The following is a 72089-nucleotide window of genomic DNA, read 5'->3' on the forward strand; positions in this document are numbered from 1 at the left end:
CGGATCTAGGGTCAGAGAAGCTACATGTACTATCTCCTGGGTATGGACCGATGACAGGTTTACATCATGTTCATCCTGGTGTCACGGAGTGGCTGCCGTGGTCTCGAATCCATCAAAGATCAAGTCTCCACGGATATCTGTGACGTAGTTCAAGCTTCCAAATCTGACCCGATGGCCAGGGGCGTAGCTTTTGATCTGCTCCAGATGGCCAAGCGAGTTGGCCCGCAGTGTGAAGCCGCCGAACACGAAGATCTGTCCGGGGAGGAAGACTTCCCCTTGGACAGTGTCGTTGTAGATGATTGAAGGAGCCATCAAACCTTTTGACGACAGCATAGTGGAACTCTCAATGAAAGCACCAATGGCGGTGTCAAAACCGGCGGATCTCGGGTAGGGGGTCCCGACTTGTGCGTCTAAGGTCAATGGTAACAGGGGACAGAATGTTTACCCAGGTTCGGGCCCTCTCTATGGAGGTAATACCCTACTTCCTGCTTGATTAATCTTGATGAATATGAGTATTACAAGATTTGATCTACCACGAGATCGTAATGACTAAACGCTAAAGTCTAGCCTATCTGACTATGATTATGAGGATATATGTCTACGGACCTAATCCTCCGGTTTATATAGACACCGAAGGGATCTAGGGTTACATAAGGTCGGTTACAGAGAAAGAAATCTTCATATTCGGACGCCAAGCTTGCCTTCCACGCCAAGGAGAGTCCTATCCGGACACGGGTAAAGTCTTCAGTCTTTGTATCTTCATGGCCCATCAGTCCGGCCCATGTCTAATAGGTCGGACGCCCCAGGACCCCTTAGTCCAGGACTCCCTCAAGCGCAGCCTTGTGCAGCCGTGCACACGCAGAGGGGGCGCAAAGCAGGACAGCGGCAGGCCGGGGCGCAGGCATGCAGCAGTAAGCACTGCCGGAGGCAGCGAGTGGCCAAGGTCGCTCGTGCGTGCGCGCGGGGACAAGGGAGAGAGGGGAGGGCGTGGCCCTCGCCAGCGTTCATGGGGAGAGGGGCGGCGAGGCTCGGGGGCAACCCATGGGGAGGAGATGAGGTGGCGTCGGCGGTCCGGCGGGGAGGTCCAGCGAGGGGGGTTCCGGGCGGTGGCGGACGGGGCATCGGGTGGTGCCCCGATCCGGATCTTGATTGGGGGAGGCAAACGTGGGGGAGTGGGGCGACGGGGGTTAGGGTTTCCCCTAGGTAGGGGGGGAGTGGGGGCCGGCTGGGCCGACCTGGCTAGCCCTGTGGCCAGCTGGGACAAGGCCCATCGCGGAGGGGAGGTTTTCTCCTTTTGTTTGTAATGTCTTTTGTCTTTTTCTTAGTTTTCTTTATTTTTTCTGTTTCTTTTAGTTGTTGTTCATTCTAGTGTTAACAATATACCAAAGTAGCACCTAAATTGTTGTTACCAATTATGCCACTACCACATTAATTTGCTACCCAAACCAAAATAGTTTTGTAATTATTTATTATTTAAAATTATTTAAATAATAATTTTCGCTACTCATATTATATTATTTAAATATTTATAAAATTGTGGTCTCTCCACCATAATTACCTATGCATTATTTGGAACAATCCAAACATTTTAGTTTTATGGTTTGAAAACTTTTATTGTTTGGCTTTAATTCAATTTGAATTTGAATCGTTTTGAACTAACATGAGATTATCAACAGTAACCGAGGTGACATGGCATCATCAACAGAGGTTCCCTGTAGCTTAATTATCCGGGCTTACAATTCTCCTCCACTACAAGAAATTTCGTCCCGAGATTTGGGAGGTAGAAGGATATAGTGCGGGGTATTCATCGCGAAGATGATCCTCGCATTCCCAAGTGGGTTCGTCTTCAGAGTGATGCGGCCACGGGGCCTTGAGGAACTTGATCACCTTCTGGCATGTGCGATGTTCAGCTTGGTCGAGAATGTGGACTGGATGCTCTTTATAAGAGAGGTCCTGTTGCAACTCGAGCACTTCATGATCCACTGCTCGGATTGGGTCCTTCAAGCAGCTACGGAGTTGTGACACGTGGAACACATCATGAACCCGAGAAAGGTTTGGCGGAAGCTCCAGTTGATATGCCACTTTCCCATGCTTCTCGCGAACAGTGAATGGACCAAAATAGCGAGGAGCTAGCTTGCCCTTGATACTGAAGTGGTGATCACCCTTCATTGGTGTGACTTGAAGATAAGACTTTTCGCCAGGTTGATATACCATGTCATTATGATGAAAGTCATACTGACTTTTTTGACGTGACTGAGCAGTCTTCATATTCTCGCGAAAGACCCGGACTTGTTCTTCGGCGTGTTGGATAATATCTTGACCGAAGAGTGGATGTTCCCCAGTTTCTGACCAGTGCAGAGGGGTTCAACACTTTCGTCCATATAACACTTTGAAGGGGGCCATCTTCAGACTAGCTTGATAGCTATTGTTATAAGAGAACTCAACATATGGGAGAGATTCCTCCTATTTATTGCCGAAATAAACGATACAAGCTCGAAGCATGTCTTCATGAACTTGGTTGACGCGTTCAACTTGCCCTTGTGACTGAGGATGAAAAGCAGTGCTGAAAGACAGATGAGTTCCCATAGCTTCTTGGAAACTCGCCCAGAATCTTGAAGTGAATAAGCTTCCACAGTCTGAACTGATTACCAGGTGAATACTGTGAAGTGAAACAATTTTGGACATGTACAGGGTTGCCAGCTGACTAGCAGGGATCGTTTCTTTGACGGCCAGAAAGTGTGCAACTTTGGAAAGCTGGTGAATGACGATAAGAATAGCATCATTACCTTCCCATGATTTGGGAAATCGGGTGACAAGTCCATCTCGAGATGGTCCCATTTCCACTCAGGAATAGAGATAGGTTGCAGAGTTCTAATAGGCCTTTGATGTTCTGCTTTGATATGACGACAAGCTTCACACTCGGCAATGTATCGAGCAATGTCTTGCTTCATATTTGACCACTAGAATCTCTGACGAATGTCTTGGTACATCTTAGTACTACCAGGATGAATAGACAGAGGCGTATCATGAGCTTCTTTCATAACTTTCTAAGTCATATCTAGGTTATATTTGGAAAGGACCACTAGGCGACCTTTGGAGAACAAAGTGCCATTATCCACTACAAAAGAATACACTTCCGTGATGATACGTGTTTGTCGCAGTAGGTAACGTTTTCTGACATGCATGTACATCCATGACAATTTTATGACAAAATCAAGATAGTCATTCATGTGTTGTCATAGAAGTGTTCCATGACAGTACCAAAATTATCATCACGGAAGTTTTCAATTCCATGACGAGAAATGATGCATCATGGAAGTGCTTTCGTCAAGGGTAACCGACACATGGCATCCACCGTAACGGGTCGCCATTAAGCTACCGGGTCCAGTTTTGGTTCCAATAACATGTTAACAGCCCGGACCAATAGGGATTTTCCATGTGTAAAATTCTCATTGGCCAAAGGAAATAGGTGCCAGCTCGTCATTGGGTTAAATAGGCGCCTATGATATGTCGACACGTGCGCCGGCCCAACAATGGCCCATTGGGATTACAAAGGATGGCCTGTTTGACTTGGTCAAAAGCTAGTGGGTCGGCCCATGAAAAGCTTGTTAAGGGTCTGTTCGCATATAGCCCATTTACGACCCAGTAACTCATGGACCGTTAAGGCCTTCCTGAAATTGGCCCAACAACATCATGTGGACCGTCGAATATAACACCATCCCGTTTCACTTTCGGCCCATGTATGGCCCATGATGTCTTTCGGTCCATATGAGGCCTTTCGTACCTTTGGGCCCTTTAGTGGCCCATGGTGACTCTAGCCCACAATGAATAGTATATTTCTTTGTACCCATTAACGGCCCATGATTCACATGGGCCGTTTCCAGCCTATGTTCGCTTTCGGCCTACTGACGGCCCATGTGTTCTTGGGCTCCTTTCCGGCCCTCGATTACTTCTGGCTGGTTACAGGATTGTTCCCCTAATGGGCCAAATTCAGCCCGTGGTTAGAAGCGGCCGGTTTGTGGCTAGTTAACCCATTGCGCCGTTTCCAGCCCGTCCTATATTCTGGCCCATTAACGACCCGTTATGCCTATGATGGAACTAAGACTTTGCTGTCTTCTGGCCTGTTAACGACCCATTACTGTGCTGGCCCAATACCAATTACTCCCGTTTACGACCTAGGTGGGCCCATTTATCTGACGGCCCGTAGGAGGCCCATGGATCCTACGGCCTGCTACCCATGGATCCTACGGCCTGTAGCAGGCTCAAGGTTACCATGGTCCGTATATGGCCCATGGTTGTTGCGGCCACTAGTAAACCAAGGAAAAGGAAGAGTAGGAAATAAATAAGCGAGAAACTAACGCTAGGCTATTAAGGCGATTGCACAAATTACATCCACTAGGCATCCAAGTTCTCCACCAGTGCAAATATAAGGAACACCCTACACTATACAAAAATAGCTTGTTGTATTCTTGAGCCGGTGGCTGCATGTTAAGAACTAATTTTGTATTGCAACAAAACAAATTATGACCATAAAACAAAAGGAAGGTTGGAATAAAAGTTAACAATCCAGTAGATAAATGGACCACCGGGAGTTAAAAAGCTCAGTTCATTTGACCTGACTATTACATTTTCATGTTGTATTGTTGGATGGAGCACCCTAATCTTCGCCTTCATTTCTCCTAGGCTCCTGAACAACATAGCAAATGTCTGATAGTCTCGTTTCAAACCATGCATATCTTGATGACATCGAACAATGGTTGTCCTTGTTTTAGAAAGGGTCTCTGTTAGGGAATGGACTTGTGTCTAGAGCGCAGATATAACATTGCTTTGAGCTTGCATATCTTGATCATGAGGCAGTTTGAATGAGATTGCCTTAACAACTAACCTAGTATTATGTAGGAATGTTCTTTTGGCACTACTAGTGGACAGGTACTGACCCACTGCACCAAGAGGTGACATTGCGGTTATAGTTGCGTCGTCACCTTCAGAAGGTGGCGGTTCCACCATTTGTTCCATGGCTTGCTGAAAAGTTGAGTTTTTACATTAGTAGTACCAATACAGAAGATATTAAGGAGGCAACAAAACCAAAAAAATAGCTTTGGTCTATATACAGAACTTATTCTCGTGAACCCGTGTAAAATATTAGTTGTATTTTACTACAAAGTACATAATAAAACCAGGTTCCAAACATATGACCATATACCATGGCTAATGTATTGTCTATTTCTTCACATTGTATTCACGCCTAAGGATAAAGAGACAAATTTTATAATACGGTAAGCATAGTATGACATCATTCATATCACAAAACAACTGGGAACAGACAAATAGGAAATTGTAAGGTTGTGTGGGCAAGTCCAGCACGGAACTAGATTACAGATCAAGATCAAAGGAACATCACTCCTCTCTTTTAAACATTGTAAGGTGCAATGATACGCTAATACAATTGTGTATAAAATTGAAAAGAATAATAGACATTGGCCGCAAACCTTATAGTTCAGTGCACAAATCAGAGTAAGTAGTAGTTGAAAGGCATCAGGATTAAGGAATTACAATGGCAGCTTTGACTAGTGTAGTCTTGCCCTTCGTCTTGCTGGTGTGACAGTCCTTGAAAATTTCCACATCATTTGGTTCAGGTACTTTTTCGTCCTTGTGGGATTTCGAACAAGTCAATATATATCTGATAATATGGCACAACGAAAAGAGTGAAACAGTAGCTAATTCCAAGAGCCTTGAAGTGTGCAATATAGCCACTAGATCCTGTCGTCTGTTGGAATTTCACTTTCGTACATTTTGCCTTGTTCTTTGAATAGTTCACCTACAAGAAGATAGATTTGTGAAGCACATGGGTGAGTAGGAGTTCAACATGTGATCCGATCACATATATATAATGTACTTGATACTTTGGATTAGACTAGTGTTTAACGAGGCCTCTCCAGTCTTCATCCGATATATTTTCCACTGGAGATGTTTGGGCAAGTTCACTGTTAGCCTTGCCTTCAAAGTGAGTTTTCCTCAAGTTATACCAATACTGTCGCAGAGCAGACTTGAAAACATGGGTGCAAGCTTGTCTGGTTGCATCATCTTGGCTATCCAACTTGAACCTCATCCGTTGAAAATTATGGGAGTCTCATTATCAGCAACCTAGAAAGTAAGGAACAGAGCAAGACGATATTACTAGTTTCCGTACATAACCATACTTACAGATAAATAGTTGAGGAAGGTGTTGACTTGGGTTTCGTCTTTGTTATTCCTGTACTGAATCCATGTTGGGAGGATGCGTGCATGACACCTAACGGCAACCGCTGCCTCTGATAGTAACTTGGCTGACTCTGTAGCATCATGTGGCCTTTTTTAACCTGCCTCAAAATGGATCTCCATTCTTCCTCATGTAGATTTAGTTAATCTATCGAGCATTATCCCTGATGTTTGTTTCCTCTTGCGCCTAGGTGCTAGTCCAACAACGAACATAGGAAGTGTTAGTGTACATCAAACTGTGAGACTACATATAAAGAAGCATGCAACTGTAACTTGACTCCAGCAACTACCTTCTTGTTGTTGAATCTCACAAGGTTAATCTGATCTTGCCAACTCGCCTTGTCTCAAGAGTGCTTCGGAAGTAGTGTCAGGTGGCAAGGGAGCTCGGGAATGTGCTGCTAGCTAAGTTGACAAACGCGTAACTCATGCAGCTGGTGGTACTGCGGAAGGTGTTGCAACAACTAGGGCTGTCGCTGCTTGTTTGGTGGCGGCTATTAGTTTCTGTTCGGATTGTTTTGTAGCTCGTGTAGCACGGGATACTGCTTCTGTACAATTTTCTGGTGGACTTTGACCTTCTATTGCACCATCAGTACTAGCAGAATCTGCATAATTCTTTCGCTTTTGTTTCCATGTGTCCTGAGTACTAACACCATCCCCTGCCATTATGTGTTCCTTCCTCTTTCTCTGTGCCATGTCAAGTCAAGCCAACAAGAAAAAGGAATAAACATTTAGTTCTTCATAACAAATTGATGCGTGATACAGATGAACTGAACTTCGATGTTAGACAACCGCATGATAGGAGGATATAATATGTAGGAAAAACAGGACGGCATGAGATAATCACAACTATGATGTGTAAACTAAGTAGAAGGAATTTCAATAAATTAGAAGCAATGCAATGGAAGGTAGACACCATATGAAAGATGCTACAAATATCGCTCTGCCAAGTTAACAATGTCTCCTCATAACTGGCATTTAAACAAATGTGAAGCAGTACCAGAAATAAATCATATGCAAGATGCAAACACCATCACACTACCAAGTTAAAGGTCTCTCGTCATTAGTGCCATTGCATATTCACAACATTGAATATTCACAGCTATGATGTGTAAACTAAGCAGAAGGCATTTCAACAATTAGAAGCAATGAAAGCTAGACACCATATGTAAGACGCAATGAATATCACTCTACCAAGTTAAAATTTTCTCGTCATTAGTGCCATTTCAACAAATTAGTAGTACTTTGATGTAAGAACATGGTGTGATATGTAAACTATATCATACTCCCAAGTTAACGTGTCTTATGAAAAGTGATTGTTGCAGGTTACACAATAGTGGTACTTTGATGTAAGAACATGGTGTGATTGATAAATATTGTATGTTCTTGAAACTGGAACACATGTCTTATTCACAAGTATAATGTGTAAAGTAAGCAGATGGAATTCAACAAAATTAGAAGCAATACAAGCTAGACATCATACATAACATGCAACCACATATAACAGTGCCATTTTAAAGGGAGCACCTGTGATGGTGGACAAGGGGGTACGTGCTCATCATCAACACGTCTACGTTGAGTGTATATGCATGTGTTGTCTTCCAAATCTTGTTGGGGATGGTGGAGTAAATGTGTAGAGGCCCTCCGTTTGGAAGGAGCACATTTATCCACTGCCTTGCTAATTTCCTTCTGCTTTATTGATTTTGCATTGTCAAGTAAAACCGACAAGAAAAAGCAATAAAATTCACTCTTCAGCACTCATTCATGCATGATAGTGAAAATCACTACCTTGATGTAAGGCAAACACATGATACGAGGATGGAATATGCACAAAAAATAGGACGACATGGCATATTCACAACTATTTGTGTAAACTAAGCAGAAGTAATTTAATCAAATTACAATCAATACAAGCTAGGCACCATATGCAACATGCAAGACAATATCACACTGCCAAGCTAGAGAAAGCACCTGGGATGCCGGTTTCGCCAGAAGACTGCCATCAGTCCCTGCCTTAAATTTTTTCCTTCCTCTTTCTTAATTTTATTGCCTTGTCAAGTCAAACCCACAAGAAAAATGAATAAAAATCACTTTTTGGAACTCACTGATGCAGGATGCTGACAAGCACTACTTTGATGTAAGGCGACCACTACTAGGAAAAGGGCTACTAATGGCGCACCAGTTTTGCCTACTAATGGCGCACTACTGGTGCGCCATTAGTATCACACCATTAGTATTTCTTACTAATGGCACACCACCGGTGCGCCATTAGTATCTGGTATACTAATGGCGCACCACGTAGTGCGCCATTAGTATAGAACACCATGCGCCAATAGTATCTGGCATACTAATGGCGCACTGTTGGGTGATGCGCTATTAGTATGAATATTAGGTTTTTTTCTTTTCTAAATTTTGCACAGGTTACAAAATATATTATTGGACAGAATATAGACAGCACCCCACAGCAAGAGCAGATTCATCGAATACAATAGAAGATTAGTCTCCGAATACAATTCATCACATTAATCTTCGAATTCAAAAGACCAAACAAAGATAGAACATTACAAGTCTCGAGACCGCGAGTAGCGAGTTTGTCGGAAGTAATACTGATCCTAACAAGTCCTACTAATCATCATCATACAACTTCTACTCGTTATTAATAACAAGTCATACGATCATCATCTTGATAGTCATCGAACCAACCCTACTTAATTGTTCTTAGCACATGATCATCAGTATTAGGCAGGACCTAAATACCCTATTTAAGCTAAAATAGCATAAAACAATATAGACCCTGACTCTCCATTATGGAGAATGGAGAACATCCTGTCTCCAATTCTTGCGCTTCGCTTCCTTTTGCTTCCAAGAACCTCCTTACGACTGTCCATACATTTTTTCCATCCTTGGACAGTTGAGATTCGTAGGATGACCTGGCTCTATGTTCAAAACATTAAGACTACCTTTCTTATACATCAAATGAGGCACACAATTCTTTGGGATTATCTGTTGAAAAACATAGTAATAACTTCATAGTTAGCAGTGATGTACTAGTTTTAGAAGTATGCAAAAGATGCACGGATGTCGTAATAGTAAAAATCTTACCAGGGTATCTCCATGGTAGTTACCGTAGTTGAACACATGCACTAGTGGCACGTATTTACCATAATGTTGAGGAGTTTGATTGTGGATATTGTAATTCTCAATGTCAGTACAAAATCCGACCAGATGATTTTTCTCCTTGTTAGTTGTTAATTCGGAGCCATCGGTGTAGTGGGTTTTGTCTACCATCTCCCGCACATTCTTCGAACAATAAAAATAAGTTGTCAAGGGAAATAAGCTGTAAACTATTTTGAAATAAACATATAAATTAGCTAATAACTATGTTTGAGAAACTCACATAGCGGTAGAACTAGAGGCGTATCAACAAGGACCCAAATGTCCATATTGTCTTGGTTGATGTCAGGATTACCAAGATCCATGGTGATAAGCATACCCTCATTATCGGTGTCAAAACCGGCGGATCTCGGGTAGGGGGTCCCGAACTGTGCGTCTAGGCCGGATGGTAACAGGAGGCAAGGGACACGAAGTTTTACCCAGGTTTGGGCCCTTTTGATGGAGGTAAAACCCTACGTCCTGCTTGATTAATATTGATGATATGGGTAGTACAAGAGTAGATCTACCACGAGATCGGAGAGGCTAAACCCTAGAAGCTAGCCTATGGTATGATTGTTGTTCTGTATGTTGTCCTACGGACTAAAACCCTCCGGTTTATATAGACACCGGAGAGGGTTAGGGTTACACAAATTCGGTTACAATGGTAGGAGATCCACATATCCGTATCGCCAAGCTTGCCTTCCACGCCAAGGAAAGTCCCTCCCGGACACGGGATGAAGTCTTCAGTCTTGTATCTTCATAGTCCAGGAGTCCGGCTGAAGGTATAGTCCGGCCATCCGGACACCCCCTAATCCAGGACTCCCTCAGTAGCCCCTGAACCAGGCTTCAATGACGACGAGTCCAGCGCGCAGATTGTCTTCGGCATTGCAAGGCGGGTTCCTCCTCCAAGTACTTCATAGAAGATTTTGAACACAAAGATAGTGTCTGGCTCTGCAAAATAAATTTCCACATATTGCCATAGAGAGAATAATGTTCACACCAATCTAATCTACTGACGTATTCCATAGCATGATAACACCACAGCCAAGCCTTTATTCGAATCATTTTATTATCCCACCTCAGCGTGTCATGCGAGGCGGTTTCCTTGGCACGTCTTGTTAAAGCAGAGATCGTGTCCCCTTATTCCGGGATTCTCATTGATACGGGCGTGGGTAACCCAACCGCTTCTAGGACTCCTAGACTATAGGCAAGTCCAAACAGCCACGGAGAGGACGCTTGATATTCACCCTCTTTATAAAGGGACAAGGCTTTTATTTTTTCCCTCCCGTGCTCAATCAAATCCTCCCCCCACCTCAAGCTCAAACACCCAAAGTTCAGGTCAGGTGCTCCGTACCTTCAATCATGTCCGGATCTAGCCTTCAAGGCCGATGGATGCCTTCCTCCGTCACGGAAGAAGACATCAAAAAGTCGAGGGAGGCCAGATATCTGACCGCCGAGGTTTTGCATCGGCTGCCTGCCCGAGGGCAGGCCGTCCCCTCCCCCGAACCCAACGAGAACGTCGTGTTCGTCTCCCACTTCCTCCGAGGTCTAGGCCTTGCTCTGGATCCTTTCTTCAGGGGTTTGATGTTTTATTACGGGCTAGATTTCCATGATCTAGCTCCGGACTCCTTTCTTCATATCACGACATTTATTGTCGTGTGTGAGGCCTTCCTCCGGGTTACCCCTCACTTTGGCCTGTGGCTCAAGACCTTTGAAGTAAAGCCGAGGATGATCGAGGGGCAACATGCAGCGTGCGGAGGTGCCTCAATATGCAAGATGACGGGAGCTCCATGCCCCAAAGGTTCCATTCCAGAGGTGTCTGAATTGTGGCAACAGGAGTGGTTCTACATCATGGCTCCTAGAAGTGCCAAGTGGGCGGCCGCCCCTGTTTTCCGCTCGGGCCCTCCACCACAACTGATGTCATGGATCAGCAGAGGTCTGAGCTGGGGTCTAGCCAAGGACGTGCCTATACTGCAAAGCCGCATTCAAGATCTCTTCAATGGAGATTTTAGTTTGGTTGCGGTAATACAAATTATGCTGGTTCGTCAAGTCCAGCCTTGCAAACGTCGGCCCCTTCGCTTGTGGGAGTTCAATCCCGAGGGACCGTGTGTCACTCAAAATTTCCTCGGCCTGACGCACGAGGAGATGCACAAGTCATTCTTCGGACCTCAGGTATAGTGTCCGGAAATCACCGAGGACGTGGGCCTGAGCAGTAACCACGCCGCCGAACAGGTAAGGAATCTTCCGGCCGAACATACTATCTCTCATTTGTTACGAAGTTATTTATGAGAGTTTGCTTTTTGACCAGGACTGGCTAACAAAGGCGAAGTTGATTCGGTGTTCGGCCCCCCTCCCTGAGGGTTTGGATAATCCGGTATTGGAAAAGATGCTCCAGGTCGCACCTTGCCCAGAGCCCTTGAAGGAAGATACTGGGGAGGATAATACGGGTGGACGCGGGCCCCCAATGCTGCCCATTCTAACCGAGGGAGCGAGCGTCTCCATGAAGGAAGACGACCGGAGGAGGAAAAGGACTGCGCCCGGGGATTCGGAAGTCGAAGCTTCCAAACGGGAGAAGAAGTCTCCCACAGAGGGTCCTACCTTGGGGGTGCTTTTGCCGCACAAAGTCCGCGGGGGGATCAATTCTCCAGCGGGTCGTAAGTGACCCAAAATACTTTAATAGTACAGGTATGCCATCTTTTTCTTCCGAGAAAATAACCACCGCATATATCTTTGCAGTTCGGGCCTTATCCCCTCTCAAATGAGCTCGTCTTCGGGGGATCTTCTTCCAGAGATGATGGAGAGCGAAACGCCTCCTCCGAACTCCCCCGCTCCGGAAGCGGGCGACCCCGAAGTGTCGTCGCGGAGGGCCTCTCCGAGTCCGGTGAGGCCAGAAGATAATCCCCTTGACCCCCGAGGCTCCCAGTGTCCAGCTCCCGAAGAGAGCAGACAAAAGAGTCTGACACCATCTGGTGTGCGATCGGATGTTCTGAGGGAGTTGGTGGGGCGAGCGGCCATCTCAGATGAACACCGTATGCTGATGAATACGGTGATGGAGAGAATCTCGTCCGCCGAAAGCGGATTGCATGAAACTTTTATGAGTCTACTGACAGACTTTGAGGTACGTAAAATAATGTATGATAGTCCTGCACATGCTAGGTGTGCCCTATGTAGATGTAGCCCCTGAGACTCTGGTTGTCGTCAGAAACGACGATGAACAGAGGATCATATTCCCAGGTAATAACCATACTGCCTCTATGTGCAGGTGATGGAAGCTCTAGTGGCTAGCCGGACTAGCGAGTTTGCCCATTTAAAACGGCAGTTGGATGCGGCAGACGCCGACATCGAGCTTGTTAACAAAAGGCTTGATGAGGCACAGGGTAAGTGTCATTATCTGGTAAACGCCACATAGTAAGAGCAGCATGATGCCAGTATCTTTAATATGTTGTGACTGCAGATGGAGCTGTTGTCGGCGTTCTGGGAACGGGGGTCCCCATACTTGCCTACCTGCGGCCTGCGGCGTGGCTCAAAGGGGGGCCCAGCGCGGCCGATCTTCACCAACACAAACCCAAGACCCTCGCGAGGGGCCAAGCCTCGCGCGGCGGACGACGCGGAGCTTCCTCAGGCGCGGCCTCGTCAGGCTGGCTCACGAGGAGGCGGAGAGATCAAGACGGGGTACCTCACGAGGTGCCCGTGACGCAAGCCATGACGACCGGGGGCGCCAGGCGGGTGCCAGCCCGCGCAGTGTCCTCCCTTCCTCTTTGGTGCAAAGGGGGCAAGCGCAGCCGCGGAGTACCGAGGCATCAGGCAAAGGTTGCCATTTTGGTGCAACGAGACCAAGACCAGGAGGACTACGAGATGGAGGTCACCGTGGAGCCCAAGACGGCGTCATCACCAGACCTTTGCGTAGGCGAAGACTACTTTTGTTAGGATAGTTGATACTAGCTGTCCCCCTTCAAATTAGCCCGCCATTGTTGGCTCCCTTCCCGCTCGATATTTGGGAAGAGGACCAGGGCCTCTATAAATAGGACCAGCCACCCATAGAGCCAAGGGGGCGGAAAAGGGAGCGAGCCGGAGGAATCGAAGGATAAAGATCAGAAAGAGAGAGAGAGAGAAGGGTGACTAAGCTCCTCCCAGCAGTTCATCGCCCCAGTCAAGAACATACCCTCGCGAGGCTGTTCTTCCTTGTATTGTTCATCATCAGCCCAAGAGGCAATCCACCACACCACACACTGGAGTAGGGTATTACACCACAACGGTGGCCCGAACCAGTATAAACCCTGTGTCTCTTGTGTTGTTCTTTCCTTAGTTTAGATCTTTGCAAGGCGGAGGGGTGCAGGAAGGTAGGAGGCGAAATCTCCGCGCGCACCCCAGTGTTCGAACCTCAAGGGTCTGCCGGAACCCGAAATCCGACATTTGGCGCGCCAGGTAGGGGTGCGCCAGGATTCGTCTTCCACCACCCCGTTCTCCTCCGACCATCACACCCATGTCTGACGCTCATCGGGCCCGCGCTGAGCGCCGGGCCGTGCTCGCTTCCTGCGTCGCCCAGACGGCCCCTATCGGCGGGCGTCCTCGCCGTTCCCCGTCACCTGCCGTCAACACCGCCACCGGCCCGGCGGGGGACGAGCAGCAAGCATCGTCCCAGCACCCATCCGTGCGGCAAGACGGCCGCACCGCAACTCCCTCGCTCACCCCAGTTGGTTCTTCGTCTCGCGTGCTCCACACGCCCATGGAGGCTCGGGCTGCACTCATCGCGGTGAACGAGCTCCCGCGCTACCGTCCCGTCGACGACGTCTATGAAGAATGGCTCGACCGTGTCGCCGAGCTCGTCCGCGCCGCAGGGGGCTCTCCTGCGCCATCCGTTCCGCTGCACCGCACCCTGCCCCACGTGGGCAATGAAGCTCCGGCGGCGCCCCGGCCGCCTCCTCCTCAGGAAGGCGCCATGGCTCCAAGGCGCGTGGCCCCTGGGCGGAACCCGCTCCGTCAGGCGCCAGCGCAGCAAGAGTAGAGCTGTCAAGAAGTCCCTCGCCCGCAAGAAGCTGCCCGGGCGCTCCCTGCTCCAGCACGTCGCGACCATGCTCCTGCTCCCACGCGTCAAGACCCCGCGCTGCTCCCAGCTGCAGCGCGTGGGGACATGCAAGACCAAGTTCCCTGTCATCCAAGGCCTCCCGTGGCCACAGCAGGCTGCCGCGCCTTCATTGCCGAGCTACGCAACGTCGCGTGGCCCGGCAAGTTCAAGCCAGAGTTGTCTCCTCGCTACGACGGCATGGCTGACCCTGCGGAGTTCCTCCAGCTCTACGAGCTGGGAGTCAAAGCTGCCAACGGAGACGAGAAGGTCATGGCGAACTGGTTCCCCATGGCACTCAAGGATGGGGCCCGCACCTGGCTCCTGAACCTGGCTCCAGGCACAATCTCCTCCTGGGACGAGATGCGCACCCGCTTCATCGCCAACTTCCAAGGCACTCGCGACCGGCCACCCGCCGTGAGCGACATGCGCCGCATCAAGCAATAGCCCGGGGAGACCCTGCAGAAGTACATCCAGCACTTCAACAATGCGCGCCTCAAGATTCCCAAGGTGACTGAGGAGGCCATCATCTCGGCCTTCTCCGACGGCGTGCGCGACGTCAAGATGAAGGAGGAGCTGGCGATGCATGAAGACCCGTGCACTTCCTTGGAACTGTTCAACCTGGCAACCAAGTGCGCCAGGGCCGAGGAAGGGCGTCTCTCCCTCCTCAAGCTGCCTGCCGCAGACCCAGAAGAGAAGAAGCCCAAGGCCAAGGATGTGAAGCACAAGTGGGCTGCGTGCTCGCGGCAGAACCAGACACCAAGCGGGGCAGAGATCAGCCCGAACCTTCCAAGGGCAGCCGGTACTGTGTGTACCACGACCTCCACACCCACAACACCAACGAATGTCAAGAGCTCCGAGCCGTGCGAGAAGGAAGGATCGGCCGTCGCCCTGACCGCAGTGACCGGGGCTACGGCCGAGGAGGAGGAAGGAACACTGGGAAGACCATGGCCCACGCCAAGGGTGGCGCGATCAACCTCGCGAGGATCGCTGGCAAGACCCGCCTCGCGAGGGAGGCTAGAGGGATCAGCCTCACGAAGGAGACTGGAGGGATCAGCCTCGCGAGGATCGCCCGCAAGGCAACGCAGGCCTCCCGCCGCTGCTGTCGCAGCCAAGGAGAAACGAGGACCGCCACTAGGACGAGGGGGCTGGGGGCTTCCAGGAGCCACGCGTGATCGCCTGCATTCTGGGCGGGGCACAAGCCCCAGCCTCCCAACGCATCTTCAAGCAGTTCGCCCGCGAAGTGAACGCAGTCCTTCCCAGGCTCGAAGCCACATGCCCTCTCAGGTGGTCGGCGTGCGCCATCACGTTGAGCTCAGCAGATCAGCACAAGTGTGCGGCTACAGCCGGAGTTCTCCCGATGCTTTGTTCCCCAATCATCAGCAACATGGTGGTCACCAAGACCCTCATCAATGGCGGTGCAGGGCTCAACGTCCTGTCCGTGGAAACATTCAACAACCTCCAAGTGCCCTATAGCCAGCTTCAGCCAACCAAGCCTTTCTCCGGTATCACCGACGGCTCCACGGTCCCGATTGGGCAGGTCCGCCTCCCTGTCACCTTCGGGGCACGCGACAACTACCGCACCGAGCTCATCGACTTTGACGTCGCTCACATTCGCCTGCCGTACAACGCCATCCTTGGGTACATAGCGCTGGCCAAGTTCATGGCCGTAACTCACCACGGCTACAACGTCCTCAAGATGCCAGGAAGCGGCGGAGTCATCACGGTGCCATGTGAAGAGAAGGACGCGGTGTGTTCCCTGGAACGAGCCTTTCAGGCCGCGTCACTGGAAGACCCGGATCGTGGAAGCAGGAGGCCTCCCGAGACCGCCCCTAAGAAGAAGAAGACATCGTCCACTCAGGAGGCAGGCCCCTCTGGGCCCGCGCCTACCCAGGGGGAACCTCCTTCCATCACATAGGAAAGCACGCCCGGCGCCCTCCTCAGGCAGGGCTCGGGGGCTCTCCCCTGGAGGGCCACCGACCTAGCCAGGGTCACGAGGGAGGCGCTTGGGCACCACATGGAGGCGTGTTTTGAAGCACGTTTCCCTCAAGAAGGAGCAAGGCAAGGAGATCCAGACCCTCAGGAGTTCGTCAGCGAGGCCATTCAGGAGCTACAGGAGTCAAGAGTCATGAAAGGCGGCGGCCGCCTACCCGCAGTGGCTCCCCGTCCAGGCGAGGATGGTGGGCTGCGCTTCTACATCGACATACCAGGGCTCAACCGAGTTGCCTCTCTGGAGCACCTCTGGCCCTCGTGAGTGGGGCGCTGCGGAGGCCCACCCCACAGCTACGTTCGCATGCCTTACGGCTTGCCGAACGCAGCTGACACGTACCAGCGCCTCATGAGGGGCATCACGGAGGCACGAGAAGCCAGGCGTTCCGCAGCCCTGGTAGGGATGGAGATGGCCCGTGAGGAGCCGCCAGCGCCTCCGGAGCCTCCCGAGGCCCCTGGGCCTGGGGGCTCGTGAGGATCGGCTCCCGCAGCCCACCGAGCCTGCTACACCAACACTCCTTCGTCCTCAACATCATTAGGTGACATCTTTCGAGTTTTATTTCCAACTGGGAGCGCCCCCCAGGGTTGCATTATTCCTAGGCCGCGTGGGTCCATCCCTGCGGCGTGTATCCCTTTTTATTCCATGTAGTTAGTTACCTTGTTGGGGGCGCCCCTCGGGCTGCATGATCCCCAAGCCGCTCGGGCCAGGCCCAGCGGCATGTATCCCATTTGCGTTTATTTCCGATCATGCGTTAGACCCACCATGCTTGATTATTTGATGCCGGTCCACTGCACCTCTTCTTCTCCATGCCGACCACTTGCACGTTAAAGGGGGGGTACCTGAGCATCGCGACTCAGGGCTCTTACTGGCTCTCCAGCCCTCACCCTCTGGCCGTGTCCATGGCATCGCGACCTGGCATACCAGCGACGGCTGAGACCAGCTCGAGGGCCGGGACCCGAGGACGTAGAGTGCCGACATCTAACCAAATTTGCAGGGACACATCACAAGATAAGGCCCAGTGCCAGGCGCAACCCGCCTAGAGGTAGGGCCCCGTGAGTCCTGCGCTGGCTCACGGGTGCCCAGATACACCTCGCTAGGCCCTACCGTGCCAGCCACGTGTCAGGGCGGGGCTGTACACGCCCCGAGGGCTCCTCCGGAGGGGGGCCCCCTCCCACGTACCAGTGGAAGCACCATGCTCCGTGCTGGCTGACGACACTGCCGAGGAGCGGCTATGCCCGTACACATATGGTAGCGCTATGCTCCGCGCTGGTGATAAACAACTAAGCGTGGCCCCCGGGCCGCACCAACCTCAGGGAGCCCAGAGCTTAGTGTCTAGCCTCATCGTAACGCCTCCCCTCGGGAGTGCCGCGCAAGGGGGCTGGGCACGGGGGCTGCGCCTGGGTCACACCCAGACGCACGCCGCCCAGCCAGGTCCCCCCGAGCCTGGTTCGTCACGCGTCTCTCCCCGAGCAGAGCAAAAGTACGAAGGCCGTTTGAGCGTCAAGGGGGACTCCTGAGCATCGCGACTCAGGAGCCTAACTGGTCACGTAGCCCCTCACTCCGTGGCCCCGTCCTGGTTTCCGGTCGGGGCCAACGCTGGGTGAGGTACGCGCGCGGCCGGGCTCTGCAGACGTAGAACGGTAGATCCACCCGCATCACAACTCCCTACTTGTTGTTCGTGCGCCAAGGGGGACTCCTGAGCATCGCGACTCAGGAGCCTAACTTGTCACGTGGCCCCTCACTCCTTGGCCCCGTCCTGGTTTCCGGTCGGGACCAACACTGGGTGAGGCATGCGCGGGGCCGGGCTCTGCCGGCGTAGATCATAAGCAAGTAGGAAGGAAAGGCACAAATTTCAAGGAATTCAAAAGCAAATATTACAGTCCACACTGTTATCTCAATGCCAAACGCAAGTTTAAACGCCTCCCCGAGGCATGATAAATGTGCAGGAATTAAAGGCAGGACAGGAGCCGCGACAAAGTCACTTGTCGGTGATGGAGTAGTGCGGATTGAGTACGCCTCACGGAGCGGTGGGGTCGCCAGCGCCTTGCTTCGGCTTGGTGCTAAAGGCCCGGAACTTCCCCAACAGGGCCTCTGCGCAACCCTTCACGGCCTCGGCAGCGGCAGCGGCACGCTCGCCGCTCACTGGCTCCAGCGGGCTGTCGAGGTCGACACCGGGATCGCGAAGGTAGATGTGGGTGAGGACCCGCGTCATTGTTGCAGAAGACAGGACACGCGCCTCGGCCTCGGCCACGGGGCCAAGGCTAAGGGCGACATCTTCAAGAGCGTGAACCAGGAAGGGAAGCAGCTTGGCGGGGCCGTCCTCGGCGCCAGCCAGTGGGCTCTCCAGGCCGCTGTCGTAAAGCGTCCTTAGTGAGGAGCGAGCCCTCGCCTCCATCTCCGCGAAGGCCACGCGGTCCTCGGCAAGAACCAGGGCCTCATCGTCCAGCTTGGCCTTCCTCGCCCCCAACTCCTGCTCCAGCGCGCCTAGGCGGTCGCAGCATTTCTTGAGCTTGACCTCCATCTCCTTGAGAGCCGCCTCGCGAGCCTTCACGCCTTCTTCCTGCTCTTGGCGAAGGCGGACCTCGTTCACGAGCTGATCCTACAAACCTTGCAGTTCGCCCTCCAGCGCCTTGCAACGGCCACGGACATCGACCACCTCCCCCAGGGCTGCATCACGAGCAGCTTTCGCTTCAAGGATGGCCTGCTTCTCCTCGTCGCATGCCGTTGAAGCCTGGACCAGCGCCGCCCGAATCGAAGCGTCGGAGCGAACCCATCATGAAGCCAGCTCCAAGCGGGGGTTGGTGCCAAGAAGTTCCTGACATAGTCGGTCCAGCTCAGCAACAGCACGATCCAGAACGGCAGAAGGAGTCGGAGAGACAGCAGCCGGTGGAGTAGGAGGAGAAGACGGCACCGCGGCCACAGCATCCTGAGGCAGAGCCTGCCGCGCCCCGACAGTCGAAGTGGCGGCAGTAGGCGAGAGCACCTCGGGAGCCACTTGGGCCGTGGGGGCTGAGCTCGCCCCAGCCGGCTCAGCCAGGCCTCACGAGGACGACCGGGCAGGAGAAGCCTGTGCATCGTGGTCACCCTCCTTCGCGGGCAGAAGCGCTGCCACGGATGGAACCTCGGGAGCCCCCTTCGGCTTCTTTGCGGCGGGCGCCAGCCTATCCAAGAGATGCGGACGTCAAGCTTCAGAAGCAGAGCAAGAGATAAAACAAGAATCGAGCGCTTACAGGGCGTCGCCAGTGAGCTCAAGCAGCCTCCGGCCAAATTTGAAGCCTGAAAGCCGGCTGGAAGGGTCAACCTCGGGAAGCTTGGAGGCGGAAGGCGCATCTGCGGTCCGCCCCGGGGCCGGGGCAGACCCGCGGGAGATCAGCCCGGTCCTGTCCTTCTTAGGGATCGGGGGTGAGCTCCCGCCGTCCTGCTCGTCGTCGTCCTTGTCGTCGTCTTCGTCATCATCCTCGTTGCCATCGCTCGGAGAGAGGCGGAGAATGCGGGACCGGCACCGGGGGAGGGGAGCCCTCGACTCTCCGTCAGTCGCCTCGGAGTCAGGCCCTTTTCCCCGCTCCCCTCCTGCCTCCTCTTCGCTGGAGTCGTCGGAGGGCATGTCCACCGGTTCCTCGGGAGTTTCCAGGGGCACGGGCCCATCCTCGTTGAAGACGGGCATGGACTCCACTACCTGCTCCCAATCATCACGGAGGAACAAGGGTGTAGGAGCGCTCGCCAACCTCGCCACATCGCCCCCGACCAGAGATTGGAGGACCGCAGCCAGATCTCCGTCGGCTAAGGCTGCGGGGCTCGGACGGGGCCTCCACATCGGAAGTGAGTACTGCCGAAGCGGGGCAGCTGGTGCTCCAGGAATTCCCTCAGCAGCGACGCGCCGGTCAGCTTCGCCGCCACCATGTTGGCCGGCCTCAGATCCGCGTCCATGTTCTCCAACATCAGTTTCGCGCGGGGGTCCGTGAGCTCCGCTCGACCCCAATCGCTGGAGCTCGTGGGCTGCTCCGTGGGCAAGATCAGCCGAGGGTGGATGCGCCCAGCATCCACCAAGACCCACTTGCTCCTGAAGCCCTCAATCCTTTTTCCGGGGTTCGAAATGGCAATGGCGCCACCGTACGCGACGAAGCTCGCGCACGCGGAAGCAATACCATGAGAGGTCCGGAGGTAGAAGTAGTGGCGCAGCAAGGCCACTGAGGGCTGCACCCCTACGTGAGCCTCGCAGTAATAGGCGAAGATTGCCAGGAGAAGGACGGAGTTGGGATGGAGATGCAGGGCTTGTAGCTTATAGTGGCGGAGGACAGAGAAGAAGAACTCGGAGAAGGGAGGCACCAGGCCAGCAGCAATGGCACTTACAAAGAGCGGATAGAAGGTGCTCCCTTGACCCTCAGGGGTGGCGGAGCCGGCTTTAAACACCCTCACCTCGTTGATGCCCCGCACCATCGCCATCCGGCGCAACCGGGCGAGGCTCGCCTCCAACACATTCGGCGGGTCCAGGGCAGACGAGTACGAAGCCACGGCCGAGGGCTGACAAGGCGCCATGGCTTCCTAGGTCACACGGTCGGAGTGGATCTGGAAATTTTGGAGGAAGGAAGGAGAGGTGCAAGAAAGGGGATCTGAGCAGCAACCGGGGAAAGCAAGAAGCAAAGCCTAGGTGGACGCCGCTCCTTTATCAACTCGAGCGGTTGCAAGGGCGCCCACATCCAACCAACCGTCACGCGGCGCCCAAGGCCGCAGGCTGTTAGGGCCCGCGGCGCTTCGCTCTTGCCCTTCCGCCTCCCTGCATGGCCAAGTCCGGGCGCGCCTTGGGCCCGGGGGCTACTGTCGGCGTTCTAGGAATGGGGGTCCCTAGACTTGCCTGCCTGCGGCCTGCGGCGTGGCTCAAAGGGGGGCCCAGCGCGGCCAATCTTCACCAACACAAACCCAAGACCCTCGCGAGGGGCCAAGCCTCGTGGGGCGGACGACGCGGAGCTTCCTCAGGCGCGGCCTCATCAGGCTGGCTCACGAGGAGGCGGAGAGATCAAGGCGGGGTACCTCACAAGGTGCCCGTGATGCAAGCCATGACGACCGGGGGCGCCAGGCGGGTGCCAACTCGCGCAGTGTCCTCCCTTCCTCTTTGGTGCAAAGGGGGCAAGCGCAGCCGCGGAGTACCAAGGCATCAGGCAAAGGTTGCCATTTCGGTGCAACGAGACCAAGACCAGGAGGACTATGAGACGGAGGTCACCGTGGAGCCCAAGACGGCATCATCACCAGACCTTTGCGCAGGCGAAGACTACTTTTGTCAGGATAGTTGATACTAGCTGTCCCCCTTCAAATTAGCCCGCCATTGTTGGCTCCCTTCCCGCTCGATATTTGGGAAGAGGACTAGGGCCTCTATAAATAGGACCAGGCAACCACAGAGCCAAGGGGGCAGAAAAGGGAGTGAGCCGGAGGAATCGAAGGATAGAGATCAGAAAGAGAGAGAGAGAGAGAGAGAGAGAGAGAGAGAGAGAGAGAGAAGGGTGACTGAGCTCCTCCCAGCAGTTCATCGCCCCAGTCAAGAACATACCCTCGCGAGGCTGTTCTTCCTTGTATTGTTCATCATCAGCCCAAGAGGTAATCCACCACACCACACACTGGAGTAGGGTATTACACCACAACGGTGGCCCGAACCAGTATAAACCCTATGTCTCTTGTGTTGTTCTTTCCTTAGTTTAGATCTTTGCAAGGCGGAGGGGTGCAGGAAGGTAGGAGGCGACATCTCCACGCACACCCCAGTGTTCGAACCTCAAGGGTCTGCCGGAACCCAAAATCCGACAGCTGCCACTGTTGAAGCCTTGCAGGCAGAACTTGCCCGAGACAAGGAACAAGCGAGGTTTGGTAATGCGGCTGCTTTGAAGGCGGCCGAAGAGTTGAAAGCCGAGAAGGTCGCGCATGGCGAGAGCCGAGATAAGATGGCCAAGATGGCCATAGAATTAAAAGCCGCTGCCGAATGTTGTCGGGTTCTTGAAAAGGAAAACCTAACGAAGGCATCGGACCTTGAGAAGGTTGCTGCGACGAGAAAAGACATCCGCTCTGCTATGAGGGCGAAGGAGGAGCTGCAGGAAGCCGGGGATATTGTAGCTGGGAAATCCTTTATGTTGCGGAGGAAGTTCGGAGATCCACGGTATGCCCCTCTGGATCGGCTGTGGAGTTCGGAGGATGTGTATATGGATTTGGCGGCGAGCGCTGCCGATGCGGCCAAGTACTTCCAGGGTCAGACGGACCGTGAAGTGGACCAGCTGTTTTGGACACAATTCCATTCTCCCGAGCGTCCACTTTCATTGATTGACCAATTAGCCAAATGGGCCGAACTGAATAGGTTGTCCAGACTCGCCATGAGGTCTGTTGTGGATCAGCTATGGCCGGAAAGGCCAAAACCGAACAGCTATTTCATCTTGGTGCAGCAGTTCCTTGATGTGGTGCCGCGCATTAATGCGATGAAGAGGTCGGTGTGCATAGAGGGCTCACGGATGGCCTTTGCCCGTGTTAAAGCATACTGGGCGGAGATGGATGCTACCACTGTTGTAGCGCGGGATTCGGCCATAGGCCGAATGGCTGCTGAGCACTACTTTGAAGAAGTTCTTGAGGGTGCTCGTTTGATAGAGACCCAGTGCTCAAAAAATATTATGTTTGAGTGATATATAATCTCATTGTAAGCGAAATGCTTTTATAAAAAATTTATAAGGCTATTTTTATACTTTTGCCTGAAAGTAATATGATGCCTCTTGGGCGGCCGTTTATGTATACATGTGTATAACCTGAAAGATTGCAGCCGTCGGCTTCAACCCCCACGCATAGAATGTGGAGGTGCTCGCAAAAAACACGTGTTCACACTTAACCCAACGTCTTGGTCCTATTAAGGAGGTGATAGCGGAGCGAGCGAGGCAACCGAACTATAATGCTTTAGCACTTTCACTTAGCCATAGGAGTTTGACAGTGGGGCTACTAGATAGCCCTTGGTGGCTCCGCACTCTCCCGATCCCGGGGTGCATACATGCCTGGCCGGAAAACGACCCTTCATTAAGCGGAGGAATTCTAACATTCCAACAGGTCATCGAGTGGTTGACCAGTCTCACGCTATATCATGACAGTCAGTTTTCGGCTTTCTCTACTGAGGTGCTCGTCAGGATGAACCAGGGCACAATCGCAGTAGTTCTCCTGGTGCTACCTTAGCCAGTAAAGCGGAACGTAAGGCACCAAAACACAGGAGCCGGGCAAACCCAACATTTGACCAAAGATAATGATTCGGAGCTGATGCATATAGGGCCAAACTCGCAACGTCGAACACTCCCTAAGGTATTCGGTCTTTGTGGTATAAACCAGGCCTAAATAATGGCCTATGTAAGAAGCCCCTTGTGTCCAGGTACGTGCATTGTTCTGGCGTGGCCACATGCCAAGACATCAGCATCCTTCTCAACGGTGGATATGTATCAACAAGAGACAGTAAAAAAGGTTTACACAGGGTCTTAATCTAAAAAGAATCCTTGGAGCGGGTCCCTGCTGCACGTCTGCGCCTGTGTCTCCGTTGTGCCGTATCCTGGACAGGTCTAGCACGATGATCGTCTGTAAAAAAGAGGAATTTAGGTGAAAAAGTTGTCGTGCAAAAAGATAGTTTTTAGAGAAACCATGTATAATTCAAGATGAGAAAAAAATTGCCACTTGTCTATGCGCGTTGAGCCCCTTGTATTGACAAATAGGGGTGTGACCATTTATTCGGTATAAATAGTGGCGCCGGACTTGATTAGTTGTGTCTGAGGTCTTGACGACCTATTGGATGCTTTTGCTGGTCCGGGCGCCTTTAGTGTGCGGCTGCCAAGGCAGCCGCACTCTCTTCGGCGCGCAGAGATCACTTGATATTTCTGTTCACTGAAATGATGCCACGTGGACCGGGCATCTTGAGTGTGAGGGAGGCGTAGTGTGGTATTGTATTAAAGCGAGCGAAAGCTTCGCGTCCAAGCAGTGCTTGATAGCCACTTTGGAACGGAGCGATGTGGAAGGTTAAATGCTCGCGAGGAAGTTATCGGGGGAGCCGAATATAACTTGTAGTAGGAGGGAGCCCGTACAACGAGCCCCTGGGCCTGGCGTTACTCCTTTAAAGGTAGTATTGCTATGGCGAATTTTTGTTGGGTCTAACCCCATCCCGCGGATTGTATCCTGATATATTAGGTTTAGATTGCTGCCACCGTCCATCAAGACTCGTGTGAAGTGATATCCACCAATTACTGGGTCTAATACCAGGGCAGCCCATCCTGCGTGTTGGATACTTGCTCAGTAATCGCGATGGTCGAAAGTGATCGGTTGAGACGACCAGTGGCAGGACTGCGCGATGACAGGCACTTGGGTATATTTTCCTGGGAGTGTCGCGTTGTTTTTTCCCTCGATCACGTGTAACACGTTCACTGTTTTGACTTCTGGTGGAAATTTCTTTTGTTCCCCAGTGTCTTGCTTAGGAGGCTCGTCCTCGTCTTCACTTGGTGTATCCTCCCCCTTATGTACGGCGTTGAGCTTGGCGGACTGCTTGAAGACCCAACATTCTCTGTGGGTATGATTAGCAGGTTTACCAGGGGTACTATGGATCTGACATACTTGGTCCAGAATTTTGTTGAGGTTGGACAGTTCATCCCTGGTGCCTTTAGAGGGCGGCTTTTGCTGACCTGGCCGAGAGCTTTTGAATCCGGCGTTTACTGCCGTGCCCTTCGTGTTGTCTTCTTTATTCCGGCGTTTGTTATTGCTGTTGCGTCGTGATTTCCCATTTCCATCTCTAACTTCAGATGTACTGGGGTCGCTGGTGCTGCATATGGCTAGCCAGCTGTCCTCACCCGCGCAAAAGCGGGTCATGAGGCTTGTTAATGCGGCCATCATTCTCGGCTTATTTTGGCCGAGGAGTCTGGCGAGCCATTCGTCATGGACGCTATGCTTAAAAGCTGCCAAGGCTTCGGTGTCCGGACAGTCGACGGTCTGGTTCTTTTTAGTAAGAAACTTGTTCCAAAGCTTTCGGGCTGACTCTCCGGGCTGTTGAGTTATATGACTCAAATCGTCCGCATCCGGAGGTCGGACATAAGTCCCTTGAAAATTTTCCCGAAAGGCGTCTTCGAGCTTTTCCCAACTTCCAATGGAGCTTTCGGGGAGGCCTTTAAGCCAGTGACGAGCTGGCCCTTTGAGCTTGAGGGGTAAGTACTTGATGGCGTGGAGATCATCTCCTCGAGCCATATGGACATGAAGGATGTAGTCCTCAATCCAGACCCCAGGGTCTGTTGTTCCGTTGTATGTCTCTATGTTTACGGGTTTGAATCCCTTTGGAAATTCGTGATCCAGCACCTCATCGGTAAAACATAGGGGGTGTGCGGCACCCCTGTATCTGGGTGTACCACGTTGTTCAGATGTTTGTTGTGTTGCATCGTATGCTGGAGCACGCTTGCGTGGTCCATAGATGGATCTGGTTGGGACGTCCTTTTGATGCGAGCCCTCGTGTGGACCACATATTGGCTTATGTGCGGCGTTGTTTGCCGCTCTATGTTGGCCGTGAGTTCGTCTATCCGGCCAGATGGCCATTTTAATTTTTGGTTGCGGGGGATCTAAGGCCTCCTCATCGAATTCAGGTAGCAACTTCCGCTTCGGGTAGCTCTTGGTGGGGCGATTACCGCCGTACTTTGCTGCTGTGTTGAGTACTTTACTCCATCTGATTTGGAGTGTGTCCTGCGCAGCCTTGAGCCTTTGCTTCTACTTTTTTAGGCTCCTCACGGTGGCAACAAGCCTTTGATGGGCATTCTATTGCTCCGGGTGTCTGTCCGGTGTGATGTCATCCGGACTATTATCTTTGACAGAGTCGGGTTGTTCGGTTTGATTCTCCGTGTTGCCGTGGTCCGGCAATGATTCACCCTGCTCTAACACTGGGTCTGTATGATCATTGTTTCTGCTGAGTCGGGATTTGGGGCGGCGCTTACGCCGCCGCTTTGACTGCTTCTCGAGGGGACAACCCTTCGTTGCGTCCTTCCGTTCCTCGTCGTCGTCTTCTTTTGGTGTGTCCACCATGTACACGTCATGTGATGAAGTGGGCGTCCAGTGCCCTGTAGGCAGTGGTTCCTGTTCGTCTCCTGCATCATCGTCCATACTGTCGATGTCTTCGGAGTCGTAGTCAAGCATGTCGGTTAAGGTATCGACAGTGGCTACTAAGTGGGTGGTGGGTGGGCGGCGAATTTCTTCGTCATCCGCATCCCAATCCTGTTGGACATAGTTCGGCCAGGACTCTCCTGACAAGGAGAGAGACTTTAATGAATTCAGTATGTCGCCGAAGGGCGAGTGCTGAAAGATATCTGCGAAGGTAAACTCCATGATCGGCGCCCAACCGGACTCGATAGGAACGGGCGCAGCCAGTTCGAAGTCCGTGGCTGGAGAAGTATCTGGCAGTTTAACGACACGACTCTTGTGAAGGGTAAGGTCGATATTCGGCTCGATCGCCGCTGAGGATATGGCCTCCGTGGCAGGGTCCATCCACCCGTCCATTGACAGCGGCAACTAGCTCCGAATTGAGGGGTCTGAGTGGCTGCCGGTGCAATCTCCTAAACACTGTCTGATGGTAGAGCTAAATCGTACTCATCGTGACCGCGTGACGCACAAGGCAAGAGGCTTGGATCCGTTGAGATCAAGTCTCCACGGATATCGGCCGTGTAGTTTAAGCTTCCAAACTTGACCTGGTGGCCAGGGGCGTAACTTTGATCTGCTCCAGACGGCGAAGCGAATTGGCCCGCAGTGCAGAGCCGCCGAATACAAAAATCTGTCCGGCGAGAAAAGTCTCACCCTGGACTGCCCACTAACAATGATCGAAGGAGCCATCAAGGCCTAACGGCCGACGACATAGAGGAACTCTCAATGAAAGCACCAATGTCGGTGTCAAAACCGGCGGATCTCGGGTAGGGGGTCCCGAACTGTGCATCTAGGCCGGATGGTAACAGGAGGCAAGGGACACGAAGTTTTACCCAGGTTCGGGCCCTCTTGATGGAGGTAAAACCCTACGTCCTGCTTGATTAATATTGATGATATGGGTAGTACAAGAGTAGATCAGCCACGAGATCAGAGAGGCTAAACCCTAGAAGCTAGCCTATGGTATGATTGTTGTTCTGTATGTTGTCCTATGGACTAAAACCCTCCGGTTTATATAGACACCGGAGAGGGTTAGGGTTACACAAAGTCGGTTACAATGGTAGGAGATCCACATATCCGTATCGCCAAGCTTGCCTTCCACGCCAAGGAAAGTCCCTCCCGGACACGGGACGAAGTCTTCAATCTTGTATCTTCATAGTCCAGGAGTCCGGCTGAAGGTATAGTCCGACCATCCCGACACCCCCTAATCCAGGACTCCCTCACTCATCAAAAACCGTACATCTTGCAAAATGCTTCCCAATTTTTGCAAACAAAATGGGTTACGCTCTTAGAATTATATAGATTTACTTCAAAGTCCACATCGTGATGAGTCCTTAGGTGAATTTTCTTTGTTTCAGAAATTTCATGGTCTTCAAAATCCATCCTCTCCAAGACATAGAGTCTTGCATGGCATGGGATAAGCTATACTCGAATTGTAAAAGATGAAAATTACACGTTGATATAGTTGAAGTCATGCTTAATTATGAAAATAACACTTGTCATCGTTGTGTACCGTTTCAACTTCGAAGGTCTCCTCGAGCTTAATGCTGAAGCGCCGATCATCGTCCAGGTGAGGCATGTCACACAGACCTCGATAGTCGTGGCACCAGTCGCACTCCCCCGGGAGACTTTCGTCGTCTGATGACGACATATCCTACGTTCATAATTCAAAACTACATCATTTAGGGTTTGTCGACACCGAGGCATCCTAAAAGCTAAGCTTTTATCATTTAGGGTTTGTCGACGCCGAGGCACCCTAAAAGCCTAAGATTTCATCATTTAGGTTCTTATCGACACCGAGGCACCCTAAAAGCCAAGGTTTTATCATTTAGGGTTTGTCGACGCCGAGGCACCCTAAAAGCCTAAGCTTTCATCATTTAGGTTCTTATCGACACCGAGGCACCCTAAAACCTATGGTTTAATGCAGCAAGAATAAAGGGGCAGTTGATCCTACTTAATTAAGTACTAAGATACCCCAGCCCATGCATTAGTCGCAAGTACCCCATATGTCCTATTTTTAGCAAAGTCATGCTAAAATTCACGGAAAATTTCAGCATGACCTTTGCTGAAAATAGGACATATGGAGTACCCGAATTTGCCGGAACGGAAGTTAATCGACATTCCGGCAAACTCAAGGGCCTCTCGGGTACCTGCAAATTCATCACGACACAATGATCGGAGACAAAACCCAGCAAACTAGCAAGATGATCATCATCTTTGCAAGTCATTACTTGTCAAACGTAGAAGTGCATAACACAAGCTCACCGACATAGACACACATAACAGCCGCACAACAGCATTGACATTAAACATGTGCAGAGATCACAATCAACAAAGGTTTCCATCAGGTGTATTTCAGACTATTATTCCCATCCCGAGAAAGCATCGACTTCAGAATATCCCCTTTTCAAAGAATGTGTTCTGTGATGAAAGCACTAGCAAATCATGTTAAAGCTAACCCCTACTTTTGACCCTCAACTATAACAACCGCATGCAGTATAGAGAAGTGTTGATGCAGGCATCAAACATTATAATGCCGCAGGGCAAGGTCTCAAGTTACATGATTAGTTGTGCTTGAATGAAAATTTTGACAGGAAAATTTTGACTAAAATTTTGACTGGAGTAACAAAGGCATAACAGTAGAAATTACAGGTGTAGATTGCTCTGTTCAACAAACTTCCTATCAGTCCAACAATGTTTCTGAATCTAAACTTTTTCAGTTAACAGAACCTAAACCTGACAATGTTCAGTTAACAGAAAGGGGGGGAAAGGGGAACTGGTGCTCGTGCGGGGCCGGGGTTGACGCGGTGACGCGGATCGACGGTGAGGCGTCAGTGTTGTAGAGGCGCCGGAGACCTCTCCCTGCGAGACAGAGAAGGGGCCGTCAGCCCTGGCGCATGCGGGGGGCAAGTGGAGGGGGAGGAGGGGGAAGGGGAGGAGGAGGGTCGGGGGGTGTACGGTGCTGCATCGCTGCTCGGCACCGACGGCGAGGAGGAAGGCGAAGACGTTGAGGGTCGGGGCGGCGAGCGTGGGGCGCGGGGGCGGCGGGGGTGGAGTCCGACGGGGGTGGGGCGCGGGGGAGGCAGGGGCGGCGGGGGTGGGGTCGCGGGGGCGCGGGGGCGGCGGGGGTGGAGTCCGGCGGGGGTGGCGGCGCGGGGGTGGAGTCCGGCGAAGGTCGGGGCGGCGGCGTCGTGGGTCTGGCGAGGGAGAGAGGGACGAATGGGATCTAGCGAGGGAGAGGGAGGACTTAGCTATAGGGGGGAAGCTTACTAATGGCGCACCACCCGTTGGTGCGCCATTAGAAACCGTTTTTTAGATAGCAATGGCGCACCCACCACCGGTGCGCCATTAGAAATCTTTTTTACATAGCAATGGCGCACCACCAGGCTGGTGCGCCATTAGTATATTTTTTTTATTTTTTAATAAATGAATATGAATATGAAACAGTAATCCATGCATTTAAATAATTATTATGTATTTGTATTCTGATAAATATTTGTTAGTTATTATGCCTGATTTATAGAATGATTGAAACTAGTTTAGTGGGTAAACCAAGTTAAGATTTATTTGTGGTGATGTTATAAATAATTTTTGTTATGAATGTTAGTAATTGTTTAAAGGTTTGTTCTTGCATACATAACTTGACCAGAGCGGGGGAGGGTGCGGGGGGCGCTCTTCGGCGGGGGAGGGTGCGGGGGGTGCTCGTCGGCGGCGGTGGAGCAGGGGAGGGTGCGGTGGGTCGTCGGCGGTGGTGGAGCTAGCGGGGGAGGGTGCGGGTGGAATCGAGATCGAGATGGAGGGTGCGGGGGGTGCTCGTCAGCAGCGGTGGAGCGGGGAAGGGTGCGGTGGGTCGTCGGCAGCGGTGGAGCTAGCGGGGGAGGGTGCGGGTGGAATTGAGATCGAGATGGAGGGTGCGGGGGGTGCTCGTCGGCGGCGGTGGAGCGGGGGAGGGTGCGGTGGGTCGGCGGCGGTGGTGGAGCTAGCGGCGGAGGGTGCGGGTGGAATCGAGATCGAGATGGAGGGGGATCGAGATCGAGTGTCCTCGTGAATTCAAAAAGTGCCCATGAAATTTAAAAATATTCATGATATCAAAAAGTATCTGTCTTGGTGATATCAAAAAATATCAAAAAGTGCCCATGAAATTTCGCGGTGACGTTTGCGCTATTAGCAGTTTTGCAAAAAAGTAAATATATATATATATATATATATATATATATACTAATGGCGCACCGTGGCAGAGTGCGCCATTACTAGTTTAAACTAGTAATGGCGCACTTTGCAACGGTGCGCCATTAGTAGTTTTGCAAAAAACAGAATAAAAAAATACAGTAGTGGCGCACTCTATGGCTGGTGCACCATTACTAGTTAGAACTACTAATGGCGCACTTTGCCAGGATGCGCCATTAGTATGTTTGGAAAAATGAAAAAAAAAGTGTTACTTGTGGCGCACCTTGTTCCTAGTGCGCCATTAGTGTCTTCCACACTAATGGCGCATCACCACATGGTGCGCCATTAGTATATAGTAGTGGCGCACCACTTCTCTGGTACGCCATTAGTGTCAATTTCATCTATAGTCCTTTTCCTAGTAGTGGACCGCATGATAGGACGATTGAATGTGTAAGAAAAAAAGGGACAACATTGCATATTCACAGCTATGATGTGCAAAGTAAGCAGAAGGCATTTCAACAAATTAGAAGCAATGAAAGCTAGACACCGTATGAACGATGCAACGAATGTCACTCTACCAAGTTAAAATTGTCTCGTCATAAGTGCCATTCCAACAAATTAGCTAGAAAAGAATGCGAGATGTAACCTATATCACACTCCCAAGTTAAACGTGTCTTATGATAAGTGATTGTTGTAGGTTACACAATAGTAGTACTTTGATGTAAGAACATGGTGTGATAGACAAATATTGTATGTTCTAGAAACAGGAACATGTGTCTTATTCACAAGTATAATGTGTAAAGTAAGCAGATGGAATTCAAGAAAATTATAAGCAATACAAGCTAGACATCATACATAACATGCAACCACATGTAATAGTGCCAAGTTAGAGGGAGCGCCTGTGATGGTGGACTAGGGGAGACGTGCTATGTTGAGTGTCAATGCATGTGTTGTCTTGCAAATCTTCTTGGGGTGGCGGAGTAGAATCTCTTGAGGCCCTTCATTTGGAAGAAGCATCTTTATCCACTGCCTTGCTAATTTTCTTCCGCTTTATTGATTTTGAATTGTCAAGTAAAACCGACAATAAAAAGCAAGAAAATTCACTCTTCAGAACTCATTCATGCATGATACTGACAATCACTACTCTGATGTAAGGCAAACACATTATACCAGGATGGAAAATGTATGAAAAATAGGACGGCATGGCATATTCACAACTTTTGTGTAAACTAAGCAGAAGCCATTGCAACAAATAAGAAGCAATGCAAGCTAGACACCACATCAAAGATGCAACCAATATGACTCTGCCAAGTTAAAAGCGTCCCATCATAAATGGCATTTCAACAAATTAGAAGCAGCGCATGCTACAAATCATATGAAAGATGCAACCAATATCACACTTCATATACTAAAGGTGTCATGTCATATTGATTGATGCGGGATACAAATAAAACAATAGTTTTATGTAAGGACATGCTTAATAGACAGATGTACTATGTACTAAAAACAGGAAGGCATATCACATTAACAAGTATAATGTATAAACGAAGCAGAATAGCACATGCAATTTAACCAGATTGGAAGAATTACAATCTACACACCATATGCAACATGCAACCACATATCACGCTACCAAGTTAGAGCAAGCACCTGTGATGGTGGTGTAGGGGAAATGCGGTCATCAACTATAGATCTACATTCACTATCTTCATCTAGCCTTGCTCTTTCTTGAGAATCATGTGGGGAGGTTGACACTACATTCTTTAAAAGAGCATCTTTTCTCATAGTAACCCATTGGGATGACTGTCTCATCATAAGTGATTGATGAGGGATACACAAGAACATTAGTTTGATGTAAGAACATGGTTAATAGACAGATGTACTAGTATGTACCAAAAATAGGAAGGCATGTCATATTTAAAGGTATAATGTGTAAGCTAAGTAGATGCAATTTAACCAAATTGGAAGCAATACAAGCTAGACATCCGCCTCGAGTGGTGAGCATGATCATCGAGGACCTGAGAGCCTGGTGGGAGGCGGGCTGCTTCGCCACCATCGTGGATTTTTAGTTGGCTTCCACGTGATACCTGTCTGTGTTGGGCTTGTCACTGGCTCGGCCAGTGCCCTGACTAGCTATTTGTCTTCTGGTGCTCCTGGGATGGTGGTTCATGTAAAATAATATTCCCTTATCTTAATAAAGACCGACTTCATCCTTTCAAATACAAGCTAGACACCATATGCAACATGCAACCACATATGACATCGCAAAGTTAAATCAAGCACCTGGGATGGTGGTTCATGGCGAGCGAGATCATCAACTCCGGAGCTACGTTTACCATCTCCATCTGCTGACACTGCACCCTTTGTAGTGCTGAAACGTGTTTTGCATAAGCTCGAAGAAAGCTGGAGCTGCTTCTCTCTTTTATTTTGTGCTTCTATCAACTGGTTGGCAGAGGCTGAAATACCCACGAATGAAAAAACAATTGTGTGAGTATAGTGAAGTGTGTGTGCAGAACTAGTGCACTGTAAAAGTAGCAGATAGAAGGTGGCTGAAAAATAAATGGCAGGGGACATATGATATCTCTACAACATTGCATGGAGAACAAAATTAGATTCTACTCCGTATGATTTTTTTAATATATGAGCACTGGGATGGCTGGGAAATGCGGGTACTCCTCTAGCACACCACTACATTTGGTCCTATCAAAATAACAGTTGACTAAAAATAAATAGGCTAGTCGATTTTTTATGAACCGTCCGATCTACAAGGAACGGGCAGATGGCCTTCTTCTACCTCCCGCCAATCACTGTTGACGATCTTTCTCGAACCGCCAGCGACCATCGGCCCAGACCCCTATCGTCGCCGCCCCGCCCTCCCATCGATCTCACACCACCACCGTGCTTGGCAGTGCCCCCCAGCCATCCCTTTAATCCTAGCTGACCTCTAGATCGGGCGCCAGTAGCTCCTAGGCCCCACACACCCCTAAGATAAACACCGAGGTGCTGCTTCCCTAGCGTAATAGGCGGACTAGAGCCTATTATGCCGGTGAATGCTTCCTTTAATTGGGAATCAACTGACCAGGAATTGAAATCCAGGGGGTGACGGACCTCTAGCTAAGTTGAAATAGTATATGAGGAGAAACCTTGTGCATCGCGAGTTACTAGGAACATCTAGTATCAGGAAGAAGGTGTAGGAATAAGCGTTCAACTAGTGTCTTCTGTGCGATGAATACCGTGCAAGCAGACACGTAAGATTTGCACGAATAAGGGAAGAGGAGTACCAGTTCTTTTGCCAGTGTTGTGTCCTCCTGATATAGTGGCGATGTTCTTATTTTTACCAGGGGAACCAATGTTTTGGAGGAGGGTGCAGCCTTGGACGAACCCATGGCCAAATTGTTGACTATATTTTGGTGGCCGTCTGTCGGTGAAGAGGAAGCAGATCCGAGGCGGCAAAGGACGGTGTAGCAGGAACAACTCCGGTGCGGTGGACGGTGGCAACGTTGGAGCGGTAGCAGTGAGGCGCAGGATGACATGGTTGAACTGGCTCGGGTATGGCGCATGTCGACGTCCTAGAGGCAGCTTGGCCTCGGCATCAACCACTAGTCATGGAGGGCGTTGCGGTTGCGGTGGACGACGACGTCGGGGTATCTTCTCCGGCATGATGGAGGAGGGCGTGATGTCTACTACACAACCTTCTTATCGTAGACGTTGTTGGGCCTCCAAATGCAGAGGTTTGTAGGACAGTAGAAATTTTTCCCTTAAGTGGATGCCCTAAGGCTTATCAGTCCGTGGGAGGCATAGGATGAAGATGGTCTCTCTCAAACAACCCTGAAACCAAATAACAAAGAGTCTCTTGTGTCCCCAACACACCCAATACAATGGTAAATTGTACACTAGTTCGGCGAAGAGATGGTGATACAAGTGCAATATGGATGGTAGATAGAGGTTTTTGTAATCTGAAAATATAAAAACAGAAAGGTAGCAAGTGGTAAAAGTGAGCGTAAATGGTATTGCAATGCTCAGAAACAAAGCCTAGGGTTCATAATTTCACTAGTGCAAGTTCTCTCAACAATAATAACATAATTGGATCATATAACTGTCCCTCAACATGCAATAAAGAGTCACTCCAAAGTCACTAATAGCGAAGAACAAACGAAGAGATAATTGTAGGGTACGAAACCACCTCAAAGTTATCCTTTCTGATAGATCTATTCAAGAGTCCGTAGTAAAATAACACGAAGCTATTCTTTCCATTCGATCTATCCTAGAGTTCTTACTAGAATAACACCTTAAGACAAAAATCAACCAAAACCCTAATGTCACATAGATACTCCAATGTCACCTCAAGTATACGTGGGTATGATTATACGATATGCATCACACAATCTCAGATACATCTATTCAACCAACACAAAGAACTTCGAAGAGTGGCCCAAAGTTTCTACCGGAGAGTCAAGACGGAAATGTGTGTCAACCCTTATGCATAAGTTCACTAGGTCACGGAACTCGCAAGTTGATCACCAAAACATACATCAAGTGGATCACGTGAATATCCCATTGTCACCACAGATAAGCACATGCAAGACATACATCAAGTGTTCTCAAATCCTTGAAGACTCAATTCGATAAGATAACTTCAAAGGTAAAACACAATCCATTACAAGAGAGTAGAGGGGGAGAAACATCATAAGATCCAACTATAATAGCAAAGCTCGCGATACATCAAGCTCGTGCCAAAGCAAGAACATGAGAGAGAGAGAGAGAGATCAAACACATAGCTACTGGTAGATACCCTCAGCCCTGAGGGTGAACTACTCCCTCCTCATCATGGAGAGCGCCGAGATGATCAAGATGGCCACCAGTGATAGATCCCCCCTCCAACAGGGTGCCGGAATGGGTCTAGATTGGTTTTCGGTGGCTACAGAGGCTTGCTGCGGCGGAACTCCTGATCTAGGTTTCTTTTCGGGGGTTTCTGTATTTATAGGAATTTTTGGCGTCGGTCTCATGTCAGGGGGGTCTCCGAGTCATCCACAAGATAGGGGGCGAGCCCAGGGGGTAGGGCGCGCCCTCCACCCTCGTGAATGGCTCGAGACTCGTCTGGCCGAACTCTTTTACTTTGGGGGCTTATTTTGGTCCATAAAAAATCATCAAAAATTGGCACGTCAATTGGACTCCGTTTGGTATTCCTTTTGTGTAAAACTCAAAAACAAGGACAAAAACATAAACTGGCACTGAGCTCTAGGTTAATAGCTTAGTCCCAAAAATTATATAAAATAGCATATAAATGAATATAAAACATCCAAGATGGATAATATCATAGCATGGAACAATCAAAAATTATAGATACATTGGAGACGTATCAAGCATCCCCAAGCTTAATTCCTTCTCGTCCTCGAGCATGTAAATGATAAAAACAGAAAAAAATTTGAGACCAATAAAACCGAATTTTTGATCTGGAATGCTACCTAACATATTTTTCCATGTAATTCTCTTTATTGTGGAAAGAATATTCAGATCCATAAGATTCAAAACAAAAGTTTAATATTGACATAAAAATAATAATACTTCAAGCATACTAACAAGGCAATTATGTCTTCTCAAAATAACATGGCCAAAGAAAGCTTATCCCTACAAAATCATATAGTCTGGCTATTCTCCATCTTCATCACACAAAATATTCAAATCATGCACAATCCCGATGACAAGCCAAGCAATTGTTTCATACTTTTGATGTTCTCAAACTTTTTGAACTTTCACGCAATACATGAGCATGTGCCATGGACATAGCACTATAGGTGGAATAGAAGGTGGTTGTGGAGAAGACAAAAAGAAGGAGATAGTCTCACGTCAACTAGGCGTATCAACGGGCTATGGAGATCCCCATCAATAGATATCAATGTTAGTGAGTAGGGACATGCAACGGATGCACTAGAGCTATAAGTGTATGAAAGCTCAAAAAGAAAACTAAGTGGGTGTGCATCCAACTTGCTTGCTCATGAAGACCTAGGGCATTTCAGGAAGCCCATCATTGGAATATACAAGCCAAGTTCTATAATGAAAATTCCCACTAGTATATGAAAGTGACAAAAGAGGAGACTCTCTATCATGAAGATCATGGTGCTAAATTGAAGCACAAGTGCGGAAAATGATAGTAACATTGTCCCTTCTCTCTTTTTCTCTCATTTTTTATTTTTTATTTGGGCCTTTTCTCCTTTTTTATGGCCTCTTTTTTTCTTTTTCTTTTTATTTTTTGTCCGGAGTCTCATCCCGACTTGTGGGGGAGTCATAGTCTCCATCATACGTTCCTCACTTGGACAATGCTCTAATAATGAAGATCATCACACTTTTATTTACTTACAACTCAAGAATTACAACCCGATACTTAGAACAAAATATGACTCTATGTGAATGCCTCTGGCGGTGTACCGGGATGTGCAATGAATCAAGGGTGACATGTATGAAAGAATTATGAATGGTGGCTTTGCCACAAATACGATGTCAACTACATGATCAGGCAAAGCAATATGACAATGGTGGAGCGTGTCATAATAAACAGAACGGTGGAAAGTTGCATGACAATATATCTCGGAATGGCTATGGAAATGCCATAATAGGTAGGAATGGTGGCTGTTGTGAGGAAGGTATATGGTGGGTTTATGGTACCGGCGAAAGTTGCGCGGTACTAGAGAGGCTATCAATGGTGGAAGGATGAGAGTGCGTATAATCCATGGACTCAACATTAGTCATAAATAACTCACATACTTATTGCAAAAGTCTATTAGCTATCAAAACAAAGTACTACGTGCATGCTCCTAGGGGGATAGATTGGTAGGAAAATACTATCGCTCATCCCCGACCGCCACTCATAAGGAAGACAATCAAAAAATATCTCATGCTCCAACTTCGTTACATAACGGTTCACCATACGTGCATGCTACGAGACTCACGAACCTTAACACAAGTATTTATTAAATTTACAACTACTCACTAGCATGCCTCTAATATCTCCATCTTCATATCTCAAAACAATCATAAGGAATCAAACTTCCCATAGTATTCAATGCACTTTATATGAAAGTTTTTATTATATCCCTCTTGGATGCCCATCATATTAGGACTAAATTTATAACCAAAGCAAATTACCATGCTGTTTAGAGACTCTCACAATGATATAAGTGAAGCATGAGAGTTCGACAATTTCTTCAAAATAAAACTACTACCGTGCTCTGAAAAGATATGAGTGAAGCACTAGAGCAAATGACAAACTACTCCAAAAGATATAAGTGAAGATCAATGAGTAGTCAAATAATTATGTAACTATGTGAAGACTCTCTAACATTTAAGAATTTCAGATCTTGGTATTTTGTTCAAACATCAAGCAAAACAAAATAAAATGACATTGCAAGGATAGCACATATCATCTGAAGAAGCAAAAACTTAGGCTGAACCGAGGCTAACCGATAATTGTTGATGAAGAAAGGTGGAATGCCTACCGGGACATCCCCAAGCTTAGATGCTTGAGACTTCTTGAAATATTAATTAGGAATGCCTTGGGCATCCCCAAGCTTGAGCTTTTGTGTCTCCTTAATTCCTCTCATATCATAGTTTCCTGGAATCTTAAAAACTTCATCCACACAAAACTCAACAAGAACCCGTGAGATAAGTTAGTATAAATCAACGCAAAACCTTATCATTATCTACTGTAGAAAATCACTAAAATTATAATTTGACATAGCCTACTAATTGCCTCTGCATATTTAACACTCCTATCCTCAAATAGAATCATTAAACAAGCAAACATGTGCAAACAATGCAAACATAACAGCAATCTGTCTAAACAGGATAGTCTATAAAGAATGCAAGAGGAATCATACTTATTTAACACAAAAAATTCTGAAAAATTACCACATTGTAGATAATTTTTTGTTACTCATTGTGTAAAAATTTCAAGATTTTATCATTGTAGATTTTATCATGTTATTTAACATAACTGCAAACTTTCTGTTTTTAAAACAGCAACATATGGACTTGCAAAATAAGCATGGTAAAGGCTATACTTGACCTATTTATTGAAGTAAAAGATGCAAAATATTACTCTAAGTAACAGAAAGAGAATCCTAATAAATGAAAATGATGCTTCAAGCAAAACACATATCATGTGATGAATAAAAATATAGCTCCAAGTAAGGTTACCGATGAACGAACATGAAAGAGGGGATGCCTTCTGGGGCATCCCCAAGCTTAGGCTCTAGGTTGTCCTTGAATATTACCTTGGGGGTGCCTTGGGCATCCTCAAGGTTAGGCTCTTGCCACTCCGTATTCCGTAGTCCATCGAATCTTTACCCAAAACATGAAAACTTCACAACACAAAACTTAACAGAAAACTCGTAAGCTTCGTTAGTATAAGAAAACAAATCACCACTTAGGTACTATCAAGACAATATTCATAATTTTGCTCAAATGATGCCTACTGTACCATACCATTTCTACAATTTATATTAAGCAATATAAGCCATAGAAACTAGAAAACAAGCAAACTATGCATCGAAAACAGAATCTGTCAAAAACAGAACAGTCCGTAGTAATCTGTAACTCTCGAATACTTATGTAACTCGAAAAACCCTGAGAAATTAGGAGGTCCTAGGCAATTTGTTTATTAATATTCTGCAAAAAGAATCAGTATTTTATCATGCTTTTTTTAAAATGAGAATTGTTTAACTGAGCGCAAAAGTTTCTGTTTTTCAGCAAGATCAAATCAACTATCACCGTAAGCCCTCCCAAAGGTCTTACCTGGCACTTTATTCAAACAAAAGCTATAAAACATGATTACTACAGTATCTTAATCATGTGAACACACAAAAACAGTAGGGTTAAATATTGGGTTGTCTCCCAACAAGCGCTTTTCTTTAATGCCTTTTTTAGCTAGGCATGACGATTTCAATGATGCTCACATGAAAGATAAGAATTGAAACATAACAGGAGCATCATGAAGCATATGACAAGCACATTTAAGTCTAACCCACTTCCTATGCATAGGGATTTTGTTAGCAAACAATTTATGAGAACAAGAATTAATTAACATAGGAAAGCAAAACAAGCATAACTTCAAGATTTTAAGAACATAGAGAGCAAACTTGATATTATTGCAATTCCTACGAGCATATATTCCTCCCTCATAATAATTTTCAGTAGCATCATGAATGAGTTCAACAATATAACCATCACATAAAGCATTATTTTCATGATCTACAAGCATAGAATTTTTATTACTCTCCACATAAGCAAATTTCTTCTCATGAATAGTAGTGGGAGCAAACTCAACAAAATAACTATCATGTGAGGCATAATCCAATTGAAAGTTAAAATCATGATGACAAGTTTCATGGATATCATTATTCTTTATAGCATACGTGTCATCACAATAATCATCATATATAGGAGGGATGCTTTCATCATAATAAATCTGCTCATCAAAACTTGGGGGACCAAAAAATATCATCTTCATCAAACATAGCATCCCCAAGCTTGTGGCTTTGCATATCATTAGCATCATGGATATTCAAAGAATGCATGCTAACAACATTGCAATCACGCTCATCATCCAAAGACTTAGTGCCAAACATTTTAATGCATTCTTCTTCTAACACTTTGGCACAATTATTGGAATCCTTATTTTCACGAAGGATATTAAAAAGATGAAGCATATGAGGCAACCTCGATTCCATTTTTTGTAGTTTTCTTTTATAAACTAAACTAGTGATAAAACAAGAAACAAAAAGATCCAATTGCGAGATCTAAAGATATACCCTCAAGCGCTAACATCCCTGGCAACAACGCTAGAAAAGAGCTTGATGTCTACTACACAACCTTCTTCTTGTAGACGTTGTTGGGCCTCCAAGTGCAGAGGTTTGTAGGACAGTAGAAAATTTCCCTTAAGTGGATGACCTAAGGTTTATCAATCTGTGGGAGGCGTAGGATGAACATGGTCACTCTCAAACAACCTTGCAACCAAATAACAAAGAGTCTCTTGTGTCCCCAACACACCCAATACAATGGTAAATTGTATAGGTGCACTAGTTTGGCGAAGAGATGGTGATACAAGTGCAATATGGATGGTAGATATAGGTTTTTGTAATCTGAAAATATAAAACAGCAAGTTAGCAAGTGGTAAAAGTGAGCGCAACGGTATTGCAATGCTAGCAAACAAGGCCTAGGGTTCATACTTTCACTGGTGCAAGTTCTTTCAACAATAATAACATAATTGGATCATATAACTGTCCCTCAGCATGCAACAGAGAGTCACTACAAAGTCGCTAATAGCGGGGAACAAACAAAGAGATTATTGTAGGGTACGAAACCACCTCAAAACTATCCTTTCTGATCGATCTATTCAAGAGTCCATAGTAAAATAACACGAAGCTATTCTTTCTGTTCGATCTATCCTAGAATTCATACTAGAATAACACCTTAAGACACAAATCAACCAAAACCCTAATGTCACGTAGATACTCCGATGTCACCTCAAGTAACTATGGGTATGATTATACGATATGCATCACACAATCTCAGAGTCATCTATTCAACCAACACAAAGAACTTCAAAGAGTCCCCCAAAGTTTCTATCGGAGAGTCAAGACGAAAACGTGTGCCAACCCTTATGCATAAGTTCACAAGGTCACGAAACTCGCAAGTTGACCACCAAAACATACATCAAGTGGACCACATGAATATCCCATTGTCACCACAGATAAGCACATGCAAGACATACATCAAGTGTTCTCAAATCCTTAAAGACTCAATCCGATAAGATAAGTTCAAAGGGAAAACTCAATCCATTACAAGAGAGTAGAGGGGGAGAAACATCACAAGATCCAACTATAATAGCAAAGCTCGTGATACATCAAGATCGTGACGAATCAAGAACACGAGAGAGAGAGAGAGAGAGAGAGAGAGAGAGAATGAGAGAGACAGACAGAGAGAGAGAGACAGACAGAGAGAGACAGAGAGAGAGAGATCAAACACATAGCTACTGGTACATACCCTCAGCCCCGAGGGTGAACTACTCCCTCCTCGTCATGGAGAGCGGCGGGATGATGAAGATGGCCACCGGTGATGGATCCCCCCTCCGGCAGGGTGCCGGGACAGGTCTAGATTGGTTTTCGGTGGCTATAGAGGCTTGCGGCGGTGGAAATCCCAATCTAGGTTTCTTTTTGGGGGTTTCTGTATTTATAGGAATTTTTGGCGTCAGTCTCACGTCAGGGGGGTCTTCGAGTCATCCACGAGGTAGGGGGGCGAGCCCAGGGGGTAGGGCGCGCCCTCCACCCTCGCGGATGGCTCAGGACTCTTCTGGCCCAACTCTTTTACTTCGGGGGTTTCTTTTGGTCCATAAACAATGATCAAAAATTGGCACGTCAATTGGACTCCGTTTGGTATTCCTTTTCTATAAAACTCAAAAACAAGGGAAAAAATAGAAACTAGCACTGGGCTCTAGGTTAATAGGTTAGTCCCAAAATTCAAATAAAGTAGCATATAAATGCATATAAAACATCCAAGATGGATAATATAATAGCATGGAAAAATCAAAAATTATAGATACGTCAGAGACGTATCAGGGTGGCGGTTGATGGGTGGGATGGGGTGGCGGACGGAGGACGCCAGGGTATCGTGGCTGGTGGAGAGGTAGTTTTGGCGCCCACTGAGTATGAATGAGGAATCGGACGGGGGGCGGGAGTGGCGGGGGGATCTAAGGCGGAACCTTGTTTCAGTCTGGGACATGCTTGTGTTTTTGAACAGATGGGACGCGCTTGTTTGAAATTTGGGGAAAGTACAAACTTTGCCCCCCTCTTAAATTTCGGAGCTACTGCGGCTCGGGGGTAGGGCCGTAATCCCAGGTGTCCCAAATAGTGGGCTGGAGCGATTTCGGCCGAGCAAATGTGTGTTTAGGTGGCCACGGTGTATGAATGTTTTTCGGAGGCGGTTGCGTGGCATCTAGATGAAGTTACAAACCTACCCCGGTTTAGACCTATAGACGTCGGGCTGGTAGGCTTCACGGGTCGGAGTTACAAATGTAATTTATGTGTAACAAACATTGCTCTCATGCGGTTTAGGGTGAGTAGAGGCTCTTTTGGCGCTTCATTCGAAATTTTGAAATAGAAGCATTCATGTTTAGAGTACTATTGAAATTTGAGGATTGACCTAAATAGACAACGTTAAATTTGACCTTGTATGTTTGAAAACCTCATTAAATGGTGCGCTTAGTTTTCATGACACTTGAAAATTCTATAACTACGATTATTTTGGAATGGAGGAGGTAAATTTGAATCTATTTTGTACATGACTATATATGCTATTATGTACAAAAGCAGAGCAAAGATTGGTGCCCCCATAATTTAGGTATGATTTACAAATGCCATGATCTCGAATTCAAATAATTGAATGGACTTCATGTTGAATTTGAATTTTTAAACCACCTTAACTTGAATTCAAATGTATGCTAGTTCATAGCTAGCTATTTATAATGTTCATTGTGTAACTTTTGTGTTTATAATGTGCTTTACACACACAACATGAACTATACTCACATTTATATTTGATTGCTAAAGCAATGCATTGTCTGGAGTTCAAAATACTAACTCTTTGGATCAATTATGTCGAATAATAACATAGACATGCTCAAATTCGATAGAATATAGATGTTCGATGGATCAATGGACGTTCCTTACGCGAATTGCAAATATCATGATCCCATCCAAATATTTGGATACAATTTATATTTTTAATCAATGTGTACATCAGTATTTTAGGTGTAGTATCACTCTGCATTGGCTCCTCCTCGCACGCACGCTGACTTTCTCTCTCCCACATACGCGCACATGGTGTATATCCATTGGTGGTCTCTCACACATGCTCACACACTCTCTCCTGAGGTGTCTTTCTCGCAGACATGCTCTTGATATAACCCTCCCTCCCTCTCGCAACCATTTACGATTGTTTTCGCTAACCTTTATCACAAGCACTCTTCCTGTCAGAAGCATACACATGCACAATCCCCATCGACCCTTTCTATATACATAGACCTGCCTACGGGTCTCCCGCACGCACATTATCTTTAGGCCTGTCTCGCACGTGATGTCTCCACCACTCTTCCTAATTGACGAGTATGATTCTAGCAGAGCATTCTGTAAGATGCCCCATAAAGTTAGGTTGGATGAATGGTAATATCAGAGACAAGGGGTTACCTTAGTCCGAGGACCTAGGGTTACAAATCCTAGTCGGCTATGTCAGTGGACATAGAGTCCTTCACGACACTAGTATCTTTGTCTTGTACGACTAGTCCTCCATGGGTCTCCCTGAATGCATCACGGGCCGACCAATGTGGTGCAGGAAAGAACCGAACCAAGGGCCTCACCTCGACCCACCGGACATCATGCGGTGACACACCCTCTTCCCCCAGGTCTCTTTATCTTCTCACGCCCACACTTACCAACACAGACACCACACAAAATATTTTCTCCTCGTGCCTCTATCCCCTCCCCCTTGCATATACACACTCAAAGGCATCTCTCTCCGTGACATCCTATTCGTCTATCTCTCTAGACCTCTCTCATTTCTCGTGCTATCTCTCCCACGCCCCCACCAGCCCCTCTATCCATGCCTCTCTCGAAATAAACATGAAGAGAGGGCTTTTTAGATCAATGTAGTACATACACATACCTCTCTAGTCCCTACCAAATACGTCAACTACACATTCACACATGTTACATCACATGCCCCATTGATCTAAAAAGCCCTCTGTCGGTGTCAAAACCGGCGGATCTCGGGTAGTAGGTCCCGAATTGTGCGTCTAGGCCGGATGGTAACAGGAGGCAGGGAACACGATATTTTACCCAGGTTCGGGCCCTCTTGATGGAGGTAAAACCCTACGTCCTACTTGGTTAATATTGATGATATGGGTAGTACAAGAGTAGATCTACCACGAGATCAAGGAGGCTAAACCCTAGAAGCTAGCCTATGGTATGATTGTATGTATATGTCTATCGACTAGCCTGGCCTCGGTTTATATAATGCACCAGAGGCCTAGGATAACAAGAATCCTAGCCGAATACGCCGGTGGGGAGGAGTCCTTGTCTTGATCACCAAGTCTTGTAGAATCTTCCATGTATGCGGCAGCTGTCCGAACTGGCCCGTGAGTATACGGCCATGGGGGTTCTCGGCCCAATCTAATAGATCGGGAGATGACGTGGTGAGTACCCCCTAGTCCAGGATACCGTCAGTAGCCCCCTGAACCGGTCTTCAAGTTAGAGACGCTCCTCGATTCTTCCGAACTATTCTTCATCTTCGGTTGTCGGTCTTGGAAACTGGTTCAACAAATCTTCCCATCTTCGATCTTGAGTATCACCAAATGCATTTGACGAGTTTACACGTCGGGTATCCGAGGAGCCCCTTTAAGTTTCCGGCCTTTATCAATGCTTGTTATTTTCATGCCACACCTCGGGTTTGAAGTTGTTCCCGGGAGGCAGTGTCCTCTTGCGTCCGAGCTCTAACACCGGATAGCATTCGACGTATCTATTGCAGCCGATCACTAATGTCGGACTGCTTCCGAGCTCCAACGCCGAGATATATCCGAGATCCAACGCCGGACTGTGTCCAAGCTCCAACGCCGGACTATATCCAAGATGTCATAGATCATCTTGGTCCAAAAAAGTTGAAGGAGTTTAGCCGAGCTTAATGCTGGAAATGCCCTCTATGGAGCCAGCCACTAGGGCCCGAGCTTTATGCCGGACTGCTTCCAAGGTGGTGCACCACCCTGAATGTGGGCCGATTTTTGTGAATATTTTTTATTGGTGCAATTTATTCTCTGTCGAGATATATAGCCAGTAGCCCTCAAGGTGTGTATCAGTCCAAAACCTGAGATGCACCTGAAGGATGACGTAAGACTGCTGATCCCAGTAGCCGCTGAGACTCAGGTTGATTTGCAAAATCGGCCTGAGGATCAAGTCCAAGCTCGGCAGAATACTTCGGGACACTAAAAGCAGGCGTGCTCAGTCTTCGAGACTCAGGTTGGGTGCGGCCGACCAACCTGAGGATCAAAATCTCCTCGGAAACTATATTGCACATAAAATTTTCTGCATTGGACAAGCAATGCAGTAGCCCCCGAGACACTGGTCGGGTGGTAACACCAGATCAGGGGATCAATGTGCCCCTTTAATATTTGTAAATAATAAGCCCGAAGCCCAGTAGCCCCCGAGCCTTAATGCGGGCACGGGTGGCCGAATTAAGGATCAATATCCATAGTAAAATCACAAATTATGTGTAATGACTCTATGTATCCAAGTACATTACGTCATTAATGCTCGGATCCGCATTGTACAAAACCTTGTTGACCGACCATCGGCTTCCACCTCTTCGGCCAGTAGCCGAGGAGTGTTTGTCCTACTTTATAAAGCCTTTATGAGGGCAAAGATTTACAACAAACAAGGCAATCTGGCCATACGGTTTTATAAACAAAGGTACGCAGAGAGTTATATTACTGTTTAACAGAAGAAATGTCTTCCAAAGAAAATAGTCCCGCTATCGGTTCCTTTCTTTGGGTTGTCATGCTAAGCATGATCATTAAACCTCAGCTCTAATGTAAGAGCAAAATATTGAGGATTTAGTTTTGGGAGGCCAGTTAATAGCCCCGGTAGTGTTTGGCGACAGTCGGGGTCAAGCCGTAAACACTTCGGCCAATGTTATGAACGGCCCATCATTTAACATAGTCATCGGATCGCTGACCAGTTTACGCTTATTGTGAAAGTCAGTTTTTGGCTTTCTCCACTGAGGTGCTTAACCGTGTGAGCTGGAAGCACAATCGCAGTGGTTCTCCCTTTGCACGCCTAGCCGAACAAAACGGAATGTAGGAAGCAAGTGCAGGAGCTGGGCAACCCAACTATTGACCGAAGACACAATTCGAAACCGATGCATATATAGCAATATCTGAGAATGTTTTTGCCGAATCCCTAAAGGTGTCCGGCGTTGCACTGCGAGACTAATGCTGGAAAAGCACAAATAGTTTAAAAGTGCCAAAAAGCTTGGAAAACCAAGAAACGTCGGTAAAAACATGACGTCCGAACAATATCAAGTGTTCGGTGCCAATCCGAAAGTTGGTCTTAGAAAAAAGAAGTGCTTCTGTCGTGCTTTAACATGATACATCCTATCTCAAGACTTCGAGCGGGTCAGCCTACGGCTTCAACCTCCTATCCCGAGGGCGGAGTACTTCTCATCAGGCCAGTTTAGCAAACTAAACTCTAGCGGTTTTGAGAGAGAAATTAGGCTCCCCGGCTAGTGATCGCACACTCGTGTCGAAAAAAGGAGTGATAAATAATAATAATAATAAAACTTTGCAACGACTAAGAAGAAGAACACTTATTATAAAACGGCTCAAATAAACTTAAGAGCCCCCAAGTGACTTGGGTAGAAGAATGATTGCATGTACCAAAGCACTTATATCATATCTATGTTCAACCGAACTTTAAACGCGTCTTAACCGACCGTCAGCTTCTCCCTCTTTGGTCAAGGACCGAAAAGTGTTATGTACTCCATCGGTCGAGAATATCGATGGTGTTTCCAATAACCAGGCAATCAGGCCATAAGGCTGTAACAGACAAAGCGCGCTCAGGGAACTTATGCTATATTACCGTGAAGTGTAAGAAGCATCTTCGAAGAAAATAGTACCCCCACCGATACCTTTCTTCGGTGCTCATTGTTATTATGAGACTTGTGCAATAGATTTTTTGTACTCATGAGTTCCGTTGTGTGCCGACCATCATTGAAAACTATAAGAGCGCTAGCTTTCGGCTTCACCCAGTCTGAGGTCCGGCTCAGGCGACCCGATCGTGACAATCGCAGAGGTGCTCCCTTTACTCCCTAGCCGAACAACCGGGAACGTAGGGGTAAACACAGGAGCGAGGCAACCCAGCTTGCAAATCGCTTAAGTCAATATGGTGCATATTGTGGCGTAATACACGAACAAGGAACGAAGCCGTACAAGTATAATCATATGCAAGTGGAAAAGCTTCATGAAGGAAGCCCCCAAATGAATTGGGTATTTGAATTTATGCGTCACAAACAAAGTTTGGACAGGGAAATTTTTTACAAGCAACATTTTTCCAAAAAATTATAATGCTTGGTCGAACCGAACACAAGTTAAAAATTAAAACTTTGAGCATGAAAGTGACTTAGCTGGTTAATGTGTTCGGCATTGATGACGCGGTCCGAGCATGATGCGGGACAAGGTTCCATCCCCCAAGCCAGTCCCGAGGTGGCGGAGCGGAGAGCTCGACACGCCGAAGTGGTGACATAGAACGGTCAGTGCAGACCGGCAGAGTGACGACGAAGTCCTCGGATCGTTTTCTTGTGCACAAAAAATAGTGCAAACCAGAGATAATAGTAATAATAATAATTAAAAAATCGTTGCATAATAAATAATTTGTGCAAAGTGAGTAATAAAAGAAATATGGCCTGGCGCCAAAGTCAATGTCGACCCAGGGCATCGGCATGATGCGGTGAAGGCATGGCAAAGCTTGGATTCATAGGTCGGTCCAAGTTCTGGATGCAGCGTTCGCTGGACTATGTACGGAAACTGACCGAACCACCACGCGACCGTCGTTAATGCGGCCATCATTTGATAGACCTGCGTACAGATGATGGACAAAACAGAGTAATAATTCCTTGGGAAAATAAACCCAAACAAGCAAAAAATACTAGGATTAATAGCACCTGGTTTATTTGTTGTAGCAATCCGAAGAAAGGTGATTCCCAAAATTGGGACTCAATCCGCACACCCATTGCCTGATGGGCAATAAAGCGATGGTATGGCGATGCTGGCAAAGGTTGGCTCGCCGAGGCAAAGCCCTCGGTCCAGCTAACGTGACGGAGCTGGTCGGCTAGTGACGCCGAAGTCTTCGGAGTAGGTTGATAAAGAGATGGTGAAGCCCCCGGTCCAGCCGAGATGTCAAAGCCTCGGTGTCAGCCGATGAGTCGAAGTAGGTCGGCGTGATGGACACCATCTTGAAGAAGCAATAGCGCGGCCCTACCGATGCAGGTCGTGACGTGGTTGATGCCGGCTTGATGAAGTGACCGTGCGGCGATGCCGGTATGCCCGCTCCGTGTAATCCGTGGGGCGGCGATGTTGGTGATGATTTATCCTTCGCGATGCCGGACTCTTGTTCGGCTTGCCAAGATAATGATCCGAAGAAGTTGAGCTCGGCTAAAGTGACGATGTGTCTAGCGCAGGTCGGCAGCCGTGGAGTAATATTGCCGGACTGGTTTGACACCAACATGATGTTGAAGATCATGTTCAAAAGATCTTAAAGTTAGTGGGATGTGTTCGGGAACAAAACACAATACCCCATATAAAACTTCCTTCAAAAGGGATGTCCGAAATCCCGTTCATAAAAAAGATGGACTCGGGTCGGAATCATTTTCGCGCAGAAAAGAGATCTGAAAAGTGATGCACTAATCGGAAGGTTCCCGGAGTTTGGACGGTCGGATCGAGCTGAAATTTTGATAGGTGGTAGATATAGGAATTTCGCAGCCGATCAACGGTTGGATCTTCCAAAGGACGTCCGAGCTAGAAGCTGGACACCACGCCCTAAACTCATCCAAATTCCCGTCCAGATTTGACAGGGCTCCGGTATATTGTGGATTGCCAGAGATTCCTCCGTCGGAACTCGACGAAATTTTCCAGGGTTGTTATAGACTCAATTTCGCACAATTCCACCAAAGCGATACTCGAGGAGGTGGTGGCGGCAGATACGAGTTCGCTGTCCAAAAAAATAGCGCGGTCGCTTGAGGGCAATGTTGACGTTGAGCCCCCGAGCTCCATAGATGATTCCTCCGTGATCTTGATAGAGATCGGAGTTGATGTTTGATGAAGGCCCTCGTCCGAACATGGTGATCCGAACACGGGGCGCAATTCTTGGTCAAATCAAGGTGACCAGTTGAACTGGTGACGAAGACGCCGAAGTTGCAGTTGATCTGCAGGCGAGCCATCGATCCTTTTGTCGATCACACAGCGGAACTCTCAATGAAAGCACCAATGTCGGTGTCAAAACCGGCGGATCTCGGGTAGTAGGTCCTGAACTGTGCGTCTAGGCTGGATGGTAACAGGAGGCAGGGAACATGATATTTTACCCAGGTTCGGGCCCTCTTGATGGAGGTAAAACCCTACGTCCTGCTTGGTTAATATTGATGATATGGGTAGTACAAGAGTAGATCTACCACGAGATCAAGGAGGCTAAACCCTAGAAGCTAGCCTATGGTATGATTGTATGTATATGTCTATCGACTAGCCTGGCCTCGGTTTATATAATGCACCAGAGGCCTAGGATAACAAGAGTCCTAGCCGAATACGCCGGTGGGGAGGAGTCCTTGTCTTGATCACCAAGTCTTGTAGAATCTTCCATGTATGCGGCAGCTGTCCGAACTGGCCCGTGAGTATACGGCCATGGGGGTTCTCGGCCCAATCTAATAGATCGGGAGATGACGTGGTGAGTACCCCCTAGTCGAGGATACCATCACCCTCTCTTCATGTTTATTTGGCATACAACATTCCTTTTGAATAAAACCACACAAAGTGTGGCCAAAAAGTTATTTCAGAATTTCTACATATATACAACATTACAAAGTTATATGGGGGAGTGTGAATGTTAATTTGCATTGTGCACCCAAAGATATTTATTCTGCATTATGTATTTTTATATTTTTATACTATATATAAAGTTAGTCATAATAAAGAGAAACGAAGAGCATCTCTCTTTCCATCGCATACACCCCCTCTACGCCCCTTTCATTTACGCACACAAACTATCTCTAGGTCCTCTAAAATTACGCCCCCAGGACATTCACGCATGTTTCATCTTTATCTCGTGATATATACAGTGACAATCATTCTATTTGAAGCGAAAGCACGATACGTACATTGGACTTTAGAATCCACTCATTACGTTTCACCATTTATGTTTTGTGGTTATTATACAATCACGGGCCCACCGTACACCTTTGTATTGCTCAGGACACGACTAGTTGATCAGTTAAACACTCCACGTGGCACCTCTAGTGTTGCATCACATAATCTCACTACCATTGGGCCCACCTGTCGATGTGTATAAGAATGAAAAAATGATAAAAAATATTGGACGGTGGTTCAAAGTCATGACCGTGGGCATAGCAGACAAGGTGGCCTTGTATTGGTATGATGAGTCGTCTGTTTTAACCCATAGGAGCTGGTGCAGTGATTATACACACGCATGCATGCACATGAACTGCATGCACGCTCATACGAACACACGCAACCACTCACGCACGCAACACTCACATGAACACACGCAACCACGCACACACGCAGCACTCACACGCATACACGCACGCATGCATGCACACACCACACGACCAACACACACTCTCACGCTCAAGTGCTCAGCCTACACGTGCATGCACACACATTAGGCCCTGATAGACACATACACAACCAGGTGGTTCCCGCGCACGGGTTGGAGTCTTGTCGCGCCTGCGTAAATTTGTGTTTATCTTACCTTTTTCCTATGCTGACTGACAGGTGGAACCCACAAGGAACATGGTCAATTAAATAGTCAACATAGTGCCACTCAGACTATTTGGCCGGTCAACAGAGTGCAATCCGATGTTGAACGGTGAGCAAGTGACTGTATAATCACCGCAAAACGTATATAGTGACCGTAATGAGTGTATTCTGAAGTCACGTGACCGTATTACACTTATCGCTTGAAATACACTGACTGCCCGTGTATTTATCTCTTACTCTCTTTGTGGAGCCGAGTAGGCCAACGTGCCAGTGCCTAAATTGGCACACGCCACTCCATTATTGTTGTACTGGTTTCATAAGAGCAAACAAGCATTCACGTCTATTGTACAAACTGTAGATATGAGTTACAAATGTTATGAAGACTAATACAAATATTTGAATCCACTTTGTGCCCAATTTCTCTCTGTAGGCCCTCCAAAAGTACATCTCTACACGTTCTCGCATGTTACATCTAACAACTATGCTATACAACACTACTACTACACTCTAACACAATATATCATATGTGTTTTTAGTTTTACTAGATCTCATATTATTACTTAATTATTCCATTTGCATATATTAAAATTCCCTTTGAAATGTATGTCTAGTATCATCTACCGCGCGAGAAAAATCCCGCCTTTGCCTATTTAATTGGGTTTGTATCGATGGATCGTGTGAAACAACAAAACTATAGTAGTACTACAGTACAAGTAACAGTTCACTAGGCCACCGTGTCGTGTACTCCTCCGTCGTAAGAGTGGAGCACTCACTTTCATAAATGTTCTAGTCCCTTCCGCCGACATGTGGGGCATCAAGCAACCAGGTCCACGTGCCATACCAAAATAACAGTGCAGAACAGCAGGAGTGAAGCACCCCAGTCATGGCGCCGGCATAGTAATGAGCAATGAGGCGTCAAATCACAAAGCTGCATCTTTCCCGTAGTCAAGTTAGAGGGACAAAGTAATGCTAAAAAATAATTAGTTATTGATGGTGGAAGGGTGAGAGTGCTTATAGTCCATGGACTCAACATTAGTCATAAAGAACTCACATACTTATTGCAAAAATCTATTAGTTATCGAAGCAAGGATCTACGTGCATGCTCCTAGGGGGATAGATTGGTTGGAAAAGACCATCGCTCATCCCCGACCGCCACTCATAAGGAAGGCATGGAGCTTAAAAATGTTCCTATTGGATTGTCTATACGTGGCAAAATCCAAGTAGGAAGAGCATGCGCGAGAACAAGCACATTCACGTGTTTGAAAACAAATTGGAAACTATCTCTGTTTGAATACAAATCTAGGAGTATGTATGAATCTAACAATATTGATTGGGCATTGTTGAATGTTAATATTTTTTTTGTAAGTTTGATCAAAGTAGAGATACTTTGACTACACATAAAACTTATATGTAAACTAGAAAGGATCGGAGGGAGTATATTGTACATTCAAAAGCGAAACAAACATTGAATACCCTTTATATATGATTTGCTGATGCTATGATCACTGGTTCAAAATTTTGAATCCGCCTTAGGTATCACACATGCACCCACTCGTTCTCTCTTGGTTTCATCTCGGGGTCCGGAGATCAATTGAAAGAGGACTAGGGTGGGTACAGTATGTTCGTTTCGCTTTTGGACATACAATATACTCACTTTGATCCACACAGACCCCCCGGGTCATTTCTATCATAGAAACACACCAAACCTTTATCTCCTTGCACGACATGCACTTGATCTCTCAACATTAATCGATCTCATCAAGATGTGTTGGGGCCTGAACCGAATGGGATGTCAAAACTAAGATGGGAAGCGACACGTAGTGGAGGCAAAGTGAAACTTTAAACGAACCGTTTGTCTGTATGCATGTCGGACAAGTTACAACATTGGAAATACAAGCATGGTCTAGGCCCACATGCGAACGATACTCGACGGAATGTTCAAATGAGGCATGCGGGAGGATGGACTTGACCGAAGGGTGGCATGATCGATTGACAAGAGGGCTGGAGAGGAATGAGAAATAAACAACACCACATGATTAAACTTGAACGGCTCAAATAAACACTAAGTTGTCTCATTTTCCCATCCATCTTGGTCACGGAGTAAGATACTCCCTCCGTTTTTATTTACTTTGCATATTAGGTTTGACTGAAGTCAAACTTCATAAATTTGACCAAATTTATAGAAAAAATATGAACATTTACAATAGCAAATATATATGATGTGAACATATATTCAATAATGAATCTAATGGTATTGATTTGTTATTGTAGATGTTATTATTTCTATCTATAAACTTTGTCAAAGTTTACAAAGTTTGACTTTGAGCAAAGCTAAAATGCGGAGTAAATAAAAACAGAGGGAGCATGCAAGGACTAGTATAGTTACTACTGCCGGAACATGGTAAGTTGGACCCCTAAAAGCGGGCACGGACCAGGCACACCTCAACTATCCCTTCAAACAGTCGGACACCGACATTAGCACACCATCCGGCTACTAAATCAAGTGTTACGCTTCACTAGTTGAGAAGGAAATGGGTGGTACCATACCCAAAACGACCACACTTGGGGATATGGTAACAACTTGGCACTGTACCACATTTGAACCAGGGCACAAAAACCACCCTGTTCTGCACCTAATGCATAACACGGAGCACTAACGCTCGAATTTGGCCGCGAAAACAGGGAAACTGACATGTGGGGCACACCTGTCGGGACGACGTGGCGCAGACTAGTCCAATTGAGGAGCTGGCCCACGACCTCTTTGCAACCGGCAATTTATGTGGGGCGTGGGAGCCAACAACATGGCGCAGCTCCCGCATCGCCTCTGGACACGGCGACCATGGTGAGTGACACGCTCATCGTCGCTGGACATGCTCGGCATTAGGGTGCCGAGGGTGGCGTTAGCGTTGTGGCACCACCAGCAAATCAACACCCAGCTCATCGAAGATGCACAGGACGCCGAAGTGCGTGCGCGCCGCGCCGCGTCCGCAAGGTGTTCTAGCGTGGCCAACTGCAACCCCAGGACCTGAGACCATGCGGGGTCATCTTGATTTTTCAATGACTTGTGGGGATCGCATGTGAGAAAAGGGCATCTCCAACGTTGCCACGACCGCAGCCGACTACCCTGGCACACCAAAAACCCTTGTCCCTCACGCCGTCACGCGGTGCGTTCCCAACCGGCACCAGCTGGCCGCATTCATGATGTCCGCCCGTATGCCGTCATTAAGGCGCTCGGTGCCGGAGGAACCAACTCCGGCGACTTAATGACGCACCTGGACGCCTGGCCTCACCGAAATGTGCTACTTAAAGTAGCAACGCCCAGCTAAACTCCACACCATAGTGCATCCTCCTGCTACCCGGAACCAAATCCACCTTGACCGCGAGCGCGAACGCTCTGTGGAAGAGCTTGTTTTCGGGGATGAAGCCTGAGGTCACCGACCTCGTCAAGTCACCACTCGCAACGCAATAGTGACGTAGCCAGACACGGACGCGACCACACAAGCGGTGTCCACGCTAGCGGCTGACGACGGGAGCACCATCAACCACGCGTCCTACTTGCCGTCGTCCAACGTTCGGTGGCGCATGTGGCAGGTGAAGCGACAGACCGTCCACGTCCTTCATCATCCACCTCAAATCCACCGGCACCGCCGAGGTCGGGGACTCCTCGGAGGATGAGTAGGGCATGGGAGGCGGCAGGGCATGGTGTGCCAACTGGCTGGTGGAGGTGGCAGGTGGAGGACGTCGGTCACCGCCTAGAATAGGTTTAGCATATTTCCTATAAAAGTTCGAAATGTAATGAAAATATGTCGTGTTTGCATGAATCTCATCCGGCGTATATGAACTTTCACAATAATAGTAAGATATATTGTAGGAGTATAAAAATATATGGAATGATGATTCGTTTTTGTGTGTATAAACTTAGAAGGTTTGACCCGAGACAAAGCTAATGATATGTCTCCATCGTATCTACTTTTTCTGACGCTTTTCCTCTTGTTTTGGACTCTAATTTGCATGATTTGAATGAAACTAACCCCGAACTGATGTTGCTTTCACCAGAACTACCATGGTGTTGTTTTTGTGCAGAAATAAAAGTTCTCGAAATGGAACGAAACTTTTTGAGGATTTTTTATATCAAAAATAAGAATTTCTAGAGCCAAGACCCACCGGAGAGGGGGCCCTGGGTGGGCACAACCCACCAGGGCGCGCCCCCTCTCCTAGCGCGCCCATGTGGGTTGTACCCACCTGGTGGCCCTGATGATGACCCCCCTGATACTATAAATTCACATTATTCCAGAAAAAAATCAGGGAGAAAGAATTATCACAATCCACGAGACGGAGCTGCCGCCAAGCCCTGTTCTTCCTCGGGAAGGCAGATCTGGAGTCTGTTTGGGGCTCCAGAGAGGGGGATCTTCGATCTTCGTCATCACCAACCTATCTCCATCGCCAATTCCATGATGCTCCCCACCGGCAGTGAGTAATTCCTTCATAGGCTCGCTGGTCGGTGAGGAGTTGGATGCGATTCATTGCGTAATTGAGTTAGTTTTGTTAGGGCCTGATTCCTAGTATCCACTATGTTCTTAGATTGATGTTGCTATGACTTTGCCATGCTTAATGCTTGTCACTTTGGGCCCGGGTGCCATGATTTCAGATCTGAACTATTTATGAATTTATCATTATATCCATGTTTTAGATTCGATCTTGCAAGTTATAGTCACCTACTACGGTTATGATCCGGCAACCCCGGAGTGACAACAACTGGGCCCACTCCCGGTGATGACCGTAGTTTGGGGAGTTCATGTATTCACTATGTGTTAATGCTTTGTTCTGGTTCTCTATTAAAAGGAGGCCTTAATATCCCTTAGTTTACAATATGGACCCCACTGCCACAGAAGGGTAGGACAAAAGATGTCATGAAAGTTCTTTTAATAAAGCACGTATGACTATTTACGGAATACATGTCTACATTATATCGATGAACTGGAGCTAGTGATGTATCGCCCTAGGTTATAACTATCTCATGATGAATATCATCCAACAAGTGACTGATCCAGTTCCTACGAATTAATCCTTATTGATCTTGCTGCATTACTATTGCTATCATCACTATTACACTTGCTACAAATTACTGCTATCACTATTACTATTAATGTTGCTACTGTGACTACAATCAAAACTATCAAACTACTTTGCTACTGGTCATATTGCTGCAGATAATTAATCTCCAGGTGTGGTTGAATTGACAACTCAGCTGCTAATACCTTCAAATATTCTTTGGCTCCCCTTGTGTCGAATCTATAAATTTGGGTTGAAAACTCTACCCTCAAAAACTGTTGTGATCCCCTATACTTGTGGGTTATAAAGTCCTTTTTCTGGCGCCGTTACCGGGGAGCATAGCTATATTTGTTGAGTAACTTGGGATTATTATCATATTATCACCATGAAGAATCTGAAGGATCCAAAGATTAAGATATATCCCTCAAGGACGAGGGGAGGTAAGGAACTGCCATCCAGTTTTGCTTTATATTCACCTTCTGTTATGAGTAAACTTGCAACACCTCCACATGCTATTAATTCTAATATGTCGCAAGTTATTGATGATGCTACTTCTACTATGAATCATTCTTATGATGATGCTAGTACCTTGCTTGATAATGATGATGTGCCACTTGGTGAATTTCTTGATAAACAAATTGCTAGAGTAATACAACATGATGTTGTTGAATCTGATGATGAGCTTGAAACTGAAACTCCTAAAACACCTACTAGAACTAGCCTTCCTAGATATGAATTGCCTAAGGTACAGGAAGGTTATGTTATGAGTGAAGAAGCAACTACAGATATTCTTGCTTGTAATGATAGAGATGATCTAGATAAATTACTACACATATATAAGGAAAAATTTATGAATGATAGAATGAAATGTGATCCTAAGTTTTCTACTTCACCTATCTGTATTGCTGATAAGGATTATGAATTTTCTGTCAACCCATAGTTAATTACTTTGGTTAAATCTGATGCTTTCCATAGTTATGAAACTGAAACTGTTGTGGCACATCTTACTAAGTTGAATGACATAGCCACCCTTTTTACTCATGATGAGAAAACTTGTTATTACTTTATTCTCAAATGATTTCCTTTCTCATTAAAGGGTGATGCTAAAGCTTGGTACAATACTCTTGCTCCTGGTTGTGTGTGTAGTCCCCAGGATATGGTTTATTACTTCTCTGAGAAATATTTTCCTGCTCATATGAAACAAGCTGCCTTACAGGAAATAGTTAACTTTGTGCAAACTAAAGAAGAGAGTCTCCCACAAGCTTGGGGGAGGCTTTGCCAGTTACTTAATGCTTTGCCTGATGATCCTCTTAAGAAAAATGAAATACTTGATATCTTCTATAATGGACTAACCGATGCTTCTAGGGACTTCCTAGATAGTTGTGATGGTTTTGTTTTTAGCGAACGAACTATTGCTCAAGCTGAACAATTATTGAATAACATACTGAAAAATTATTATGATTGGACTATTCCCGAACCACCACCTAAACCCACTCCGAAGAAGAGGGGTATATTATATCACAGTCCGGAAGATATGCAAGAGGCAAAGAAATCTATGAAGGAAAAAGGTATTAAAGGTGAGGATGTTAAAAATTTACCTCCTATTGAAGAAATACATGGGCTTAATACACCACCATTGCCTAAGGTGGTAGAGGTAAATTCTCTTATGAAGTTTAATGATAATGATAATCCTCACAATATGCATCCTAGTCAATGAATTTGTGAGTTTGAAAACTACATTAAAAAACAAGATCACATCAATGCAAATGTTATGGAACAATTGAAATACAATTTTGATATGATTGCTCGCTTGAGTGACTTGTTATTTAGAATATCAAATGATGTTAGAGGTGTTGGAAAACATGCTTCTATGGTTCAAACCCAACTAGAACAAGTTGCTAAATCTCAAAGAGAATTGCTTGATTAAATGAATCATAATATGCATGACTTTGCTGTTAGAGTTGCAACTAGAGGAGGTAAAATGACTCAGGAACCACTTTATCCTGAGGGTCACCCTAAAATAATTGAACAAGATTCACAACGAAATAACACTAGTGCACCTAGTCCTTCTAGAAAAGAAAAAGGAAAAGAAAAATGATAGGACTTTGCACACTTCTAGTGAAATTGAAATAGAGAAACCTCCTGATAATGAAAATGAAGCTTCTATCTCTGATGCTGAAACCCAATATGGTAATGAGCACTCACCTAATGATAATGAAAAAGATAATGATGAGGTTCATGAAGACTCTCAACCAACCAATGAAAAAGAACCAGATAATGATGTTGAGATAGAACCACCTGTTGATCTTGATAACCCACAACCTAAGAATAAAAAATATGATAAAAGAGACTTTGTTGCTAGAAAACACAGTAAACAAAGAGAACCGTGGGTTGAAGAACCTATGCCTTTTCCACCCAAGTCAACTAAAATGAATGATGATGAAGAATTTGAACGCTTTGCTGAAATGCTGAGGCCAGTCTTTTTGCGTACTCGCTTGACTGATATGCTTAAAATGCCTCCTTATGCAAAGTATATGAAAGACATCATCACAAATAAGAGAAAAAACCGGAAGCTGAAATCTCCACTATGCTTGCTAATTATACTTTTAAATATGGAGTACCTAAAAAACTTGGAGATCCGGGAATACCAACTATACCTTGCTCTATCAAAAAGAATTATGTGAAAACTGCTTCGTGTGATTTAGGAGCTGGTGTTAGTGTTATGCCTTTCTCTTTATATAAAAGACTTGACTTGAATAAACTCACACCTACTGAAATATCTTTGCAAATGGCTGACAAATCAACTGCCATACCTATCGGTATCTGTGAGGATGTGCCCGTTGTTGTTGCTAATGTTACTATTTTGACTGACTTTGTTATACTTGAGATGCCCGAGGACGACAACATGTCGATTATCCTTGGTAGACCCTTCTTGAATACTGCAGGAGCTGTTATTGATTGCAATAAAAGCAAGATCACTTTTCATATTAATGGTAATGAGCATAGAGTGCACTTTCCGAAGAAACAATTCCAAGTGAATGGTATTAATGTTATTGAAAAATCTCCGACAATCACTATTGGAAGTTTTCAAATACCTCTATCTAATGTCAAAAAGAAATATGAAATGCTTATTGTTGGGGAAATGCAAATCCCCATTGAGGTAACTTAGTGATTTATGAAAGTTCTTCGGTTTCATGCTAACCGGAAGTGGTTGTTAGTAAGACTTGATCAACCTTATTAATGGGTCATTTTTGAACGGTATGAAGTTGATGAATTTAGTAAGCACTACTTTCTGTCCCTACATTCTATTCTCTGTTATTATTAGTTAAATAAAATAAAATGCCATGTTTTGTCTATTTTCTGAATTTCCTGTGCAATAAAAAATGACCCGAAAATAAAAGTTCTCAGAATGCCCTGAAAAATTTATATGATTTTTTCCTGAATATAAAAGATTTTTTGGTGCAAAAATAACCAGAGGGGGGTGCACCAGGTGGGCACAACCCACCTAGGCGTGCCCTGGGGAGTTGTGGGCCCCACATGGGCCCCCTCACTTATCTCTTCGTCCCACATTGTCACCTACCTCAATAAAAAATCACTCACCCTCTCTCTCCCGAGTTCTTGCTCATTTTGTTGCCAAATTCGACCTCTTTGCTTGAAGCTCCATTTCTGAAACTATTTTGCGAGATTGTTGCTTGGTATGTGACTCCACCATTTGTCCAATTAGTTTTCATTTTAGTGGATTATACTTTGAATAATTAGCTACTCTTGGTGCTGCTGTAGATGTGCTTGCATGTTGAATTCTTAGTGTTCTAAGTTGTTTTATATGCTCGTTATGGCCTCCATGCATCCCTATGAGTAGTTTCTATCAATCATACAAAGTTTTGTTGACAAATTTTTGTCACTCCAAAAATTTTATTATCAGAAAATTGTACGCGGACATGATGAACCTATTTGGAAGGGAGTTATTCGAGGAGATGATCCTCGGGGGCATCCTCTAGTGATAGTTCTACCCGCCGGTCTTACGTTGAACCAAGTGAAAGTTCCACGCGAGATGCAGCCACCAAAACATGCTTATGGCCTTGCGATGAATATATGATGCAGTTAGGAATTAAGGACGAATTTGAGCAATATGTTCACAATGCCGGCCTCGATCCCTACCTATCAGATAAGTGTGCACAACACCATCTTCTCACTGAATCATTTGTCAAAGGATTTAAATATTTTCCACATGAGTCCAGGGTGTCATTTATGCTTTATGATGAACCATTTACTATTCCACTAGAAAACTTTGATTAACATTGCAAACTTCCATTTTGGGGTTCGCTTGATGAGCCAGCAAAGGCTGAGTATGAGTCTTTCTTGACTAGGCTCTGTTACGGTGAAAATAGGGGAGTGAGACAAGGAAGAATAAAGAGCATTCACTTTCCTGCAATTCAGTACCTTGCATTATTTAATGGGAAATGCACAGTAGGCAAGCAAGACTGTAGCATACTTTGCTCGCCGGACTTGAGCCTCATCCACACCGCTCTCACTGGTGAAAGGAATTATAACCTTGGAGCGATTGTTGCACGTAGACTTCAGAATAACGCCAAAAGTGGATGATTCTATGGTGGAATTTATGCCACATGTTTAGGACGAGGATTGGGTGTTTCACCTTTGCCCTTTGACCCTATCATACCCACTCGATATTTAGATTTTGGTGCTCTAAAAGAGCATAAGATTCTCTCAGGAAGGGCTGATAACTTCACTTATAATTTTTTGTTTAACCAATCACATGTTGTGGACACGTATTTGCCTGAGCCTGCTCTCTTTGATTGTCACAGCAAGGGGAGATATTTTGTTCTTGAGAGCGAGGCCCGAGCTCATAATGCAGCAGTGGTGGCAGCATGGCGTGCTGAGGCCTCCGCCCCGAGAGCCTCCGTGAGCTACCACACTGAGTACTACCCTCCAGGCTACTGATTTACTACCAACTTTGGCCAAAAGCCTAAGCTTGGGGGAGTACATGTTTCTCATCGACATTATATTCATGCTCACATATCATTCTATCTATCGGTGTTCACACTTTTTCATTGTATCGTCCATTCTTAGATTTTTTTTCTTGCTTTCTTATTGTGTGTATTAAAAACTTTAGAAAAACTAAAAAAATTAGTTGTAGTAATTTAGTTTCTATGCATGCTTAGTAGTAGCACTAAAAATAATATTCAAAAAGATTTCCTTGTTCTTCTTTTGCTTGTTGGGAGCTTTCCCGGGTAAATAGTTTTTCTCGTTTTTGCTTTCTATTTGCTTGTTGAAGAAAACCAAAAACTCCAAAAAATATTTCAATGTGTTTCTATGAATTTCTTTTATTTTATTCGAGTCTTACCGAGGAGAAGACCACGATGAAAATGTTGAGTGGCTCTCACATGAATAACTGTTGAACTAATAAGAACCCATTTTACCTTGTCTTCTCATGTTGAATAAAATGTTTGCAGATTCTAGCTTAGTCCATGGCACTCTTGCACTATTATTATTTCCATATCAATTGGTCGTGCAAGTGAAAGGCGATAATGACGATATTCGATGAGCTGGCCGTGGCAAGGAGAAACTGGTATGAAATTGACTTGTCTTGTCTGTGTAAATATGTTTAACCTAGTGCCCATGATTCAGCCCGTTATGGTTAAACATGTTTGCAATGAAAATTAGAGATTGTAGTTTCTCATGCCATGCATAAGTAGATGGGAGTGGATAATGATTTATCTTGCATATCAGTATAGCGTTAAAATGATTGTGATGTAGTATGATGATATGGTATCCTCCTCTGAATGTTCGAGTGGCTTGACTTGGTACATGTTCATGCATGTAGTTGAATCAAAACCAACATAGCCTCTATAATGTTTATGTTCATGGTGTTCATATCCTACTAATGCTAGTGTATAATGTTGTCAGATTTCGGGTTCCGGCAAAACCCTTGAGGTTCGAACACTTGGGTGCGCACTAAGATCTCTCCCCCTCTCTAGCTCGCACTCCGTATGATTCCACGGCCTAGCTCGATGAACCCAAAGAACACGAGACACAAGATTTATACTGGTTCGGGCCACCATTGTGGTGTAATACCCTAGTCCACTATGGTGTGGTGGATTGCCTCTTGGACTGAGGATGAACAGTTACAAGGGAAGAACAGCCTCATGAGGAGAGGTGCTCTTGTGCTTGGTGAGTGAGGTGGCTTTGGTGGAATGAATTCGGTCCAAGATGAGATGCCTCCCTATGGTGGTGGCTGGCCCTATTTATAGGGTCCCGGGTCCTCTTCCAGAATATTAGGCGGGAAGGGATCCCACAATGGCCAATTTGAAGGGGGACAGCTAGTACAAGCTATCCCGACAAAATATGGTCTTCGCGTGCCAAAGGCTCTGGTGGTGACACCATCTTGGGATCCACGGTGACCTCCGTCCTGCTGTCCTGCTGGTCTTGGTCTTCTTGCACCGATATGGAAACCTTTGCCTGATGCCTCGGGACTCCTCGCCCGCGCTTGCCTCTTTAGCACCAAAGAGGAAACGAGGACACTGCACGCTCTAGCGCCCGCCTGGCTCCCTTGCCTTGATCTCTCTGCCCCTCGCGAGCCAGCCTGGTGAGGCCGCCCCTAAGGAGGTCTTGCATCGTCCTCCCCGTGAGGCTTGGCCCCTCACGAGGGTCTTGAGTGTCTGCTGGTGAAGATGGGCCGTAGAAGGCCACTGGTGCAGCCACGCAGTGGGCCACAGGCAGGCAAGTCTGGGGACCCCCGTTCCCAGAACGCCAACAATAGCCCCTGGACCCAAGGCGCGCTCGAACATGGCTTCAAGGCGAAGCTAAAGGGCAAGTGCAGAGCGCCACGGGCCTCAACAGCCTGCGGCCACGGTTGGCGTGTGGCGATTGATTGGACGTGGGCGTCTCCGCTTCCCCATGCTGCCTCGGCAACTGCCCGACTTGACGAGTCCTTGCTGCATGCAGAAAAGGATAGTTATTACCTTGGATCGTGAATGCCGGCGGTTGGCCTCCCCTTGGCTATAAATTGGAAGAGGGGGCGGAGCCCCTATCATCCATCTCTTCCTTAGTTTCTCCCACCCCTTCTTCTTCTCGCTTCATCGCTTATTGCATTGAGCATAGCGCCGATATGGAGGTTCTCAACCGCGGAGAACGGCAAGACTCCCCTTGTCGAGCCCAAGCCACTTCTGCCAAAGAAGAGGTTGTCTCATCATCGCGACATGGTCGTGAGGCTGGAAGTGTCGCGGCCATGGTACGAGCGGCCGCCTCCCGGGTATCCGCTGCCTTTGTACACCCAAGATGAAGGCAACGAAGGGAGGGGCGACGAGCGCCACCGCCCACGCCAGGGCCATGGTCGCCCCGCCGCGATGACGCACGCCGTCGCCCCAGGGGTCCATGCCGTGGACTTCTCGTGTGAATTCGTGCTTTGGGCGGTGATGCTTCCACGTACATGGATTCGCTTCCCGCAGTTCTTCGCCGCTGAGATGCCACTGAGGGGCCCCCTCGAGCTTTGGCTGCAGAATGCCGACTGTGATGCCCCGGTGACTGGAGCGGAGGTTGAAGCCGTCTCCTCTGGGAGGATCTTTATGACCCGTGGGTGGGGCGAGGTTGCCCGAGTCTGTCGTGCGGAAGGCACCCTCACCATCCACTTCAAGTATGACGGCACCTCCACGATGTTCTTCAAGGTCTTTGACGAGGAAGGCTGCCGCTTGGAGTGCTGTCCTAAGGGGGTCGTCAGGACGGCGTAGCGGCCAATGCCGAGCCTGCTGCTGGGCTCGCCAGTAGCTCCTCCAGCGATAGTGGTCACTCCTGGTGGTCCAGCGACTCTCCCGTGCTCGTCGAGACTCTGGAGACAAGCGACGACAGCTATGTGCCCCCAAACTCTCGCCGGGCCCGGAGCAAGGCTGCAGCGTCCGGCCGCCGCCGTCGCTAATCTGGATGGGGTTGGCGCCGGCCTCTGGAGGCCCACTGTTGATGATGGCGTCAGCAACGTTTGGTGCGTGTAGATAGAGCTCCTAGGAACTCCCTTCTTTTTGTTCCATGCGAGGAATCGAAACGGACCCCGTGGGGGCGTGTAAAGGGTCTGTAATGTCTTCTATTCATGTTATCCCTATTATATAAATTTGCGAACGCATGTCCTGCTAAGGCTCGGTCTCCCCTTTCCAACCCTACGGCAGCTAGGTGCTCTACACCGACAGGTCCCGGTCTCTAGGCAGGCTGCAGTCGTCGCTGGTATGCCAGGTCACGATGCCGTGGTCAAGGCCAGGAGGTGAGAGGCCCAAGGTCCAGTAAGAGCTCCTGAGGCGCGATGCTCAAGAGGTCCCCTTTAGCATGCAAGCAGCTACCTGAGGATGGGAAAGGGAGGCGACGTTGCCGCAACAGGGCAGCGAAAGGGGAGGATCTTATGCCATTGCGCTGGGTCGATCCAGGCGCGTGACTTATCTTGGTATTCTGGAGCTAGTTCCTTGCGTTGCGCCAGGCTTGGGCGTCGACCACTATTGGGTAGCTAGGTTAGGCCCTTGCGAGCCTCCCCTCTTCTCCATGCTCTTCTGTGTGCTCTGCGTCCTTAGCTCCTAGCCCTCGATCGAGCTCAGCCGCCGCTGGTATGCCAGGTCGCGATGCCGTGGTCAAGGCCATGGGGTGAGGGTTGGAGAGCCAGTAAGAGCTCCCGAGTCATGATGCTCAGGAGCCCCCCTTTTAACACGCAAGAGAATCGCATGGGAAAAGAGAGAGAGAGCCCGCGATACCGCCCACTGTAGTCCTCCAGAGGTTCCTACAAGTTAGCGCGAGGGAGGGCACAAATTGCCATGGTGATTGTCGGTCCGCCACTGGTTGCTTCACAAGGAGGTGAAGGCACTAAGGGTCTGGTGAGGTGACGTGCGCAGGCGTGCCGCGAGCCAGAGCTCGACCGCTCGGATTTGTCAGCGCTGCAGGGATGGACCCGAGCACAAGCTTCGTGCCGGCATGAGAGGTTCTCGTGGCTGGCAATTATCAAGCAGGTAGTGATGTCCACAGATAGATTAGGCATGAAAAGTGAACTAGCTTAGGTAAATGCAAGAACGATACATGCCACCGGGTCGGACCCGAGCAGCCTGGCGATGATGCAGCCCGAGGGGCGCCCCCAGCAGGGTGAAATAGAGATGCAAGTGGATACATGCCGCAGGGACAGACCCATGTGGTATGGGAATGATGCAGCCCAGGGGGACCTCCCAGCTAAATAAGCTTGGAAATGTCACCTGGTTTTGTTGTCGAAGGAGTGTTGGGGTAGCTGAAGACACATGGCGAAGAAGTCGCTCCTCATGAGCCATCGAGACCCGTAGCCTCGGGAGGCTCTGGAGGCTCAGGTGGCCTCCTGAGGACCGTCTCCATCTCCACTAGGACTGCATGATTCCTGGCCTCCTGACCTGCCAGGATTCTTCGCAGGTTGCGCTGGAAGGCGGCTACCATGCTCGGCAGGCCGAATGGCATGCGAGCGTAGCTGTGAGGTGGACCCTCACACCGGCCAGCACGCGAAAGCCAGAAGCGCTCCTGAGATGCGGCCTTGTTGAGCCCTGGGATGTCGATGCAGGCGCGCAGCTCACCACCCTTGCCTGGATGGGGAGCAGTGCCAGGTGGGCGGCGGTCGCCGCATATTGCTCTTGCTTCCTGAAGCTCCTGAGTGGTCTTGGTGATGAACTCCTGAGCGCCGGCCGCTCCTCGCCCGGTGTCCTCCTGAGGGAAGCGTGCTGCGAAACATGCCTCCACGTGGTGCCCGAGCGCCTCCCTCATGATATTGGCTAGGTCTGAGGGCCTCCAGAAGAGAGCCCCCGAGCCCTACCCAAGGAGGGCGCCTGGCGCGCCTCCCTATGGAAAGTACGAAGGCATCGCAGGCGCGGGCGCCGATCCTGAGGTGGCGCCGTTCCCCTGAGGCCCAGTGCGGAGTAGCTTCTTCTTCTTCTTGGGGTTGGCCTCAGGAGGGTACTGCACACCCACACCGTCAGGGTCTTCGATTGACGCAACATGCAAGGCGCGCCCGAGGGAGCACACCGTGTCTCTTTCTTCGTAGGGGACTGTGATGATTTCGCCGCTTCCCGGCATCTTGAGGACGTTGTAGCCATGGTGGGTGACTGCCATGAATTTGGCTAGCGCTGGGTACCCGAGGATGGCATTGTATGGCAGGCGGATGTGGGTGACGTCGAAGTCGATGAGCTTGGTGTGGTAGTTGTCGCGCTGACCGAAGGTGACAGGGAGACGAACTTGTCGTATTGGGGTGGTGGAGCCGTTTGTCACTCCTGAGAAAGGCTTGGTGGGCTGGAGCTGATCGTATGGCACTTGAAGGTTATCGAACGTCTCGACGGACAGGACACTGAGCCCTGCACCACCGTCGATGATGGTCTTGGTGACTTGGACATTGCTGATGACGGGTGAACAGAGCATCGGGAGAACGCCAGTAGTTGTTGAGCTGGTCGTGGACTAAGGGGTCCTCAGGCGTCCGACCTATTAGACATGGGCCGGACTGATGGGCTGTGAAGATACAAACACTAAAGACTCTACCCGTGTCCGGATGGGACTCTCCTTGGCGTGGAAGGCAAGCTTGGCGACCAAATATGAAGATTCCTTTCTCTGTAACCGACCTTATGTAACCCTAGATCCCTCCGGTGTCTATATAAACCAGAGGGCTAGGTCCATAGACATACATCCTCATAATCATAGTCAGACAGGCTAGACTTCTAGGGTTTAGCCATTACGATCTCGTGGTAGATCAACTCTTGTAATACTCATATTTAGCAAGATCAATCGAGCAGGAAGTAGGGTATTACCTCCATAGAGAGGGCCCGAACCCAGGTAAACATTGTGTCCCCCGTCTCCTGTTACCATCAACCCTAGACGCATAGTTCGGGACCCCCTACCCGAGATCCGCCGGTTTTGACACCGACATTGGTGCTTTCATTGAGAGTTCTGCTGTGACGTCAAAAGATAGGTTTGATTGGTCGCCTTGTTCTCAAGGACAACGTCACCTCCGGAGGAGCACTGGCCCCAGGACAAACCCTCCGGCAGGGCGGCTTCATCATGACCGCCCGTTAGGCCGTTAAGCCGACGATGACTTCTCGGGTCATCAAAAATCCCCTCCATGTTGACTCCAAATACTCCAAGCAAATGGATCCAGCAGAGCTGTCTTCTTTAAACAACCTCCTAGATCGCATCGCCGCCCTGGGGGTCGCCACAGACTATGATCGGATTGGGCTTAAACCCTACTAGAGAGAAATTAAAACTCCACCGATCACCCATCAAATAGCGGTAGTACAGGAGCAAGATGACAACTCCTGCTCTATATTGAGGATGGACTACGTTCGGATCTCCGAGCTTGAAGAGCCGAACACCTACCTGCAGAAAGACATGCCTTGTCCTTCGAACATAGAATCGGACGGCAAGCCCAAAAAATCAGTTGACATCCCGGAGCCCGAACTACTATGTTCGGAAGTTCTTTAAACTCCGGATCCTAAATTGGGTCAGGATTCGGACTTCAAACCACCCACCAACCCACATATAAGCGCTCTCATGGGCATATGACAGCAGTCTCAGGAAACGGTCCACCACTTCTGGGCCAGATTCCTCCTTGTCAAAGATAAGATTGAAGATTGTCGCGACGAAGACGCGATCTCAGCATTCCGCATTAATTGCTCGGATGAAGGAATCCTCAACACCATCAACCGTCGTCGCATATCACGCTTCGCAGACCTGGCAACCATAGTATACAAGTATTGCGCAATGGAAAGCGCCTGGAAAACTCAGGCAGCTCGCTGGGAACTGCCGGTTTCCACCCAACCCATCGTTCAGGTGAAAAGGATGCACCCTCGTGGCACGCCCGACCCAATGGTAAAGAAATATAAGCCCGTTACAGGACACGGAACCGTTCTGGATGGATGGCTCAACGGACCATGCAAGTTACATGCAACACCGGATACTATATCAACCCACAGCCTTAAAGCATATTGGATACTCCGGCAGGTGGCCAAGAGCGGCGAGGATATCCTCACCAAAAACAACCCAGAGCAATATCCCCCAAAAGACGACAACCTTAGAGTATTGACGGTCTTCGAGACATTCGCTTCAAATAGTAAGCGTAAAAGGGCACTCCGCGACCTTGCTGAAGTCTGCCAAATCGCAGCAACAAACCCTTGGAACGACACAGCCATAACTTTCAATGTCGATGACGAACCAAAATTCAGGACAGTCCGAGCACCAGCCGCCTTGGTCCTCAGTTCGATCATGGACAGCTTCCGGCTCACCAAGGTTTTATGGACGGCAGCAGCGGACTAAACCTCATTTACGAGGATACACTCAGTAAAATGGAAATAGATAGGAGCCGCATCAAGCAAAGTAGCACGACCTTCCGAGGAATTATTCCTAGATGGGAGGCGCGATGCGCGGGAAAAATCACGCTCGACGTGGTATTCGGACCAAAGAATTAACCTTCCAAGTGGCCCCTTTCAACAGTGGATATCACGCCCTATTGGGGCGAGATGCATTTATACACTTCCAAGCTATACCTCACTACGGGTATATGAAGCTCAAGATGCCCGGGCCCAATGACATAATCACTCTCGCCAGTGATCCGGACATAGCACTCCGCGCCGAAAATAAAACCACATCCCTGGCCATTGATGCATTATCTGGAGACCTAGCGGCCGAAAAATTAACCGCATTACGTTCCACGGTGGATAGGGACGATGTAATCCTAGAAAAATGACCCAAATCCACCTCCTTCAAACCAGCAGAAGAAATAGTCAAATTACAAGTCCATCCAACGGACCCCAAGAAGACAGCATCTATCGGGGCATAACTAGACCCAATGGTCGACACCATGCTACGAGAGTTTCTGCGCGAGAACTGAGATATATTCGCCCGACACCCCTCATATATGCCAGGAATCCCATGCAGATTGGCCGAACACAGCCTCAATATATTGAAGGGATATAAACCGGTCAAGCAAACACTACGGCGCTTTTCCGAACCCAATCGTCAACCTATGGGGGAGGAGCTAGCCAAGCTAATCGAGGCCGGATTCATTAGAGAAATAAAACACCCTGACTGGCTAGCAAACCTGGTGATGGCGCCAAAGAAGGATAAATCCTGGCGCCTCTGCGTCGATTTTAAAGATCTCAATAAGGCCTGCCCAAGGATCCCTTCCCCCTCCCCCGCATGGACCAGATCATTGATGCCACCGCAGGACACGACTCACTGTGCTTCCTCGACACATATTTCCGGATATCATCAAATCAAAATGAAGGAGTCCGATCAAGCCGCAACAGCATTCATTACCCCATATGGGCCATTCTGCTTCAACACCATGCCCTTCGGGCTCAAAAACGCCGGGGCCACCTACCAACGCATGATTCAAACATGCCTGGAGAAATAGATTGGCAAGATAGTTGAAGCATACGTGGACGATGTCGTCATTAAAACAAGGCACGTCGATTCACTAATAGACGATTTACGTCTCACATTCGACAACCTCCGTGCATATGAAATCAAGCTCAATCCTGAAAAGTGTGTTTTCGGTGTCCCTGCTGGAAAGCTGCTGGGCTTCATTGTTTCCAATAGAGGAATTGGAGCAAATCCAACCAAAATCCGAGCTTTGTCACAATTGGCTACACCAACGGACCTTAAACAGGTCCAAAAACTCGCAGGATGCGTGGCAGCTCTAAGCCGCTTTATCTCCAGATTGGGAGAAAAGGCAGTGCCACTGTACCGCCTCCTCCGGCGCACCTATCACTTCGAGTGGACGGATGCGGCAATAGCCGGACTGGAAGAAATAAAAACCCTTCTTGCGAGCAACCCAATCCTAGCCGCTCCGAACGTCAGCGAACCCATGTTATTGTACACATCGCCAACACACCAGGTGGTGAGCGCCATGCTCGTCGTTGAGGAGAGCAGGACGGACACAAATTCCCGCTTCAGAAGTCGGTATACTACGTATCCACTGTCCTCACACCATGCAAATCCCGGTACCCACATTATCAAATGATAGCATACGCGGTCTTCATGGCATCCCGGAAGCTACAGCACCACTTCCAAGAATGTTCTATCACGGTGGCTTCCGAAGTACCACTCAGTGACATAATAAACAACCGCGATGCTATGGGCCGGATAGCCAAATGGGCCATTGAGCTCCTTCCATTCGACATAACATACAAACCGCGTCGAGCCATCAAATCCCAAGTACTGGCGGACTTCGTCGCCGAATGGACAGAGGCCGAACTCCCTAAAGAGTATGGCACATATTCCAGCTGGCTTATGTATTTTGATGGTTCCAAAATGCTGGCAGGATTAGGAGCGGGCGTCATTTTAACGTCCCCCACTGGAGACGTAGTCTAGTACATGCTCCAAATATTATACATAGACTCCAATAACGCAGATGAATACGAGGCCTTATTGCATGGTCTCCGGATGGCTATCTCCATGGGCATACAATGCCTGGAATTGCGCGGTGACTCAAACCTCACAATATCTCAAATAAATGGAGATTTTGATGCCAAAGATCCAAAGATGGCGGCTTATCGCAATGCAATCCTAAAAATGTCGGCTCGGTTCGAGGGGCTTGAGAAAGTAATCAAGTGGCGGACGTCCTTGCTCGCATCGGCGCTAAGCGCGACCCCGTCCCAGCTAACATCTTTCTGGAAAGGCTTTTTAAGCCGTCCGGGGTGTGGCAAGGGGAGAGCGGCAACACCAGTCTGGATCCGAACACAACTCCAGATTCCAAACACAACGATATCATCGGGGGCTCAGCCACCGAAATAACACCATCGGCCCATCTCATCATGGCAGTCATTGCCCCATGAACCGAACCCTTCTTGGCCTACCTTAATAGGAGAGAACTCCCGGAGGATCAGAATGAGGCTTGCCGCATTGTCTGGCGTTTAAAGGCCTACAAGGTTCACGACGGAGAGCTCTACAAGAAAAGCGCTACCGGAGTCCTTCAAAGATGTATCTCCGAGGAAGAGGGGCGGCAGCTCTTGGCTGAAATTCATGCCAGTCTCGGCGGTCACCATGCTGCAGGTCGGGCCCTTGTTAGCAAGGCCTTCCGTACAGGTTTTTACTGGTCGATGGCCCAAGCAGATGCATAGGAGCTCGTCCAATGTTGCGTCGGATGCCAGCTCTTCCCCAACCAAAGCCATATGCCCCCACCGCTCTACAAACAATCACCATCACTTGGCCTTTCGTGGTCTGGGGGCTCGATATGGTCGGACTCCTTAAAGGAGGAAGCCATAAGAGAAAGTATCTGCTGGTCATGGTGGATAAATTCACTAAGTGGATAGAGGCCAAACCAGTTAAAACGGCCGAGGCGGGGCCAGTGATAGAATTCATATCCGGCATGGTGCACCGTTATGGTGTTCCACACAGCATCATCACCGATAACGGCTCCAATTTCACAGCCGATGAGGTGAAAACTTGGTGTGCTAATCTAGGCATTAAGCTCGATTACGCCTCTGTCTACCACCCGCAAACAAACAGTCAAGTCGAACGGGCCAATGGTCTTATTATGAGCGGCATCAAACCCAGACTAGTGCGGTCTTTGAGAGAATCAAACAAGAACTGGGTCGAGGAGCTTGATTCCGTACTCTGGGGGCTGTGGACCATGCCCAACCGCACTATTGGATACACACCTTTCTTCATGGTGTACGGTGCGGAGGCTG

The sequence above is a fragment of the Triticum aestivum genome, chromosome 4A (genome assembly GCF_018294505.1).
Source record: "Triticum aestivum cultivar Chinese Spring chromosome 4A, IWGSC CS RefSeq v2.1, whole genome shotgun sequence".
Classification (NCBI taxonomy): Eukaryota; Viridiplantae; Streptophyta; class Magnoliopsida; order Poales; family Poaceae; genus Triticum; species Triticum aestivum.